We start from the raw sequence: 61,107 nt of genomic DNA on the forward strand, positions 1-61,107 counted from the left end.
AAAGCAGGGTGCGGGGAAAGCACAGGCCCATGGCTGTATTTATTTATGTGACTGTTTTCATACTTCTATTTTCTCCGGTACTGCACTGAGCAACTTGAGCTACTCTTAATGACGTTTGATTTGTCCGTGCTTTTTAACAGGATTAGCACTCATTCTTAATATTTGTTGAATGAGTGAATGAATGCTGAATAGTGAGGGAAAAAAATCTACTAAGATTTTGGGATGGAGTTAGAAAACACAGTATATATGCACAATGGAGTATTACAGAAATGAAATTTTGTCATTTGCAGAAAAACAAATTGACCTGGAAATTACATTAAGCAAAATGAGAGGTTCGAAAAGACAAACATTAAATGTTCTCCCAAATATGAGGACTCTAAAAAAGATGACAAGAAAGTAGAACAGAAACTGTTCCTAGACAAGAGGAAAGGAAGAAGGGCGAGGGTGGGAGGGTGTAAGGACAGGTAAACGGGGAAATGAATATAATCAAAGCACATCATACACATTGAAACCTCCAGAGGTGAAACTAGAGGGAGAGGTGAGGTAAGGGGAATTATTAAAATATATTATGTGCATGTAAAAAATAATAAAGCACTGGTGACACCCCTAAAAGAATTTTTTAAGCTGGGGGTAGTGGTGCACTCCTGCAATCCCAGCTCTCAGGAAGCAGAGGCAGGAGTGCCGAGAGTTTGAGGCCAGCCTCTTTTTCTTTTATGAATGTAAGATGAATATTGGGATGAAAAACTATGAAGTTAAAATCAAGTTAATTTGGTATTTGCTTATAACTTTTTATTCCAATAGAATGAATCTAGATTGAATACTGGGAAAAGAAAGAACTTCAGGTTAAAGCGCACGGGCCAACTTATTCTTTCAAAGCCATTGAATTTTTACTAGGCAGTCTTCAGGCATTATGTGATGTGGCAGTAGGCATAGAAAGGAGAATTCTTTTACCTCAAATTATATCCTACCATTCTTCAAGAAGATGTATTTATCTCTTATTAACATTCAACACTTACATGAGCACTTAAGATGCGGAGGATGCAAAAATAAAAACTTCATCTATACCCTACAGAAGTTTAAGATCTTCCTTGTAGTGATAGTAGGACATTTAAATCAGTGTCAACCATGAACAAATAAGTCATGGTTAGATTCTCAGGACTTAGTTATTTTTTATTATTCTTGCATTCCTTACTACAATCTCAAAGTAAATTTTATTACCTTACTTGCGTATTATCTGCTCGCTCCATTAGTTGGCAGCACATAGGAGCTAGGAGTTGTCTGTGTTCCTTCTTGTATCCCTAGAGCTTTTAAAGATAGTAACTGACAGAAAGCGAATGAAGCATAATATATATGCTGAGTGACAATGAATGAAAGCACAGAGGAGTGATCCATTGTGAAAACACAGACTTAATTTCTTAGGAAGCAAAGCTGGAAGGGAATTAAACTTGCTCGTGGAGCATTATGAGAACTTTGGGATTCCAGGAACTTGGCTAATTTGGAACATGAGAGATAAAAGAAAAAATTGAGATGGAAAAGGAAAGCCCACCCCATAGTTTTGCCCTAGATCCAGTGCTAGAAGTTTTGTTCTGCTTAGGTGGCTAACTCTAAAGAAAACCCTTGCCTTCTACCAGATCATCTCTCCTGACTCAGGGCACACAAAGCCTGTGGATGTAGAGTATAAAGCAAGAAAATAATTCTCAAAGAGGGCAGGTAAAGTGCTCTGTGAGGCTCTGCAATATTTCTGAATACCTCAGAAATATTATGGTTTTAGAAGGCTCTATTCCTATAGACCTTGCAAAACATTACATAATGAGACATTTTGATGGATTTCCCTTTGACTATCTTTCTAAGAAAAGCAGTTGAGAAAAATAAATGCCAATGGACTACAGTCTTATAAAATAAAATAATCTGTGAAATAAATATTACATATATTCTGAGTTAAGCACCTTTTAGACTCCTTGCCACAAGCACCATTTAAAAACCTGGTTTCCTCATCTTCTACGGTGTCTCTGGACACTTCTTTGGTCCCAGGGCTGCTGCAATTCTGAGTTCATACAGGTGCAAATTGACAGTTGTTAACCCAACTTTAGACTTCCACATTGAGTCAAAACATGTTTAGACCATTCAGATAGATGCCTTATAGAAATATAGGGGGCTATCACAGACCTCAGAGGCAAATCTTTGGCGATAAATGGAAACAGAGAAGCAATATCTTCTTCCTTTCTCCTCCAGATAGTGGGCCAACCCGAGTCCCCATCATTTGTAAGGCCCCTTATTTGAATACCCTTTGAGATCCAGAAAGTGACAGCCAGCCAGCTTGGCGAATGTTCCTTCCCTGCCTGACTGCCTTCATCTTAGCCTGCTTCTTTGGTGCTGTATTCTATAATAAATATCAGCACATACATTTTGCCTCAAAACTGTCTTCTTGGGAGCTCAGCACGAGACACTGTTTAAACATCTTCTCTCAGAAATTGTGATAAATATCAAAAGAAAATATAACTTGAAAGTTAAATATTTGTCTTGTGCACGTATTGTGTTATGTTTGCACTAAAAAATACGAAGAAAGGTCAATTACTTTCAGGGCTTTATGGAGGTTCAGTGGAAATGAAGCCCAAACTGCCACCATCTGAAGTTTTCTTATGAATTGCAGTAAATAGCAAAAGACCAGTTACAGAGAATTTGTTATATTTCACCAGCAAGCTCTTGCAGTTTCAATGCTCTTTCACATCATTATGTCTTATACCCTTATAATCAGAGTACTTTTAATGAGAGAAAATTAAAAATATGGATTTAATTGACATCTCCAAAGCCAAATAATAAGAAAGCATTGTCATTGGTATAAAGTCCAACTTTCCAGATTTTCAACTAAAATCTCTTCCATTATACTTCCGTGCTTGTTTCTCTGGATTCAATCCTGTCCTTTTTTTTTAAGCACACAGACAAACACACATAAGTCTTTGGAGGAGGCAAAAATTAAGTACACTGGCTAAAATAGGTAGAAAATCTCAAATAATTTTTTTATTTAATAGATTCAATTTAATTTAGACTAAAGTTCCAAATATGCTCCTGCTATCTAGAAGATAATGTAAATATTCCATCTGAGCTTCTTCTGTATGAATACTTTGTCCAATAACACAATATGAATAGCTTGACTTGAAATTTGTAGGTGTAACAGTTTAGATACATTATGTTAAACCACTGAATGTGAAGTATGGAAACCAAGAGAAAATAAAAAATGCTAATTTAGAAAAAGAAAAGAACTAGTAAAGGAATCTTGAATTATTTCAGGCGGAGGAACTTTAAATGTATAATTTTGTCATTTAAAATGTTCAAAAGACAGTATTTTAGGTACAATCATTTCTGGGGGTATTTGGTTGTATTCACTCTGAAAGTAAGAGGTGATTAAGGGATCACTGAGGTCAGAGTGGATGAGTCAGGTTGGAGAGTCCTCCCAGAAGGACTGAACTTATCAACATCTTTTGTATCTTAAGATAGAAGGGACAAGTTGGAGGCATAAAGGATGTTTGCTGACTGATTTACTGATTTCCTGGGTGAAAGAGAAGGGTCCCAGGGCAGGCACCAAAGGGTCCTAGCTGCCACTCACCCACACTAGTATGAACATTTGTTGACTTGTAAAAAGGCACAGCCCTCTGTTGCTGCTGCCCTCATGCAATGGCTACTCTGCTGGCCATAGCCCTTCTCAGACAAAGACCAAGGCTGTAATCCCATTAGCCTTAGGGAAACAGACAACACTCTTAGTTCTCCTCCCAGTACAATGTGACTTCTAAATAGGCTTAACTGTACACTTAGGGAAAACAGAAAATAGCATAAACTCAGCCTTGCAACTACTGCTGGAAGAACTAATCTTAGTTTATTAATATTCAGTCTAATTGCAGTGACCCTTGAGAAAGTCCTTGTCACCTCAGTCCTGACTGCAGCCATGTGGCAGAGACCACCCAGAATCTCCCTTTCTTACACTGAATCAAAAAATCCACTTTCTCGGAACTTAGGCCTGAACATACTCTTTCCTCCTTTGGAAATACTCACAATCCAAGAGAGGAAAAAGAGGACGCCTACTACCTTGCTCATGCCAAGGGGTCAGCATCTTAAAAGGATGCTTCTCCCAAAGCTGACCTGTTCTTAGGATGAGGGTCTTAGAACCTAGCTTCAGGATGCAATCATATTATGATTCCTTTTCTGATTTTGATCATTCAGCTGTGCAGTGGCACAAGTGGACACCTAAAATCCTCTTATTAGCAAGGTGTTGAGCACAGCCCCATGTCCACCATCTGTCTCCAGCACCATAGGAGAGAGCAGGTCCCTTCATCGCCTGAGATAGCTTGTTCTGGGTGCTTAACATTTATGAATGATTGCTAAATTCTCATTTCTCTTTTTCAAAAAATAACATTTAAAAGCACAGAATAATCTAACTCAGTTTTAGAACAAAGAGTCTATTTAACACTTTAAGGGTAAACATTGCTAAAATATCCAATACATTGCTTTGTAGTTCTCTCACTATTTTAGTCTTCAGTATTTATATTTGCTATGTTTAAGTCTTCCCAGAGGACAGTGTTTGAGTACTTACCTTACATTTGTCTGAATAAAAAAAGAGTTCTTGCCAAAATAAAGAGAAGACCGACCACAAAGAAATTTTAAGTTTTAGATCAGAATGCCACAAACTAAATTGCACAAAACTTCAATATAACTGATTTCCAATTTTTCAAAATCCCTCATTCTCTTCTGGCAGTAGTTCATATTCATCCACATGAGGACACTGAAGAAAGCCTTCATCAGGATGGCTGGTAGGGATTACTCTTTTGGTCCTGGCACTCTCTTATTCTAGGTTTGTATCTGATGTTTAATTTTGGTCTTCACATGATCTGTATTTCACATTTGGGTGGGTTCAAGTATCTACTTTCTTACAGTAGAGCTACTAATATAGTAGAGAATTACTTTCTGATTCTGACACCAAATAGAGAGCATGCATCAATACTTTATGCCCCATTATTTATTTCCATTTCTTTTAGCTATAGTAAAAAAATCCATGCAATTATGAAACACAAAGAGATTCACTTTCATCTAATACCAACTCTGCAATTACCTAGTCCAGTTGACCACTACTGAATGATTTTAATGAGAAGAGGGCAATTTCAAAGTTGAGCATCACCTCAACACATCCCCCCTAAATTCCACCAAGTTACTCACTGATTTGTATAATTGGACATTTTCCTCTGGCCACAGCTCTTTAATCTATATATGTGATACAATCCCTTGTGATTCTCTTTCTTCAATTCCATTCCTTGGGTCCCCGAGAACTATTTCTGTCACATGATGATTTACCACAAAAATCATCCACGGAGCATGGAGCTTGGGAATCACACTACCTGGGTTCACATCTGGTATAACATATATCTGATCTTTAAGTCCAGGCATTTTTATTTGCTATGACTTGATGCTCTTTCTTCAATTCCATTCCTTGGGTCCCCGAGAACTATTTCTGTCACATGATGATTTACCACAAAAATCATCCACGGAGCATGGAGCTTGGGAATCACACTACCTGGGTTCACATCTGGTATAACATATTAATCTGATCTTAGTCCAATTATTTTACCTCCCTAAGCCTCAGTTTATGAGTCTATGAACTAGAAGCAGCAAAAGGATGAGGATTGAGATCATGCAGTAAAATTTGTATAATAGTGTACACACATGATGAGCATTAGCTTTAAAACTCCAGGATGCTGAAGACCTTATTTGTTTTATTGACCACTCCATCTTTCGTGCTAAGTGCAACAGAATGTAGAGTATAAAACAACTGCTCAGTACTGTGGAATGAATAATAAGACTTTATTGTTGTTGTGATACCTCTTTGATTTATTCTCCATGTGTCTTCCAGAGTGTGGTAAACTGTACTATTATTAAATGTTTCTGCCATCTCTGCATGGGGAATATTCTTCCTTCCTCCATGATATCAAACTTGGCTGTGTCAGTTGCTTTGATCCATGAAATGGACATGGGAATGTCCTGTGGCATGTCCAAGCAGAAGTTGTAAAGGCCTCCATATGGTTTTTCTGAACTTTGACCCTCTATCAGAGTCACAGGACCAGCAATATTTCAGGGAGAACTTGCTCTTTCAGGGAGTCCCTGAGTGAAGTAAATTGAGACTGTGCCTATAGTAGTATCAGATATGTAGAACAAGTAAGAAATACACTTTGCTATTGTAAGCCACTAAGATTATGGGATGGTTCCTGATCCTTGCTTATCTTGGCAGATCATTCAGAAAATCATGAATATGTTGCTCTCCATTAGCTATAAAGTGTGCAATGTCTTTAGCATGACATATAAAGTCGTTCATTATCTGTGCACAAGTTACCTCAATCTAATCTTCTTGTAGTCTATATTGAAACTGGTTCTATACAAAAAATTTTTATCATGTCCCAAACCTTAGTTTGAAAACCTGTTTTCACTTCTCTGAGATTGTCTCTCTCCTTGGTGCCTATATTCAATGAAAACAGAAAGATATTTTGACTCCAGTGGTTTAAGAAAAACTTACTTTAAAATATAATATTAAATAGTTTACAAAATCATTTGCAGGAATATGAGAATATAGCAGACTGGGCTTCCAGGGACCATGCCAAAGCCTCATGCGATAAAAACTCAGCTGACAAAAGAGCTGCTATTTTACCTTGATAACAAAACTGCACTTGAAGTCTCAGGGCTGCCTCAAGAGCTACCAGCTGTTGTTATACTTCACACCAGCAAAACCAGAGCTCTTCATCTAATCCCATGCTGTACTGTAGGCCTTCAAAAATGCTTATGGCTGACAAAACCAAAGTCATACTCAGAGTACCAGTTGCAAAATTGTCCGCAAAATACTGTTTTTAACTATCTAGGTTCTACAATACAAAAAGTCATCTGCACTAGTTTCAGTATGGCTTATCACTTCCAGAGTACATGTTGAAATGTAATCGATATTATGAGATATCAGGACCTGGAACCAGATGGCATTGTTAAGAGGTGATTAGGGCCCTGCACTCAAGAATACATTAATCCAACCACACAATGCATGGACTGATGACTTACTGGGCTAATGTTGTGACTCAAGAGAGGATCTTTTACAAAAAGCCTTTTTGGATGGGCCTGTCTTGAGCTCCCTCTCTTGCCGTATGATGACCTGCACCACCACTTGGCTCTGCCAGAAAGAGGGCCATGACCTCAGGTAACCTCCTAAAGTTGGACTAGAACAATGAGCCAAAATAAACCTCTTACCCAGTAAGATAAATAAAACTTACTCAATCTGTGGTATTGTGTTATTAGCAACAAAAAACAAATTATACAGCATCCTAGAGAGTGGAATAAATGTTGAACAGGTCATTTCCAACTCTCTAACACATAGTTTAATAATTTTCACAGCCCTTCATTTTAAATAAAGAAATTTCATGCATAATATTTCATGAAAAACCTTTGAAATTTTGTGGAACAAGGATCCTTATTGTGATGTCTAAGATAAGAAATCTAAGACTTCGGAAAATCCCACAGTGGAGCCAAGACTAGACCCCAGGGTTCCTAAATTCAGGTGTAGTGCCTCCCACCTGACAAGGACTCAAATTTTATTATGTCCAGGACTCTGAATATTTAAAAATTTAGAGTGATCCCTATTTTGTCACATATGGTAGCATTATCAGCCATAGTGGAGAACTCCAGAGGAAAAGACTACAAGGGTGGGAAGAGCCCACTCCAGGGAAAAAAATTAATGTTCCAGTCCTTTGATTCCTACTAGGATAGTGTCTTTCTCATTTGTTATCTTTAAATGAAGCAAAGTGGAAACTCGGAAAAGTAGTGTTAACTTCTCCAGTTGTGAAGTTGGTGGGGGAGAAGCAAAAACATTTTCCACATTTTGAGATTCACTGGAAGAGATAAGTCTTCGTGGCCCACTGATATGCCTGGAAAACCCTGTTGGTGATTATATAAAATCTGGCCAGAAAAGAAAATGATTGATTTGCTTGAGAAATAATGAAAAGCCATTGATGCATATTGTTTGTTTGCATTAAGAATGTATATGTGAGAACATGAATATAATATTTCAATTGAGCTAGAAAGTGATTCAATTTCAGATTAAAGAAGAAATAAATTTTAAAATTCAAAGGTCTTAATTGCATAGCTCCTAAATGGAGAAGTATTGAATCCCACAGTTTCTAAATAGAGAATTATTGAATCCTACAGTGTTGAGCCTAGAAGAAATTTCAGAAATTATTTTTCTAGTGGGTTTGAACCACATTTAGAGGGGGAAGACCCCCATAGTTCAAAGTTGGTTCAACTGATGACAACATAGATAGTACCAGGGTTAGGACTGAGCACGGATCCTCCAATGTCCACATTCTGCCCTTGAAAAATTCCTTGGACAAAGTTCTTCTTGGTGATGCTTGCAGTTCTGCTTTGCTTCACCCTGAGCACTCATCCTCTTCCCACAGCAGCTCCATGTCGCCTGTGATTGTTCAACCCATGTGAATCTGGCCTTGAAGCACAGCCCCTTTGCTAAACGTTGTGATATTTTGTACAGTGGCTTATTAAAGGAGGAAAATCAAGAAAGCCAGAGGAATGAAGAGATAAGGACATAGATTTTAGAGTAAATTCTACTTTATCTTGGTCAAAATCTGATTCATAACTTTGATGTCCATCTCCACACACTAAACATTTAAGGGACAGACACAGGATGAACCATCCTTTCTCTACCCACTTCTGTCTTCGGCTCCCAGGCATTGTTGGGAATCCTTCAAGGCAATGGCTTTCAAAGTAATTCTAAGGTTAAATTCTGTTAGTGGCATGCATTTGCATAAAGATCAAATGGATTGTTATAATTTTCTAAAACCAAAGTTTACCTCCCAAAGTATTGGGGGGGGTTGAGAAAGGGTCTCACTATGTAGTTGAGATTGACCTGGAACTCACTATGTAGCCCAGGCTGGTCTCGAACTCACAGAGATCCTCCTGCCTCAGCCTCCTGAATGCTGGGATTACAGGCCTGTGCCACCATACCCTGGCTCCAAAGTATTTTTTAACCATTGTTATGAATTACTGTTTACTTGCCACAGAAAGCTCACAGATGGCAAAATTAATGACTTATAGAAAAGGAATATTTATGCAAATCTTAGGACCAGTTAATCTACTCAGGTTAGCATCTTATTTCTTTGTGGACCCAGGGGTTCACAGCTTTATGCTGTACACATACAGTGTAATGGCTCATATGTCTGGTGAGGATAATCATTAATAATTCACACAGTAACAATTCTATGCTTATATTTATATGCTTAGAATATTTTTGTATCATTTTCAAAAAGCTGGTAATAGTACTAATGTCTGGAAAAGATACAATGTCAGAGTGAGAGCTGGTAAGGAGATTTACTTTTCATTGTGTACCATGAACACAATTAAAAGAACTAAAATTGAAACGCATACATTTTAGACACACTGATCATGAGATTCCATCCACATATTCAGGGGTTGAGGATTTTAAAATTTGAACAATCTTTGGAGACTTGGAATAAGAATAAGAATAGAACCAAGAATAAGAACTGTTTTAAATATCTGGAACTCTTTCACTATTATATATTGATAATTATATATACTGTAAGGCCATTCCTACCTTTTTTGAGCAGGGTAGGGCCTCTTTATTGTCAAAATCTTTCACAGTTCTGCTCATCATACCTTACATATTTTTATTGTGTGTAGATTAATAAAATATCAAATGTCAAAAAGTTACTATGAATCAATCTCAACAGAATTGATATACACTTGAAAAATAGTAATATGTTTATAAATATATCTCAAAAGAAATACTAACACGCTGTACAGGTAATTATACATTCACATACTTTTTTACCAAAGCAATCTTTTTTTTATCTTTGCAAAATCTCTGATTCCTTTAAATTTCACTCTACAAAGTAGAGACCATGGAATTTAGGAATTACTTTTCCTGAACAAGATTTTAGGGAGACATTTTGACCTTGTTGGGAGTAGACAGCAAATACCAAGTATTTCTGTGATGTTCACTTGACTTCTGTTTGTTTTCTTTGTAACTGGGTTATTAAGATTTCGACTCATGTCCAACTATTCTCCAGAAAACAAACCCTACCATTTTCCAATCTTATTACAAGTGCTGCCTAAATATGTACCAAACTTTTCTGTCTTGGTGACTTTGCTGGGGCCATTTGCTTGGTTTGAAATGATGACAGAATATGAACCCTACTTTTTCTGGTCTATCCTTCATCATGGTGATGTACATGCTCAATTGGGCAGTTACTGAAAATGCCCTCTGCTCCCTTTGTTAATATTGTGAGGCAACTAGCCCATTAGCTAATTGAAACTAGCCTTAATTTCCTCTTTGAATATAAAGATCGAGAGGTCTGGTGGTATTATGTTGGAGGTCAATGGAAAAGGGAGTTTGGAAGAATTTTTTAGGGTTGTTGACTATTTTATGTTACCTGAGGAAGCCTCTAAGTCACTTTTGTAAAGTGGCAGTATGAATATAAGATCTTCATCCGAAGCTCCTTAAATTGTCAATCTTGAATGCTCTGTGCTATGTCATCCCAAAATTCTGTGGTCAGTGACTACATTTAGTCTTTTTCACTACCATTCAACTGCCAAGTTCCACTCAACCCAAATTAATGTATTCTAGTCCAAGAAGGATTACTCAGTACATTGGATTTTCTTTAATATATTACCATATCATGGTACTTGGCATGATTGCTACAAAGCTTTACACATTTTTCTGTCAGTTCTGAAAACTATGGATTTTTTTCCTCCCTTGTGAATATTTTACTCTACCTTAAAGTAAAAAATCATTAAGGAAACAGAAAGGCATTTCACCCCTTGAATGTGTAATAAATATAAAGTTCAAAATTTACCCATTTTTGCAAGCAAGCGAGATTTCAGCAATCAATCAACCTGTAGTAACTTTTATTTAATTGTACTTTAAAAGCCTATAAAATGAGAGTAGTAAAGAAAAAAAACTTGACTCTCCTAATAGCCATATCATAACTAATTAATAATGCCAAAGAATTCACCATATTTTCTTCTAAATCTTCAAGGATGGTTCTTTTTTTATATATAGATTTTCCCTCCCTAGCTACTCCTGAAATCCTTTTCTGCTTGATTTTCTTTGTATTATTTTGAACATGATCATAAATAGTAATTCATGCTTACTAAAAAGAACTTAGGAAAAACAAACTTTTTTGGGAAAACAATCTCTCAAAATTATAATCACTTCTCAGAAAAAATACTTTTCAATATTTAGTCACATTTCTTTCTCTTTTTTCTCTATGCTACATAAATTTATAAGCAAAATAAGTACACTCCAAATATACATATATATTTGTGTATTCGGCCCTTTTCTCTAAAAACCTATCATCAGCATTGCTTTCCTATGCCCCGTATCGTTGCTTCTCTGTACTCCTGTTCATTGCCCTCATTCCAGATGTGACTTCTAGCTTGTTAATCACCTCCCTATTGTTACTTTTCTCAGTCCTCATCATGCTACTTCCCTACTCTGCCCTCAACTCTGCAGTCAGCATTATTCTACAAGGAGCGACTCACATCACTCCTGTATTGTAAAAGCCCTTGTGACACGTAGCCTCTGCTCCTGGTTTACTGTGTCATCTTCCCCTTTGTACTGAAGCCTGTCTTTCAGTCACACTCACTCGCTCTGTCACATTCACTTGTGTTCCAACTCCCCATATATTCTGTGCTATGGAAACAGGTCTCTCAGTGTGAGCCAGGCTGCTTTCATCAGAATCAAAGTGGAACTTTTCAACAGTGAAAAGTCTTAGGTTACACTCTAGCCATACAGAATCAGAAATTTAGGTTTAAATCTAAGGGCTGTATTTTTAATAAACTCTAATTTTGGGGGTTGGGGTAACCGGGAATAGAACCTGGGTCCTTGAGCTTGCGAGGCAGGCAGCAGAGCCACTGAGCTAAATCCCTAGCCTTAAATTATTTTTGAATACTCTGACACATGGAACCTTTAAATAGTAAAAATTAAAATTAATGTTTTAAAGGCATTTCCTATCAGTTATATACCTCATTTGATCCTCATTGCACTGCATTTAAGCCAGTCTAGTTCCTATTCTATTCATTACACAAATGTGGAAATATATAGATGATCAATACTTAAAGAGATATGTTCGGTCCACACAACTAATAAGACCTGAATAAGATAAATTCTTAAAGGTAGAGACTGTAGCCACCATAGCCACATGGTTGTAGCTTACCAAGAGTTTGTAGCTTACCATAAAATCACTTTTCCAGTGCACGCAGTTGGTCGGCCTCCTACTGAAAGCACCTATGATTTTCTGCTTAGTATTTTACTCATGGCCCAAGCAAAAGGCAGGCTGAAGTGCAGTGTGTAGTGCCCCAGAGAGCTAATGACCAATGAGAGCTGGAGAATAAATACTACAGCTTAAATATTTGGAGCTGGGTAATGGGACCCTGATAAGTGATCTACACTGTCTAACCGGTTTCCTCAGCAGGGATCACAGTGATTTACTCCCTTAAAATTCCTTTTATCTCTTTCCTTCCTCCTTGCCTCACATCCCCTCTTCTTCAGTACTTCTGGAATCTTCTCCCAAAGAAAATTACTTGAATTCTTATCTATGTCTCAGAGTTTTCCAGATGACTTTCCTAGGGCACAAGATAAACAAACAGGCTCTCTGAGACAAGCATCATTTTTTCAAAGGTAGCTACAGTCTCTGGAATTTGGCATCCTTGGACACCCTGTTTAGTTTTCTTGGATGTATGGTAAGACATTTATACATAGGAGCAGTCAACAATCAGAACCTGGATTGAATAAAATGACACAATATGAAATATTCACGCATAATTCTGATAAATGATTTGTGAGACTAATATATTGAAAATTCAATAAAGCTGACAGAAAGTAAAAAGAATCTAAACTCAAGGATATGTGCCTTGGGTTCATGGATCAAAAGACTCGGTGCTGAGAAGTCAATTCCCACCAAACTGATCTATGGATTCAACATAATTCCTTTTAAAATCCCAGCAGAAGAAATTTAAGCTTTGTAGAAATTTAAAAGCAACTTCTAGAGTTTATACTGAATGCAAAGGACCTGGAATAGCAAACATTATTTTAACAAAAATTACAAAGTTGGAGTTCTCAAATTTTGTGACTGAAATAATGATTATAAAACTACAGTAATCAAAGTAGTGTATTATATTGGCAGAAGAATAAACAAATTAATCAATGGAACAAAATAGAGTAAAAAAATAGATCCAAAAATATGTACAATTAATTATCAATAAATGTAAAAGACAATTCAGTGAGAAAAGATATTCTATTCAATAAATGGTTCTGGAACAATTAGATACTCATACTTAAATAATAAAGTATAAATCTTCATCCATGACTTATAGCATAAAAATGAACTAAAACGGATCACAGACCAAACTCTGGAACTTGCTGCTATAACATTTCTAGAATAAAAATTGGAAGCGATAATCTAAGAGAAAAATACTTGAAGTAAAAATGTAAGTTAGATTTCATGAACAGAGTGGAAATCCTAAAAGATGAAAAGTAACAAAATCCTAAAATTGGGAACCAGTGGTCTTTATGTTAATGAAGTAAGTCAGGTTCAGAAAGTCGAGTACCACATGATCTCACTTATATGTAGGGTCTCAAAATGTTTATCTCAGAATTTGACAGTGTAATCGTGGCTATCAGAAACTGGAGAGAGTAGCAGGGAGGACAGGGTAGGAAAAAAGTGGTCTCCAGGTATGTATGTATAGTTAGATGAGAAAAATAAGTTCTGGAGCTCTACTGTGCAGTAAGGAGACTACAGTAACGACAATGTACTGCATGAATCAAAAAAGCAAGAAGAGGTTTTGAATATTTTCATCACAGAATAATGTTTGAAGAGAGATGTTCAATCTGATTTAAACATAATATTATGTATATACATTGAAATATGCTATTTTACTCCATACATTTTATGCTTCCATTAGAAAAACACACACCACTATCTCAGATCAATAGAAATCATCATTCTCTGCTTTTCTATGATTTTGATATATAATACATGCTACTGCCATGCAAATTAGTCCATACACTGCTTTTTCCTTCCATCAAGAGCAACACCAAACACCGCTTTTGTTATTCTTGAATAAGTGTCCCAGGGCATCTCAGAGAGGTGACTTACTCAAGATTGGGGTCACTGTTGTTTCTTAACTGTATCATAAGAAAAGTCAGGCTCCTCCCTATTTCTAAATGCTACTGGCTGTCCCTTTTCTTGGAAGTATATCTAATATTCATAGTGATTTTTTAGTATTTCTTCAAATTCTTTAAAAATCTATTAAATTTGTTCATTCTTACAGCACAGAAGGAAGTCTAAAACAGCATTCCTCCGGTATGGTGCACAAATGCTTACCAGTAAGATAAGTGCAAAAACTGAGAATAAGTGTGTGGAAACTATTACAGCAAATTGAAAGACTGATTTTATATCTATGAAATCTAATAATAAAAATTGGGACTTTTTAATATGTTTTTAATTTTTCTATTCTTTTCTTAAGTATAAATTATTTAATGAGAAATATATTATTTTCCATTTTGTGAAGTAGTTGAATACAGTACTGGCATGGGAAAATATTTATTGCTCTGAAGTGAAGAGGTTATCTCTATTTTTAAAAATACATAAACCTTTTGAACTCTATATAGGAAGAATATTTGCTAACACAGAATGCAATGTTTCAGTCTACTACAAAAAGTCAAAGTGCTGGATCTAACATCAATGGAAGACTGTCTCATTCATTTGCTAATTGTGATTTTGGGAAACTGCCTCTTCTGTGTCTTTTAATTAACTGTTAAATAATATAACAAGTATGATCACCATTCTCACCATCATCAAATGCATCTGGTAGTGTTTCTATATTTGAAAATTGGTTAGAAGACCAAGTGGCATAGAGTTAGTGCTAAAAAATGGAGTCATTTTCTCTCTCTCAAAAGTGTTAGTTATTTAAAATAACTTTTTCTTTTTATTGAGTTTATTGGTACATTTTAGGTATACAGTACAGTTGCACTCATTATTGGATTAGTTAATAATTTTAAATAATTGGCCTAATCAAAATGGCTATGCAATAACCCAGATTTTACATCAAAATGTTCATTCCTTATGGCAATTAATTTCTAGAAAAATGACCAATTCAATTTAGAATGTTTTCATCATAAGGAAATGATAAATGTTTGAGGAGATAGATACGTGTTATGGCTTGTGTGTAGATGTCCCCCCACACCCTCATGGAGTCATAGGGGAAGATTTTCAGAGGTGGCTGGATCTAGAGTTTGTGATGCTGGGCTTAAAGGTGTCTGATTACTAGATTAGTCCACTGATTGGTTTGGCATAGTTGTGAGTGTGGATAATGGAAAGGCCCAACCTGGGTGTGAGTGCTACCCACCCTAAGGGTGTATAGCCTGGGTAGACTATAAGAGACAAGCAAGAGCAAGTCTTCACTTGCTGCTTGTTGCTTACTACTTCACTGCTTTGCTGCCCTCTGCCAACCACGAACTGTTTCTCCTCTGTGATGCTCATTAATTCATATATTCAGGAACAAGGAAAAGGAATTAGAAAGGGCCTAGAGATGGCATCTAAAGGGAGAGGAGCCTGCCAGACAGTATCAGGGAAGGTAGGGGACTGGAAAGAAACTCAGACCAAACTGTATAGTCCATAACGATTTGTCCTATCACTGTATAAAGTTACAACTAATTGTAAAATAAATAAAAATGACATGACTTGGGAATGACATGATTCAGTCAGGCTGAGACAAAGACCAGTAAAACTACCCAGCTGTTTAATGCTAGAAACAATAGGAACAATCAAAAGTTAATAGGAAAACTCATGTTAGAAGAGCTCAGTGACACTTCCTCCCCACCCTCCTTCCAGGTTTCCTAGGCAAGTACTCTGCTACTAAACTATATACTCCAGTGACCTTTGAAAAGCGATTTAGGTCATTTTACGTTTGTAGATATGTATATTTGTGTGTTTGCCCTTTTGCCTAGAATTATTCTTTTGCAAAAATAAAGCAAAGCAAAAGAAAATATTGCATGGTAACTTTAGTTTTGTGAAAGTTAAGGAAGATATATAAAACGACCTAAATATCAGGTGCATGGTTGCATATCACTCATGAGCTGCTGCTGACATTGTTATTCCAAGGGACACTGAAAATCTGTAATTAGAAAGATTAAGAATAAAATTTCACTCAGAGGAATTCAAATTTATAAAAGGTTTCTCCACTTAGTGTGTTCAGGTGAATGAGTGCTGATAGGACTATTAGATCATTTAGAGGTATATTGTGCAACTCTAAACTGCAGCACTCAGCTGGCCTTCCTGTCCATATTTATTTGACTGTTTTTTGAGACAGGGTCTCACTATGTATTCCAGGCTGGCCTTGAACTCATGGTGATCCTACTTCTTCAGCCTCCCCAGTGCTGGGATCACTAACATCTGCCTCCAATGGAATGGAATGCTGTGGAAAATCCTCTGTCCTCCAAAGACCCTTCTCTATTCATTAGTGACACATCTCCCCAATGGTTACCATGCATCTTATTTAAAATGTAAATACGCTAATGTGCTGGTCATTTGCCTGTTTTCAGATCCATTTCTTTCCATATATAACAAGTTCAGGGGTAGAATCACAGGCTGTTGGGACAATTTGGCATGGAGTCTGGAAGACCTGGGTGTATCTGGTGAATCCAAACCCTAATACTCATTGATCGTGTGAATTTGCACAAATTATTTAACTTCTCTGAGTCTTGTTTCCCTCTTCTGTAAAGCAAAGTTAATAAAACTCACCTCTCATGCTGTCTTGATACAATAATAATATACAAACTTGCTAATAACTGGCTGGTCTGAAGCAACGTTTCACTGTAAAGAGGCTATTCATAACAAATACAAGGGCCTGGTAAACTTATAGTAAATGTTCCATAAGTTAGTTTGATTCTATACTAATTGATTTGATTTTATTCATTCACTGTGTTGGATTAGAAATTTAAAAAAAGAGCATTAGAGCAAGCTGTTTGTGCTTTTCTCCCTAACCTGAAACCCTTATCCATGCATCTCTTCTCAACTCTTGTCAGTCCTCTCTTACACCTCCTTTATCTTCCTTCTCATTTGTGGGAAAAGCCAAAGTCCTCCCCTTGACCTGAAAATACGTGCATAATCTATCTCTGGCTGTTTCTTCAGGATGAAATCTTCCAACATTCTCTTTGTGCAATAGATTCCAGTTCCATGGAACTTTGTACGGCTCCTGAATAAACACATCTCAGAGTCTACAATGTGCAGTCCTCTCTTTTGAACCACGTCTCCTCATCTCCATATGCATAAATAGCTAGAGCATATGTGTGTTTATCTTGTGATATACCACTCATGTTATAAAGTGAACCCCATGGCTGCAGAGACTTTGTAAGCTCATGCATACCTTTAGAGAAGTGACTAAATGCAAAGGAGAAATTCTATAAATATTTGTTGAATTAGTTAATGAATGAAGACGACATGTGAGAAGGGAAAGGAAAATGATACTGTCAAGTACTTACTCTTTTCTGGCTTCATAAATACTCTTTTGGAAAGTCATGTAATGTTATCTTTAACACACACAGGGACCTAGAAATCATAGAAAATAAGCAGCTGCCATAGCGAACTCAAGAGTTTCTAGATAATAAGCATAATCTCCTTAAAACTACCTTGCTTCCAGGACAGCCTAGCTCAGTGAATGGTTGCATCATTTCCCTAGTTACTCAGATTGGATACCTAGGTGTTTTTCTCTGTGCACTTTCCTCCATAATTGCTTATATCCAATCTATCATGAAGTCTTATTGATTTTGTTTTCCAAATACCTATTTCTCTCCATATTCACTGTTAATACTGTAGTCCAAGGAGTAATTATTTTTCTCTTGATCTTGCAATAGCTTCCTAATTGACTCCCTTTTTCTGTGATTGCCCCTCTAATAACTCATTCTTTTTACAGAAGACTGAGTAATCACTACAAAATACAGAACTGATTATGTTCTATTCTCCCTCCCCACTTAAATATTTCATTGATTGTCCATTGTTCTTAGCATAACATGAAGGCCCTAAATTTGGTCCACCAGGCTGTGTACCATCTTGCCCTTGCTTTTATATTGCCTATTTTCATTTTGCTCACTGTGTCACAGTAGCCTTGTGCTATATTCCTAAATACTCTAGACATTTTCCCAGTTCAGCCTGTACCCTTTCTTAGCTATTCTCCTTTGTTGCCCTTTGATTAGTTAAATTCTCATCCTTTAAGTTTCACTCCAGTTATATTTTGAAAATAGTCCCTGATCCTCATAAACTAGACTCAGGCAGACTACCATGAAACAAGTGACTTCTCCTTCAGGAAGTTTATCCCAATTGTATCCAAGGAATGGTGAAATATTTCCTACTAAACATACATCTATCTTATGGCTGATCTTCTAGTCCTTAGTATAGGGTTGCACATAGAATGCACTCAGTAAATAGTTTTGACACCATTTGGATAGTAGGCCCTGTTGGGACAGAAACCTTGGCTCTAGACATAAGGCTGTCTAATCCTAACTATACTGAGTTTCTTTCCAAAGACATGCAAACCAAAGGTGCCCAGAACTGCAAAGGGAACAGAGAAAAATGAAAGACTGAAGTTTGGAGCAGCATGCAAAGTCCTGCCTAAATGCAAGGCTTGAGAAGCCACTGGCTGTGAGGATGATCTTAGTCTCTGTCTAACAGTTGCTGCACTCTTTCTACTTACCAGCTGCTCCACAATGTCACCACTGGTTTACATTCTCCTTGTTCAAGTTAATGCTTTGTTTTGAGTACTGAATACTGAACCCAGGACTCTAGCACTGTGCGACTTCCACAGACCTTTACATATTTTTTTTTTTAATTTTGAGATAGATTTCACTAAGTTGCTGTGTAGTCCAGGCTCAAACCTGCCACCCTCTTGCCTTAACCTCTGAGTGTGCTGGGATTACAGGTGTGTGCCACCATGGCCAGCTTCAAATTCACTTTTGATTTTTACCTACTTTCAATTTTTGAAGCCCTAACAGAATATCTCATTGCAGGACCATGCTGTCTCTCTCCCTTGGAGTCAATAAGATAGGGAAGTGAAAGATTAATGGGCTGAGAGGGATGAGATAGCTGCTGTTGTATTTCTGAAGATGTGGCTTGAGACAGGAAACTGTGTTTGTGATGATAGGAGCAGCGGCAACTGGGCCAGGGCACTAAAATGAAGCTTTAATTAATTAATCAATTCATTCATTCAGTGTTGATAGACCTCCTGTTCTGCGATGGGCACTGATGTAGCATGAAATATACCAAGGAAAAAAGAAAGAAATAGCTTGCGTTGTCCTCATAGACTATATGTGTGTATATAAATATATATATAATGTTTATCATCATTACCTAATGTCATATATTTGTTTAGTCAGACAGTTGACATCAGGCAATGATAAACACTGAAGAAAATGGCATAAAATAAGGGTATGGTAGTCGAGATAAAAGTGGAATTGAGTTATTACAGATGAAACATCAGAGAGGACCTCTCGGAGAAGGTTATATTTAGGCAGAGACCTAGTGAAGTAAGAAATATGAACATATAAAGAAAGTTTCAAGCAGATGAATTAAGTTACCTAGGAAAGAGTTTGGTTTATGCCTTAGTTAAGAGACACTAAATGCTTTAACAAATAACGTTCAGGCTACTGTCAAAACTAAATGGTTTAACTTAAAAAATTTATTCCTCACTCATGGCAGAGGCTAGCATAGCTTAGTGGATGCGTTTCCACTTATTGTTTTAGGCATCCGAGATCCTTCCCAAGATCCCTCTTCCCTCCTTGAGGGTCCTAAGTCTTCAGTTAGATTTTCTGCATCCCATTGGCAAATGAGGAACATGTGTCACGCTGAAGGAGTCTACATGAGGTCTAGAGATGGCACGTATCACTTAGTTCCTTTTTCTCTTGCCCTGAACGCAGTCACATACCACTGGTGCACAACATCAGGAGAGGCCCGGAAATGCAAGCTGTCCATGAGAAAGAGGATCCAGGCCTGGTAAACTGCTAGCTAATCTCTGCAGCATATAAAGAATATGCAGAAGGCCAGAATGATTGTTGCTGAATGAATAAAAGGCAAGTTTGAGAAACAGACATGTGCTAGGGCAGGTAAGGTCTTCAGGTCATGGTAAGGACTTTGTGCAGTATTATTTTCCCTAGTATATTGGTTATACTACCATATAACTTTTTTTCTTTTTTCTTTTGAAACAGGGCCTTGCTATGTAGTTCAGGATGGCCTTGAACTCACTATGTAGTCCAAGCTGGTCTCAAATTTAAGGCAATCCTACTGCTTCAGCCTCCCGAGGCCTGGGATTATAGGTGTGCACCACCATACCTGACTTTAAAGAAAGATGTGTTATATGCTTGGATTTAAACTTCTAAAAGTAGCTTGTGAGGTCTTTGGAGACTATGTGCTCTAGCAGAGAAGAAAGGTCATGGTAATAATTCCTGGGAGAGATTATGATAGCTTGGAATAGGTCATAACTGTGGTAAAGTGCTAAGAAGTGGTCTGGTTTGGGAGATGAAGCCAACAGGAGTTACTATTAAAGTGGACGTAGGCAGCAAAAGAAAGAGAAGAACCAATGAAGTTTGCTAAATATTTCACCTGAGAAGCTAGAAGAATGGCTGTGTTATTTGCTGAGGTGGGGAAGATTTACAAAGGTAGAGGAGACAGGCAGGGAGTATTCTCTTCTAGAGGTCAAATTGGTGATGCCTGGTGAACAGCCACATGAAAATATCAAGTGTGCAATTGGAGATGGGAACTCATGATGGGAGGAAAAGAGGGGCTTGGGCTGTACGTATAAAATATGTAGTTTTGAGTGCATTGGTGTTAGACAACACAAAGACAACACAAGAGAAATTCATGTCTGTGGAGAAGAATTTTGATGGTCATGCCAGGAGCATTTTAATATTTAAAGCTAAAGTCATAGATTCATGAGTCCCCCATCTCCAAAAAGAAAAAAACAACCTTGAAAGAAATTATTAGATATAACCTCTCATTTTTCTCAGTGAAAAAAACCAAACTGAAGTTCAAATAGCTTTGCTGCTCATGAAATACCACATAATTCATGTTGGCCGAATCAGATAACAATCCAGATCTTTGCATTACTTGTCTACTGCTCCTTTATCTATCTTATAATCAAAATTATAATTTCTGGAGTGAAGGCTGTGAGGGGAAAATGGGATGTGAGAAAGGGAAACAATATCTGCTTTCCCATATTTGTGTTTGGTCCTCTCAACAAGTATAGTGCACATACTAAGCTAAGCATAGGGCATTAGAGGAGTTTTGTATTGTTTCAACTATAAGGGTACAGGGAGAATCCTGGAAAGTAGCTGAAACTGCAGGAATATTATCAGCAACATATTTCTGGCTCAATGTAGGAGAGTAGGATGAGTTGCTGGAAGAAAAAGAAGGATCAGCTGTGTGTATTGTCTTCATATCATTGAACAGAAGGTAATTTGCTTCTGCCCTCACCTGAGGGCTCTGGATTTGGGGTTGAGGGGACATGAGGCAGAGCAGAAAGGTGAAGAAACTGATGCTGGTCATAGGGAAAGGTATGACTTTGAAAAACAATACCATTTAACCAAACTAGGAGAAGGTCAAATTCAAATCATTCTAGATAGTAATAAAATACCACCCCAAGAAAATATTCTGCATGGTAAATAAAGTGCATGTAGTTCACGGAAATATATACCTCAGCAGAGAAGAGAGGAAGAATACTCCCATCTTTTGTCTGTGTTATCACAGTGGCTGAGTCAAGCATTGTCAAATGACTTTTTAATTCTATCATTCCTTCTGGATTTACTAATTGGCAATCTATTGTATGGTGGAATTTCCCTCTCTCTTCCCATTTATGTATTCATTTATATTGACATGTACTCATAGATTCCTGTTTTACTCAAGGGGTTCCGATGTGTTACAATAATTATCTTTCTTTATAATTAAATTGTCCTAGGTTTCAGCAGCAGGAGCCCTTCAAGCTGATTCTGTACTTCTTTGAAGTTCCCATCATTTTTGAGTATTCATTATTTTCTAGCAGAAAAAAGTTTTCATCTCATTATGGATTTTTTTTGCCCTAGCCATGAAGAGGGCCATTTCTCCAAGAAACCTTGATTCTTTTCTAATGGAGAATGGTATTAAGAAACAAAGATTTGACTGTAAGAGTGCTGTTTCTCCCAGTCTTTTTTATCAGGAAAGGGTAGCAAATCACTGTAATTATGCAAATGTATATACTTCTGTCTGTCTGTCTATTATATGCCAGTTTAATCTGCCACTACAATGTTTAATAGCATTGTATTTCCCTTCATTATAACTCTCTTAATTATAGCTTAATTATAACTCCCTTATCTGACAATGAAAAATCTGGCTGTCTTTGTTTTCAATCAATTTATTCATTTGCTCAATTTCCCAACCAAATTCCTTGAAATAGAACCTTGAACATGCTCGTCCCTTCTACTAAACCTCTAGTCCCACTGAGTACATCAGACAAAAGCTTTCACTTGATGAAGCAGAAGGGGAAGGGGGGAACTCTATATCTTCCCGAAGGGGTGTCACTAAAAAGGTTCTCACATACATTGTCAAATACAGTTGACATGAGGCACCTGTCCTACTGTCCTCCTTTGTTCCTCTTCTGTTGTCTACTTCCACCTCCTGCCAGGCCTCACTGTCACCTCTACACCATTGCCCCAGGATGAACCCAGCATTGCTTCCCAGAGCTAGCACTGGTCTGTGACTCTCCTTAGCCACAGAACATAGCATCTCAGCTTCATGTTTCTGCTTCTTCCCACCAAGCAGTCCCAAAGCCATCAAACTGAGCTCAAAAGTGCAAAGTCCCAATGGCTTCTGGTGCTGGTCTCTTGATCTGATTAAATGTTTTCATTTAATAACAAACAAATGTCAACAGAAACAGTTGAGTCTGCTTTTGGTGCTTAAGTGTCTAGATGTGAAAACTCCAATCTAGTGTATTGGCTGAATGGAGAGTGAAGATTTCTGTTCCTAATCCTTTCACTTTCCTCCCAGAGATTCCATACTGCCCCTCCTTTGAACAGCACTCAGCCTTTCACTTCTCCGAATAACAAAGTTCATGGCAAGTAGTCTTACTGCTAAGTTGGTCCTGCAAGAAAGAAGGTGCCCTGTCGTCTGGTTTTGAGCTCAGCCAACACCAATCTTTCACCTCCTTGAACTGATGATCTCTTGCTGCTTTCAGTGACACTAAAAGAACAGGTTGGCTCACCTTCCATAAGCAGCTCTGTGGTGCTTTCAAAAGAGTTGCTGTGCTCTAGTACTCTGGCAGCCATAAGTGACTCACACAGAGCAAGGTTGAACAGACCAAGTCTGTGTGGACTGATGTGACTCCTCACAGATCACGCTAAGAGGGCAGTCGGTTTTCATGTCTGTGTAATTTAAAACGTAATTCTGAGTACTTAGCACCATTACCAAGTAGTAAATTTACAAGGCTGAATAACAATAATAACAATAAAGTCAAAAGATTCAATGCTTATTTGAAAGGTCAGAAAAATGAGCACATGACTGCAATGTTACATCTGATGGGATGCCAGAGAAATGTTGGAAACACATATCAGAGGAGAATGGGCAGAAAAACTGAGGAACTGCTTTCAAAACAAGGCTCATGGGAATTGGAAGGAGAGCCGGAACTAATCAGGTTAACAACAGAAACAAAGGCAGAGAAACTTGGAGGAGGCTTGTTTGATTCAGCAAGAATGTCAGTAGCCAACATAGCCATACACTGAGGGGTGGCCGGTTCAGCAGAAATTCTTACAATCTCTCTAAAGGGCAATTTGTGTCTTAATGGACTTTGACCTATTAATTCTGCCTTTATGAATTTATGCTAAGGCAATAGACAGGAATGAAACTTATGCACAAAGAATTTTATCTCAGTATTATTTATAATAACAAAACAATGGAAATAACTGCTTTGTTTTACTAATAAATTTAGAATAGTATATTCATGGGCCAAAACATTATACTAGTGACCATGAAGACTTTAAATTTAGTGTTTTAGTGTAAGATTCAATACAAAAAATGATCATGTTTTATTATAGACACAGTTGCTTGCTTTCTCAGCATTAAGCCTTTGATGCCTGTGCTAAAGTAGACTGATTTTTCATTTCAGAACTTCAGTTCTTCCTTTAATGAAACAACCATGTAGCTTAGGAAGGCTTCACTCCACCTCCCTGATCCCAGCCACCAGCTCCTGGGTATGTTCTGGGGGTGTGGTTCATCTGCCCATCCACTTCCTCATGAGGGACAGCTCTCCTAACTGGGGCCTTGAAAATAAGTCTAAGGGCTTCTGTTTAATCAGAGAGAGGTCTTCTTTTGACTGACTTCTGGATGGTGTGGCACACAGGAAGAGGCCTGAAATTGAAATGGCTCTTTTCACAGCTCTGAATAGTGAAGCAAGCCTGAGAATAAAGCCAATCCACCTGAAGAGCAGAAATGGCAGAACTGGAAAGAAAGGGAACTGGGTTCCTTAAAAGACCTTACTTTCAGAATTTCCTATTAGAAGAATTAAGAGATTTGTTGATGGTTTTCAATTGAGTGCAATTCAAAATTTGTGTTAATATGCCAATGAAACATTTTATCCTACACAATTAAGTGGAAATAGCAGTATATGAACTATAAATAGGCATACTCAATTTCTTAGTTTTGTATATTTTGTATTCATCACAGGATTTTTAAGAATCTAATAACAGGGAAGAGACAGTTGAACTGAAGTGGGAAGGTTTAGCACAAGTTAATAAAGAGAAGTGCAGAGGAAAGAACCAGAAGACAGAAGTGGGGTCCTGGGCAAGTCCTAGGGTACTGGAGGAGCTGGGTGAGCATAATCAATAAATGGGCAAATGAATTGAACAAATCATTTCTCAAAAGAAGTACAAAGATCTAGTGAGTATACAAAAAAAATATTAAACATCTTTAGCCATCAGTGCAATGCAGATCAACACTATACTGAGATTATTCTTTCTCAATCAAATTTGAATAGCTGTCATCAAGAATGCAAAAAACAATAAAGGCTGTTGAGGATGCAGGGAGAAAGGAACACTTCTACATTGCTGATGGAGTTTAAATTAGCATAGCCACCATGGAAATCAGGACTGAAGTTTCTTAAAAAACAAAAACAAAAACATATAGCTACCATTTGATCCAGCTCTATTACCACTCCTTGGTATAAACCCAAATTAAAGAGAGCATAGTACAGTAAACCCTGCATGCCTGTGTTTATTATATCACAATGAACAATAGTCAAGATACAGAACCAATCTAGGTACCCATCATCAGATGAATAGATAAAAATATGATCTATATATTATATTACACCATATATTATATTATAAGATATATATGGGATAGGAGTATTATTTATAAGGAAGAACAAAATGTAATCATTTAAAGAAAAATGGATGAATGTGGAGATTATCATGTTGAGTGAAGTAAGTCAGACTCAGAAAGACAAATATCCCGTGTTCTCTCTAATATGCAGAATCTTATAAAGATTACAAGAGAGTAGAAGGGAGACTATTATTAGACAAGAGGTAGGAATTAAGAGGGAAGGGGAAGGAGTATAAGAAAGAGTGGTAGGGAGGATGGATATGATTAAAATATATTTACGTGCATTTGACATCTCCTATAAATCAAAAGCAGCAAAACCTCAAAGGAGGGTGAGCAAGGAAGGAGATGGTGGAGGCGAAAATGACCCAAAGTATTTTATGTGCATGTCGAAATCTTCCAGTGAAACCAATAAACCTGTATAACCAATGTGAGCTAATAAAAATATGTGAAACAAAAAATAATATTTTGATTATTTGTTCTTGTATTGATTTATGCTTAGACCGAGGTCCAGATACTTAGCATTGAGCACTTATATTGATATGAAGACAAGATTTGTATGAGATTCAGTTTGGGAAGTTTTATGGATAAAACAATTAATTTCCAGTTGCCTAACACCAAGATTTGTTTTTGAAATATTTTGCCTTCACTTTTTCATATATGCTCATATTATTTGTGAGTGAATTAATTGCAGCTTACCTGATCTCTCTCTACCCCTCCCTACTGTGAACAGGAAGATAATTATTATTTTATTTGCAATAGGTAGACTTTTATTATATTGAGTTAGAAAAGACCAGAGCAAACAACTCCTTCCTGCTCTTTGCCAGAAAGAAAGACTGCAGTTTATTTCTTAGCTAAAATTATTTTTGGCAAATGCACTCAGTGAATGAGTGCTTTATTGTAAAATAACTATTTCCCTTGGCATACATTTTGGAAACAATTTGTTTTGTAAAGCACATCAGAAAATAGTCTTGCTGGAAGCTGAGCAATGGATAGATACTTATTGAGAGGTTATTTAGGGAAAGATATTGTTTGGTTTCTAATGATGGAATAATTTTCAGGTTCAAACTATGACAACTGTACTTTGCACAATAAAATGTTGAGTACAAGAAAATTCACTACCCTGTGAATTAAAAATAACCTTTGTCAGGTGCCACGCATTTAACCCTGATAGACTGAACTCAGCAGATCATTCTTTTTCATCATTTTGTATAATTGCAAAAAAACACCCTTACTACACACGTTCACCCTAATGTTCCATATTAATGTTTTAGTGAATATCTTTGTTGCTTAATCTTTGTTATCATCTATAACCAGCTGTGTCACAGTGCAACTGCTGGGACAAAATAATAACCATAGCCTGGAAGGGTTTTGAAAATACAATCAAATTGTCTTTGAGAAAAGTAAATTTTGACAAAACTCACCCTCCTAATGTAGTAGTATAAATACAGTTTTAGTGTGACTCTCAAGGGTTCATGGTGTAACCCTACTAAGAAGTATTAAAAGAATGGAAACTTAATCTAAGTATGGTATGTTGAGGTGGGGCCTTAAGGAAATGATTAGGATTAGATAAACTCATTAGACTGAAGCTCCCTTAATTAAATCCTGATGGGTTTTTGAAAAGAAGGAGAAAGAACTGAAGATGCAGATGTACACAGGTGTGTTCCCTGGATCTTGCTATGTGATGTCCTCCAGCACCTTCAGACACTGACAGCAAAAAACCCACCACCAGATGTGGCCCCTCATCATTGGACCTCCTGAACCACGAGCCAAAATATATTTTTCTTTATCATTCCATACAGTCGGTGGTATTGTGGTATTGGCAGAGAAAATAAACTAATGCACCTACATACTTGCAAATTGTTTAAAATTAAAATCATCTCACTTATTAGGTGTAAAACAATATCTTAATTTGCATTAATTTGATTAATGATGTTGACAAAAACTATTCACATATTTATTTGCTAAATGGCTTCCTAACTCTTGCTTTCCACCTCCTTCCTGGCTTAGTCACTTTTCTGTTGCTGAGAACGAAATACCTGACATCCACAATTTAAAAGAGGAGAGATTTATTTTGGCTCTCAGTTTTAGTCCATGGTGTGCAGGTTCCAAGGAAGAAACTGAATGGCAGAAGGCAATGTCACAGGAAAACATACTTAATCCATGGCAACCAAGACGCAGAATTAGAAGGAGGAGCCGGGTACAAGACAACACTCTTCCAGGTCACACTCCCAGGGAACCCACCTCCAGACAGACCTCAATTTAGCTGTGGAACTCCTCAGCGGATGAATACTCTAGTGAGTATAGCACCCAACTGCTTTCCACATGCATGAGAAATTGGGGGTACGTTTTAGATCTGGAGCATAACTTTCTTAGAATGGCAGGCTCGTACTTATGGCTGACACAATTTCCCAATACTTTTTTCAAGCTTCTTCTTTTCTAGTGAAGAAAATTTCAACTTTATTCAGAGACGTCACCTGGCAAATCAAAGGACCATGATAAGAGTGGAATTTCTCAGTTTCTCTCACAGCTGAAGTTGGCCATTTATCATAGACCTGGATAATGAGAAAAAAGTAAGATTTGCTGGGGGAAATTTTGGGGAAAACCTGCTTTCGCTTTTGCCTTGTATCTTTCCTCTTCCCTCTGCCCATTGTAACACTGCGCTGCTGCGGGACTTGCCATCGTTAAGTGAGAAGGGGATGCCAACAGGAGGCACAGATGGGACAACCTGGTCCCTGTAGGCACACCTGCACCCGAACCTACTCCAGCAGCCCCAGAGAGCTTACCTCTGCATTTGTTTTACATGAAAAAAAGTAAAACTCATTTGCTGAAGTCATTCTAAGTTGGCTTTGCTATTATGTGCAGCTGATATAATGTTATTTGCCCATATTTAATGGAGACTTTTTTTAGCTATTGACTTTTTAATAGAGGTCTTTAGACTTAAGGAGTAAAAATACTTTATTTAATGAGTATTGCCTAATAATTTCTAGTACTTCATTTAAAAAAAATCTTTTCTTGTGTTCTGCTTTGATATTTTAAAAATTCAATTATCAATTTTATGAGTCTCTTCATTTTTAATAGTTTCTGCTTTATAATCATATTTGGGAAGACCATTTCCAGTTATGATTATGCACTTATATTTTTCTTAAAACAACATCATTTTTCTACATTAACCAACTGGAATAGCATATACACTGTTTTCCACTCTTACAGTCGTGGAAGACATTGCTAATCAATTGTCATACTGGACTTGCTCATAACTGAGTAACTAGCTCTTAATGAGTAATGTACAGAGGTTACAAATTGTTGTAAAACACCTTGAATATTTTCTTGAACAAGGTGGAGCATAAATATATATTGCAAAATTGATGGATCCACTATTACTTTTAATAGTATTGCTAAAGAACCACTGGAAGCAGAAAATCTGCTATTAATATTTCATAAGAGTAGTAAAGAAGCTAAGAGGGAACTTTAAGAAAAAGAAAGGTGCATAGTTTTCAGTCTATGGAGAAATTTAATACACTTCTAATGATGACATCCTCCAACAACAAAATTGCTTATTAACCTAAAGAAGCTGACAATTATTTACACAGGCAAGATGGTTTCCTTTGGTCTCTGAGAGCTAAAAAATAGAATAGTGCTAGGGTTCTTTAAGTATTTGTGTAATGTAGATGGCTGGAGTGTTTGGAACCACGTTTATTTAATGGGGAAAATTTAAAAAGGAAATGAATTTCTTTCTATGAGAAGTAGCTCAGAAATCAGCAGTAGTTGTTCATGAAACAGAAACAATTCAGTGCAAATCTTTAGGGAGCAAAATGTTTTTCAGAAGGATTTAAGAAACTAACAGTAAAGAGCTCTCAGTGTGAATCCTAGAAATAAATTGTTTTTTTTTTTTCCTTGGTACTGGGGATTGAATTTGAGACCTTGTACTTGCAAGGCACATGGCGGCAACACTGAGCTAAATCCCCAGCCTTAGAAGTAAATTGTTAATGAGTCTTTTGGGAATTATGCCAATTTTTCTAACCTTTAACTTGGTCTAGTCATTTAATTTTCCCTTTTAAAACTTACATGCCTCCTATTTAATATACAACAGGCTGATGACTATTCAAACTTTCCTTCCTGCTTTCTGTCTTTCACGGTAAACAAAGGGGCACTGCTGGTCTAGCGACACATCAAATTTAAAGGAAATGATTTTTAAAAGTACCCATTCCATAGATGCTTTCAATATTTAATTGATATCATGGGATCCTGACAGAAAATACCTAGACAACTTCTGAAAGCTTCACCCAGCTAGAGTCTGCAACTTTGCTAACTGAAGATGAGTGTCTGGCTGCTTTGATGTTTATTGATGTTTATTGATGGTGATACTACAGCATAAAGTAGGAAGAAATAAATGGGCCTGGGCTCCACTGGTGTAACCTCCAGAAGAATCATGGAGCTCAGAAGAGAGGCTGTGGGAGGGGATCAATAGTTGACAAATGAAAAGAGTCTCAGTCAGTTGGAAGAGGCATTTGTTTTCTTACGATGTAGCAGAATAAATCACTTGTAGAATCCAACAATTCAGGTTTGCCTTTTGCAAAATAGCACTCTCTGATTTTCTCTACCTAAAATCTTTGGCAACTGTAATACAAAGTTTTCTCCCCTTACTTTATATAATTAGTGAATGTGGATTGTAACTACCCAAATCCATGCTGAAAGAGAAGCAAATCTATCATCATCATCATCACATCATTAAGTACTCTGTAACATATCAAGTATGTGGGAGAATGCAAAGGATCATGGAGTCTCTTTAGTAAAATGTGATTTCTTTTCTCCAAAATATTTCTTTCATCTATCTAGAATATATAAAGAACTCCAAAAAATCAGGCTCCAAAATATAAAGACCTGATTCAAAAATGGGCATCGGAAATGAACAGACATTTCTCAGATGAAGAAGTAAAAGCAGCAAATAAATATATGAAAAAATGTTCCACATCACTGGTCATTTGAGAGATGCAGATGAAAACAACACTGAGATTCCACCTCATCCCAGAAAGGATGCTATCCCAAAAATGGCCGCTATCAAGAAATCAACCAATAACAAATGTTGGCAGGGTTGTGGGGAGAAAGGAACTCTTCTTCATTAATGGTGGGAGTGCAGACTGGTGCAACCACTGTGGAAATCAATATGGAGATACCTCAAAGAACTAGTATTAGAGGTTCCATTTGACCTACGTTTACAGAGGCACAGTTTTTAATATATAAAACTTGGAAACAGCTCAGTTGCACATCAGTTGGAGACCAGATAAAGAACGTGGTTTTTCTATAAAATGGAGTACTACTTAGCAATAAAGAATGAAAAACTAGTCATTCCTAGGAAAATGGATGCATATTGAGGCCATACTCTTAAAGAAATAAATAAGACACACATGTGTAAATACCAAATAGTTTCTTTGGTGTGAAAAACTAAAAGTGTAAAGATCCTAAAGGTATAACTGACAATGTGAAACAGGAAGAAAAGGGCTAAAAGTGGGAAGGGTAGGGGAAAGGAAGTAAGGTAGAAGAAAAAAATATGATAAAATGAAAATATGGAAACAAAGTTTTTGTAAATAGGGAAGGGAGATGGGAGGTCAGGGACAAGGGGAAAAAATGAGAACCAAGACCTGTCCTGTAAAGGTACAAGGTCCCAATGGTGAATGTAACTGTACTATATACCTAAAAAGTACCAATAAACTCAATGATAAAAAAAGAAGCTGCCCACTAGAAATATATGGTCACTGTGGTATATTTTTAATTGAGAAATTTTTCTCAAATCATTATGCTTCTCACTCATTCTTTGTATAAGTCAAAATTCCCTTTCATTTGAGGACTCCTGGTTGGTTTCATGTAATGTAAACCAATTTGACCATTTAGGTGGAGGTTGGCTATTTAGCATTTGTTTTTTTTTTCTACTTGTCATTCCTTCACTGCCGCTTTGGCTAGTGGTGTAGTTGAAAAAACAACAGATGTGTATTTTTCTCATGAAATTTGAGAACTGTGGGCTGGCTCTGGCTTAGCTTCCAACAGTCTTTCCATTCTGGATGACAATCTGAATGGATGTGATAGTCTCATGGTACAGGATAGAAACACAAGTCAGAGCCCAACCCAAACTCCACAACTGCATGTGACTGTCTTTAGATCAAGCAAATGTCACATTTGCTCTCATCCACCTGGCCAGAGAATGTAACAGGATCAAACCTACAGTCAAACTTGGTGGGGGCATAGACTCCCATCAGGAATATCGGATGATTTGAGTGACTTTTATTTCCTTCTAGAACTCTGATACAATTATCTACAGGTAAACAACATTTGAAGAGAGTTTATTACAATGACATATGGAGGTGTCTCACTGCACCCCAATCTAGGATTGCATCCAGCCAGTTGGAATGTAGCAGAATGAGAAACTGAGAACTTTCCTGACTTTCCTTCTCACTTCTGCTCCTTTTCTAGTGATTTCTTCACTTTTTTCTTCTTAATTTGACAGGACAACTTTTCTTGTTTCTCTTATCTGCATGAAGGAAAGCATCATGGTCAACAACCCCTAAGTGTAATGCCCCCAAATTAACCATTAGTCTTGACTTTATTCTCAGAAAAGGCTTCTAAGACGTTTTGTGTAGATCTGATGCTTATCCTTGGCTGTGTAGATAGAAATCAATGGGCAAGTTCACGCTACGCAGAGGAGCTGCAGAGATCTATTGATGTAAAGATATCAGTTATTTAAGACTATCTCCTATGTGCCTACTGCATTAGACCTCATTTTTACCATGACTTTTCCTTTAGTGATCAATATTTTGTTAATCAGTATTTAGTAACTAAGTAAAATTACTTTTGAAAACATTTTTTATTTGGTGCAATGACTTTTTTACTTCAAGTATATCTGAGTTTTACATAATGAAGTTCCTTGCTTTTTAAGTCTTTTATTTTCTCTTTGCAAGATGTAAGATCTAAATTTTCAATTTTTTCTGAACACAGCCACAAAAAAAATCTTAAGTAGTTATTCTGAGAAATTCAACTACCTATCCACCTGCATGTATGATTTTGAACATAAAGATATTTTTCACTGAGATTTACCAGATAATTTTGGAGGGAGAGATTTTGAACCAAAGCAAGGAGGTCTAATTATTCATACTATTCTTGGTATGTTTATATTGTGTAAAAGTTTTAGTAACAAAAATTAAAAAAAGAAATATTGTAGTTTAAACTATTGTCTTCCCTTACTGGTCATAACCTATGTGATATTTACTTTTATTTCAACACTATGAGGCAAGTAGTGTAACTCAGTTTTGAAGATGGGAGAACTGAGACTCAGCGAAGTTGAATAAATGGCTTAAGATAACAATGTTATTAAATGGCAGATTCAAGATATAAACCCATATTGGACTAAATCCAAGGGATGTGCTTATTTGTAAAGTATCTAGGATGTTGGCGGAACAAAGTAGGAATAAGTGAAGATTAGCTTCTTTTTTCCTATAAAGGCCCTTTAACTTATGAAATGCTATGATTTGCATGGTTCTTTCACAAAGTGGTTTTTATTTGCCACAGTGGATGCCACAGGGCCTCAGAGAATGAATTGGCTTCCAAGATTCTGCTGACTGGGATTTAAACTTAATCCTCTTAAGTAGCATTTGCAATTTCTGTTTTCAACCAAATTCTGCAAAATTATTTTATGCTTCAGAGACTACAATAATTCTACTGAAACTCTATCTCTATTCATCATAGGGTAGATGACAAGACAGAAGATAGAGGGCATCGCATTACATACATAATTCTGGTGTGTTCCATTCATGACTTGAGCCATGCACTGTTTCCTAAATTGTTTGCTCAGGAAATGTTCCTAGCATCTTGCCATTTGAGTTTTGTATGTCAGATGTATGATTTATTTGTTACATTAATGTTAGTGATGGCTTGTAACTTTTCAAAACTACACAGATACATGGATACAAGATATAAAATCAAGTACATTTATACCATTAACCAGTGATAAAACTGAGTAGTAATTTTTAATTAAAATTTTATTTTCATAAACTGTTAAGGTGAAAAAGGGAAAAATAAAAAAGAATGCATCATCACAGTGCTTGCACTAACAAGTATTTACATGAAATAGAGGATCCTATAAAACTGAAAAACATTATTAATCCTTAAAAATACTTTAAAACAGAATTATTTATTAATGTCTTCCAGGATACACAAGAAAGTTATATTATAGTTTCCCTCTGCAGAAGGAAATAGGCTAAGTATAGAAAAGAATTTGGAGAGAGGACTTCAGCCATAAACTATGTCGGTGCCTTTTTGAAAAAGAGTTTTTGACCCATAATAATTATACACATCAAATTATGAACCCTTGTAAATGCATTATCAACATAAAAATGAGACATAAGATTTTTACTTTTTTAATCACCTTAATAGATCACATAGAATTAACCTAATTCTTAAGTTTTTGTTTTCTTATCTTTTAAGAATTCTCCACCTCTATTTTATATGGATTATTTGTGAAATAAAATGTTTTTAAGTAAATATCTTCCTGTGTTATCTTTCAGTGCCATATACATAGAGCAAGAGCTTTATCTGGGAGTAGAGGGGTACTCAAATAAGTATAAAACATGATCTTAGACTTTGGTGAACCTACCTTTTCTTTCCAGATGATGGAACACATGAAGATAGACACACAATATGGCAAGCTAAATTTGCATATGAAATTTTTACTGCAATGCTTCCCTTATATAAACTGAAATGAACAATTAAAATGACAAAAATTGGAGTAAGCTAGGATACACAGAGATTTTATGAAATGTTTGTTTTAGTCATATCATGAGAAACAGCAGTAAAAAATTCACTCGAAAACTTCAGTAATTTAAAGAGCACTGTATCTGTTCATCTCATATAGCAATCCAGGTAGGTTTTGTGATGACTGAGTAACTCTCTTCCATGATCATAAAAACACTCAGACCTGTAGTTACGCTGCCTGATTCCACATTTCCCACAGAGCATCCACTCAAGCAAAAGATGGAAAGGAATGCAGAAGAGCCTGGGTCCACACCTGGAATTGTCCACATCCATTCCTCTCACAACTCCATTAAGTGCTGCTCAGAAGGGAGGCCACACCTCACTAGGTAAACAGCAGCGGGGTGCAGTTTAGTTAGCCAGCCACATTTTCCTTAACACAGAGAGAAGTAGAACATGTTATGGTGAACAGCTGGAAGTGTCTATCACAGATGCAAAACATCATTGATGTCAAGGAATGAAGAAGAAGGAGAAGGAGAAGCGGGGGAGGATGGGGGAGGTGGGGAGGAGGAGGAGGAGGAGGAGAAGAAGGCAAAGAAGAAGCAGAAGCAGAAGAAGCAGAAGCAGAAGCATGGAGGAGGAGGAGGAGGAGGAGAAGAAGGCAAAGAAGACGAAGAAGAAGAAGAAGCAGAAGCAGAAGAAGCAGAAGCAGAAGCAGAAGCAGAAGCAGAAGCAGAAGCAGAAGCAGAAGAAGAAGAAGAAGAAGAAGAAGAAGAGGAAGAAGAAGATGATGAAGAGGAAGAGGAAGAGGAAGAGGAAGAGGAAGAGGAAGAGGAAGAAGAATGGTTTTAACCCAATAAGAATAACCAGGCTATTAACCTCATCAGGTTTCAATTCTTTAGCTGATAAACAAGTCTTATTCTAGATAAATTTTACATTTGTTTTTAGCTTTCGGGATTCTGTGGTTATGGAAGCTAATATTCAATGGGTATTGTGTTCATACTGGAAATAATGTGACTTATACCTCATATGAGTGGAATAGATCTCCAATAAATCATTGTATTCCACTAGAGATTGATAAAAATTAAATAACAGATATTGATCAAGTACATGTGGTGGTTAATTTTACCTGTCAAATTGTTGGGCTCAAGATGTACTCAGCTAGTAAAACATTTTGGGGATGTTTCAGGAAGAGATAAGCACTGAAATTAGTAGACCCAGTAAAACTCCACCTCTTTGGATGGGTATTATTCAATCCATTTAGGTGGTGGATAGAATATAAAGGTGGAGAACAGCCAAACTGCTCTCTCTTTTGAGCTGGGATATGCATCTTCTCCTGCCCTTGGATTGCAAAATTTCTAATTCTTAGGTCTTTGAGCTTGGACTGAATTACACCACCTCTTCTTCTGATTCTTTAATTTGTAAGGGGCATATCATGGGTCTTGTCATCCTTAATAATAGTAAGGCAATTTCCATAATAAATCTCACCTATCTCTCCATATCCTATTGGTTCTATTTCTCTGGAGTATCTTTACGCTTGATTACAAACTGGACAATTTGCCAGGTACTATGGGGGGACACAAAACTGTTAACTCATTCTTCTATTGACATAGATTACATACTACTTATGGGGACCTAATTTGAATTAAGAGAAAGGATGGCTAAAATGAAAAAGAATGGGATAGTCCCCGAGTTCCAGACCTCGATATGTAGTAGGAAATCAGGGTGAAACCCTTGAATATCTTCTATAGGATTTATGAAGGAAAAAAAATCTCTAATTGGAGGCTTTTTTCCTGGGATTTGTCTTTTACAATTGGTCATATTAAATTTACATTCATGGAAAGTTCTAATTAACTTGGGTGAACTATAGTCTTACTTCATTTACTCTATACTATAAACTAGATAATTAATTTAATATTCTTTATTAGATAAAATAAAACCTTTGGGGAATTGGAGTATTCCATATAATTTACCAGTTTTGATGAAAATATATTCTGAGGTGCTATAACCACCTGAAAATTCTGGCAAATGTAACATTCAACTGCTATTATGCTTAACCAGCCATATTTCTAATGTATTCTAGGACTCTTATATTTGGATAAAATGGTTGTGCCATGCCTTTTTTTCCTATAATATATGTATTTCTCAAAGACATTGTGTTCATAGGGAAATTGCAATCTTGAAGATTTTAGAGGGAGAACATTTCAATTCATTTTTATGTTCATTTTTGGTTTCTGGGTCATATCTTAGTATGAACTCATGGCAAATATTTCTGTCATCTTGAATACTGCTTCATTTTCCCGTTCTTTTGCAATAGAGGACCTGAGACTAGCAGTCAGATGAAATGTATGTCAGCTAGGTTTTCCACTGACAAACAGATACATGCTATACTCTCATGTGACTTAGGTATGACTGTCTTTCAGATAAGTGGGATCAACACAACAGTGTAGTGTATACTACTTGAAATATTACTGTTCTCTACATTAATATTGGACAAGCCCACTTCTTTCTCTTCAGCTACTAAATTTTTATTGATGAATTTAAAATTTTTTTAAATTCTATTTATTTTTGAACAATTTCTGATTGGGTGGAAAATTACCTTTCATGAATGTCTTTTTCCTCATCTGCAGTGCTAAAAGGCAAAGATGGTTTTTTAGAAATGAGTGCATTTACATTTTAAATGTGATCTGATTTATATTGTGCCAAGTACCATCACTGACAATTATATACACTTTGAAACTAAATTATGACTTAGAAATATATGTGACATATGTTCTACTCCAATTTAAAATATGCCTGTGAAAAACTTAAAAAGAAAAAAAATCACCATAAACCCTGCTAAAAGCTAGATTGCATAAATCAATTTATAGGTATTTTTCTTTTGTATAGAACAATGTTTATATCTCTTAACTTTTGAACACCATATAATTTCAAATATTATTTCATGCTATAGTAACAATTAATAAGAAGAATAATGAAAATAGTAATAGCATCTCACATCTACAAAGTTCTTACCAGATATCAGACTATGTAAAATATGCTTTCTGTGAGTTTCTCTTTTACTCCACCTAATCATTTCCATAGTCAAGCTGTCCTATTTAATATGTAAGTAAGGAAACTATAAATGATCAATTCATAGTATACACACAGAGAATAAATCCTTGTGAGGAAAATAATCTAGAACAAAGCAACTTTTAAAAATAACCACTCTGAAATCAAGGGACAGATCTAGCAAATTCTTTTTATTTACATAGAAATGTGTACACATAATTTTTCTGTACACAGAAAAATCTAAGTATATATACATGTATGGGTCCCACATATTTTACAGTAAATAATACTCTTATTTCTGGATGAAAATAAGATGTCTCAAAATATTACTCACCAATCACAAACTTACAAAAGCACCTGATGAAGTAAGAGCTGAAACATCAAGCTTGCACTACCACACACTAAGTCTAGTACAATTTTTACAAAAGACAAAATTGAACACTCTGAGGATATCACAAAAAAGAGAAGAAATGGAGATGTAGAATAGAAAACAGAGCTGCTGACTTTCTGAACAGGGTGTAAGAACATTTTTGTTAGTTAAGAATTGTCTTCCTTTATGTTTCAATTAAATGCTTTACCTTAGTGATATTTTACAGATAAGAAAGGGGAAAGAAGTGAACACCACTGTAAAAACAGTAACCACTCCATGACACCTGAGTTCTAGAAAACTTTTTTCTGACCAGACAGACCCCTTTTCCATGCTAATTCAGTGCATTCAGCGCTACCATACAGAGAAGACAAGAAGGACTGTTTTAAAGTGATATTAATTTGGAAGTAATTTCAAAAGCCTAGTGAGCCAGGAATCTTGGTTATCAGCACTAGATAATTAAAAATGTTAAAATATAACAAGTGTTAATCCCACTTAGAATGTGATCCCTCATTGTCATTATTAACTAAATGAAAGGAAAACATAATCCAGGAGGTAAGATTTATGAATCCAAAATCCTAGAATTTTTCTCCTCTACTTCCAAATTCCCCCCTACATTCTAGCTTAGGAAACAACCACTTTCTCTCAATTTCAGAGTTACTCTACCTATGTATCATGATCACACTATCAAATGAATAGAATGAGTTCCTAAGCTCTGGGGTGAATACAAACTCATGTCATTTTGATAATCTTACAGCGCTGCATTTGGTAAAAGACTCTAAAAACATTATGATCTTTACTGTTGTCTAACCGACATACCCAGATGTGCTTTCTCAGTGCGCCAGAATCACTGGGTGGTGACCAACACAGGGCTAAGTGTTTGCATCACATCCCATTCAACTCTAGCTCAGATGTATTTGATTCCACTGAAACTTCATACATGAATTTTGAAACAAATTTTACCCTTTCACCTCTCATATCAATATTGGCACAGATATGGGGAAAGACATAGCAGTAAAAACAGATTCATGTTGGAAACACTAACATCTATCAAATACAATCTTTTCAGCTACTTTACCGAATCTGCTATTTTGAAGTACCCTTTCAAAACATATCTCAAAGGCAGGCTTAGTTCAAGAGCAATGTTTATTACATGCATAATTTGATTCCTTCTTATTACATGTGGCTACCATTGATGTTTCTTTTAACCAATAATATTTCTAGAATTTAACCATCTTACATGGAGTTGATGGCTTCAAAACAGTTTGACTTTAGATAAAGGTACTTGATGATTGAACAAATATGTTTCCCATTTTAATATGTTTCTTTTTCTTTTAATTTGAAAACCTCATAGGGAACTATGGTTCATTGCCAGAAACAAAAGGGATCCTTTACTATGAAAAGCTGGACTTGTTTGTTGGTCATTCTAATTAAATATACAAATGTCCTCCATTTCTGTCACTGTGGAACAGGATTCACCCAGAAGATAAGTATGGAGTCTCACTATGGTAATTGTAGTCAGGACAGACCTTCTGCACAAGTTTATAATCAACACTGTAAAAGGCAATATAAATGCAAATGACCTTGAAGGGCTTGGAGCACAGCCAAGACACATGACTCTGAGTCTGCTCCTGGTAGCAGATCTTAGAAGGATCAAAGTTGCACAGGGCAGTCTTCTTCGCCCGATCTGTTTTTTCATACTCAATGCGACAATTGAAAGATTTGGATTCCTTGGTCTCCAAGGTAGACTGGGGAGAAACTTCAAACTCCACCACTTTGGAAGGAGGTACCAAGCTCACTGAAACATTACCCAGGCCCGTTGAATTATGTCGGAAATAAACACTGAAGGTTCCATTTCCATGGTCGACAATTTTCCCTGTGATGAGAAGGTTGAGTTTGACAGTTTTAATGTTGGAATGAAAGTCACCCCATCCAAACATTTTCTTAAATTTCCCTGTTTTTACTATTGGTCGCCGTTTAGTTCTTAGTAGTGGCTCCTGAACCTCCGTGATGTTGGCCAGCCAATCCCAAAAGTTTTCCATGTTGTCTGCATACGCCACAGGCCCAGGTTTTGGCACCGGAGACTGTTTAACAAACAGGCGCAGGGGACTGATGATCCTCGAATGGACCACATTTCCAACTAGTGTCCCTGGAGCATCTTTGTCTTCCCAATCCAGACCCTCTGTAGCATGTCCCACCTCACAGAATAGCTGTTGGAAGAGAGAAATAAACCTCAGGTTAGGGTTTGAGCCTGCACACAGATTGAGGACAAACCACGAGGGAGACTTTCAATATTTAGATACTTGCTAAATAACATTGTAGGCCAGTAGCTGAACTCAATGAGATGAGCACTTAATTTAAACTATGTAAACTGTAAGTACAAAAGTTCAAATGATGAGATGAAGGAGAGGGTATTTCATTATAATGGATTGATTTTTTAAAAATTAATTTTATTGGTACATTACAGGTGTACAATATAATGACACTCATCATTGGGAATTTGTACCTTTACTTTTCACATCTTTATTCTTACTTTTCCTCATTCTCCTACCTCCCATCAACCCTTCATCCCTCCTTCTTCACAAAAACTTTGCTTTCATTTTCTCATATTTATTCCATCCTTTACTCTCTGTTTGTTAATCTTTATGATTTTTCTCTTCCACACAGGACAAAGCAGCACATTTGTTTCCTCTTGTGATAAAATCATTAAATTTGTGAGGTATTTTCTTTAGGTAGAAGCCAAATTTAAATCCTGAAAATTTCTAATAAGGACCACCATGAACCATCTGAATATAAGATATTGGTAAATCTCTAAAAAATATTTGGAAGTACTAGGATGTTATCATACTCAAAGGCTTAAGACATAACTTTATAGCATTTGATACAAGTCTACCTCAAAGTCTGTAACAAAAAGGCATGCGATTAGTAGTAGAAAATTCTACAAAAATTTTAGTTGAAAACAAGTGATAAATTGAGTTGCCTTTTAGGAAAGGAATTAATGTGAGAAAGTATAATTTAGATAATAGACTATATGATTTAATAAATTATAATAATAAAAAATTATATCCAAAAGATAGAATTACTAAAAAAGATTCCAAAAATTATTTAGTTAAGTCAATACGGATTTTGAAGGGCAGGGTAATTATATATGAAACAGTTGCTTGGAATGAATATTTTAGGATGAGTTATAAAGTCTGGAAAATAGAGGTTTCTGGTGGAAATCCAAAAGTCTCTTATCTGTAATGGCACAAACTACTGTTGCAATGATTCTCCGGAAAAATGTCAGCATGATGAAAAGCACAGGAAAGAAGTGTTTATATTTATTCGTTGTTTCACTAGCCTTTTTAAATGTGGCAAAGCACTGCAAGAACGGTCTCAGATTATTCCAGAAATTATTGCTTTTAATCCAATTTAAAAAGTCAACACAATCTTGTTTATAAACATATTATTCATCTATGTGGCATAGTTTGATTAAGTGAGACTTTTGTATGCTCATAAAAGTAGAAGTTTAAGTTTTAACAGGAATTCATGAAAATCTTTCCTAATTTCTGGATATTCAAAAATATATTTTCTCTTCACTAAAATTATTGAGGCTGGCAGAAGAGCATGTTAATATGATGCATGTTCTTACTTTTATGAGAACTCAAATCCATATAACCTCTTCTTAGGAGCTTGCATATGCCCTGATTGATGCTTCTTTCTTTTTCCTGGTATTGTACAGATGACATATTAACCAGAAAAAGAGGCAGAATTACTCAGAATTTCTGGCTCAATATATAACTGATACTGTAACTACAGCTTTCTGATTCTGAGCATCTCTAAATGATGATGTGCATAAATCAACTGGTAATAGCCCATGGAATTCAGTACTCTGCCTCTGTTTTTGACTTGAGTTTCCTAAGACTGGTACAGGTGAGTCCAACTGCATGTCCTGGCCTCTCTCCAGAGAGAGGGCCAAGACCCAATGAGCAGGAACCCCCCGGCAGATCATGCTTTAATACTTGTTCTTCATGATCACAATTCTTTTTGCCCAGTCTACTGCCTATTTTTAATTTGTTTCCAATATTTCTTGAGCTTTGCCTTGCTTCTAAAATGCTGACAGATACTTCCACCGTTTGCTGAGCATCTGTTGTACAAGACATGTTTCTTTGCATCCTAATCTCTACTGCTTGATTTGGTACAGCTTCTCCCCTGCTTACGTTCCTGTCTTTCATAGACTAAATCCTTTCTGACATTTTCCCTTTTTAACACAATTTTTTTTAAACTTTCAGTTCTTATCTTTTTAATCTTCTACTAATTAATACTTTATTTTAGAACTAACATAAATTATCCACTTAAAAGTATTTTCAACCACAAATATGAAAGTATGCTCTTTTTTTTGTCTCCCTGCCTGCCTGAATTATTTTCCTTGATTCAGTGTTGTGCTCAGTTTTCTGCTCACTTTTCTGTTATTGAAAACCCGTAATATAATCATGTGGTCTTAACTTAGCTGATTTTGATGCATTTTAGAACACCTAATAAACTCCAACATCTAATAAAATGCCTCCCTTATTTCTAGGATTTCTGTTATGATGATTCTAAGCTTATTAAAATATAATAAGAAGTGGAGGCCAGGGACTTAGCTCCTTGGTGTTGCTGCCTGCCTCATAAGTGCAAGGTCCTGAGTTCGATCCCTGGCACCACCCCTCCTCAAAAAAGAATAAGAAGTGGCTTTTATCAAAACATTTTTAAAGATCTGAAGATTTTCCTGGGAGTAATTATGCTATAACAGAACTTCAACCAAACATGTGTAACTCAACTCAGAAATATGAGAATGGAAAAAAAAAAACTAAACCTATCAAACAGTTAAACCTCTATTTTTTTTTACGAAGGTGCTTTAACTCTTTAGCAAAGATTCTCCAGATAAGAGTTTGAAATGGAATTTGATTTTTAAAATATTCATTCTAACACAGTTCTCTTCTGACCCAACTTGCTCAAGAAAGAAATCTTTGATTTCAAGGTTGGTATATATAAAAAATAATATTTAGCTAATAGCACAGGTTTATAATCTTTTTTCTTTTATAGTGAAAATACTTATTGACTATTTAGAAAAAAATATGTGCATTGTATATTTATTCATATATTATACAATTATTTTTATAAGTATTTACACACAATATTTTTGCTTATCAGACCATCATATTTCCACTTGCTTTGACATTAGCCAATTTGAGAGGCGCTGTGTATTTATCTTTTTATTATTTTAAAATAGGTGCACAGTTCTCACAAGTGCTGATTTCCAAATCTAAGTTAAAATCTTCCCTTGATCTTAGCCAAAAGGCCAATAAGAGATTAAGTTAAAATCTTAAAAGTTAGCTGGTGTGGTGCAGCACACTTGTAATCCTAGCAAAGAGGTTGAGGCAAGTCCAACTAGTTCAATTCTAGCCTGGGTAATTTAGTGAGACCCTGTTAAAAAGTTTTTTAAAAGGCGCTGGGCGTCGGGTGGGGATGTAAGCTCAGTGTGAAGGTTCTGAATTCAATCCTGGCCCCCTAACCCAAGCTATAAGGAATAATATGCCACTAGAAGAATATATTTCAAAGAGTAAATATATTTCTGTGTTTTTTAAAATCTCTCCCACCTTTTTCTCCCTTTTATGTTACTCATTTGAATGGATGTCCTCTTGTTATAAATAATCATTTTATAGCGTCCATTACTCCTAAGAAGGCATCCTCTCCTTACCAGGTCAGTTTAGATAGTTGCATGACTTAAAATCTCCAAGGCTTGCACTTAAACTCAGATGAGCTAATCAGGGAAGATGGGGCCTGATGAGCTGAAACCTGTTCCCCTTTTATCCACATTCTCCCAACTGAAAAGCAGGTGGAGAAAGTATACAATATGTTGCTGATGTCCTCACCCCTTGCTTAAGTGCAAGAACTGAGCCCTAGTTTTCTCACCTACACGTATTGTGCTGGATGACTGTAAAGGCTAAACAGAAGAACAGATGGAAACTAAGCTTGTTGAAAGGTATTCAATGACTGATGGCTCTTCCATGGTCTAATGGACAGTCTTGTGCCTCCTACCCAAGAAATGCCTTCAAAGAGTTCTATGAGTTCTCAAACCACCAGCAATCTGATGAATGCTTAATTGAGAACTTGTCTCACGTCATGTGATAAATTAACAACCAAGTACATATCAACTTTTGCAGTCTTAGAAAATCAGTCAAATATTTTCTCATGTTTCTGGTCTCACTGATATTTGAATCACAGCCAGATCACAGCACAGGTGGGCTCTCTGTCAAGAAAATGTGTTTGTAGATCTTCCATTCCAAATTACTAAATGAGTCAGCAAAGGGAGCTGACTGTACAAAGCATCTGGCAGGTGGCCTCATTCCTGAACAACTTTTGTGGTACACCTTGCTGGAAGAAGACTATAGGTTCTGAAATTGTTGGCAAACCTCTCTATCCAACGCAAGATTGTTAGATGTTATCTACAAACACAGGGCTGTATCTCCCAGGTTACTTGTGTACTTTCTGGGGGCTCTTCATGCTAATTTCAGTTTCACTGCTGTCTTATGTCCCATCATATTACAATAAGTATGCAAAAAAACATTTAACCACAAGCACAAAATGGAGTTTTAAAAGGGGGAAGAAAAAGGAATTGCTGTGTTTTATCTGTTTGAACATTCCCTGATTTCAACACATTTATCAAAGCTTAAGTAATTTATGTCTTGGCAGGGTGTATCAATTTCACAAAGCACACACATTAGCTAGATACAATGATATAATATTAGCTTTTTCTGCATCTTACAGAAGAGCTCAAAGAGATTAATAAAAGCTCAAACCTTCATCAATTAAATGAAGCAGGTGGAAGGATGGGGGTAGAGGAATAAGACTGTTTTTCATTTCAGTTCTTTTGTTTTTAGGGGGACAAAGCTGACAGGTTCAAATCATTCATCATAACAAGCTGAAGTTGAATTTCACTGATAATTAAATGCTTTTTTCCCCGAGAGGCAGAGAAGCTGCAATGAATTTCATAGTAGCAGATGTGAGAACTGTCACGAATTATGGAAATAATTTATAAACTTAAAGGCATCTCTGCAAACATTCTATCAGAAGAGACTTTTCTCGACTGTATCCATTGCGTACTTTTTAAATTAGATTTTTATTTTGCAGTCATTTTAATTTACAAAAAAGTTACATGTAACAAAATTCTACTTATACTCTTCTCTGCATTTTCTCCATTGTGGACATCTAGTACTACAGTATACTTGTCGCCACTAGTGAGCCAGTATTGATTCATTATTATTAATAAACACCCAAACTTTACTTAGTTTTTGCTAATTTTTGCTTAATGTCCTTTTTGTTTGTTCTATCTAGGATCCCATATTATATTGAATCACAATGTATCTTTAGGCTTGTATTGTTGGTGATAGTGTCTCCCTCCTTCCTTGTTTTGGATGGCTTTGGATGTTTTGAGGAATATTGGCCAGGTATTTACAGACTGCCCCTCAATTTGAGTTTGCTTAATATTATTCTCATGATTAAACTGGGTTTATGGGTTTTTGGGGAAGGAGAACCCAAATGTAGGGTGTCAGTTTTATATCATTTCAGAGGCACACTCTAGTAGCATGCCTGCTGTTGTTAATCTTGATATGCTGGCATAGCTGAAGAAAATCCCCACTTTTTGTTGCTGTATTTTTTTCTTTTTTCCTTTTGTGAGATAGGGTTGGCTATGAAGTTCAGGCTGCCCTCGAACTCATTATGTAATCCAGGCTGGCTTCAAACTCTCATTGATTCTCCTACGTGGTGGGAGAATCATGCCCACCATGTTCAACTGAGATCCTTTAGAACTTTTTATTTTGTTGCTTTTAGAATTTTCTTATGACTTACAGACTTTTGTCATCAAAAACTTAATTTACATTTAATTCAGTGGCACTTGGTTTAGGACTGATTTTTTAAAATCAGAAATTCTCAAGCCATGTAATTTATAGCTTCACAACATTAATGAATTAGCTAAAACAACCTCATAGGTTTTTCTTAAGTACTCATACACTATTTCTAAATTATCTTGGAGATTTTCATATTATAAATGTGTTCTGTCATCCTCATTATTAATATTACTATTTAATTTTATTTAATATTAATTCCTTAAAAATTAGGCCCACTTTGATAATTAATAGTTCTAGAGAGAAGAGGTTATTTTAAAACTATCACCATGTATAAAATTGGAATTTCTTGCTGACTACATTAGAATCAAATGTCCCTTCTTGGTTTAGGAACCAGTTCACTGCACTGTAATTAATTCTACACATACAATGAGTATCAGGTTTTAGATGATTTTTTTAAAATTTCAGGTCAACCTGTTATAATACAAGCAGCCTCACCAGGTTCTATTCTACTCTATATTCATAGTGATCTGGATGGCACAGGACAATGAATGCTACTTGATTTCTTTTGGGTTCTGTGACAGTCACATATTTCCCAAAATGATAGGACAAAACCTTTTCTATATGTCTAGCACTGCAACAACTTTTTAGCTGCATGTTGGGCTCTATCCTAAAATATGAGATGAAATAACTTTTTTAACACCTAGAGAATAATGAGAGAGAAATTTAAAATTTTGACTTTTTTGGGTTCAAATTCTTTCAATGTATATCGCATTATTGTAGTACAGCTAGCTGTATCTTATAGTAGTCCTGACAGATAGTGTTTTTCTTAGTTGAAGAGACCTCAAGGGAAGAGATATCACCACAAGTTTGGCTGCTCCAGTCCAGGGAACTGATTTATTTATTTAGTACTTATTGATTAGTTGCTTATATGGCAACAGAGGAGTCAGAGAGTCCCCGATTTCCTTAATAATTCTAACTGAGCCCTTTCAGCCCACTGTTTCTAAATATTGACATACCCTGCTGAAGAAAATGAAATCTATAATAGTTCAGAAATGGTTCCACAAAATATTAATTTTTTTGCAGGTTAAGTGCATTGCTTTACTGACTTTGTCTGTACCTGAAATTATAGGAATGCTACTATACTTCCCTGCTACATTTGCAAATTATTGGACAGGCAGGAAAAAAGGGATATCCTGATTGAATCTGTCTACCACTGAAAAGAATCTGTTGTCACATCCATGGCTAAATTTACCCCATGAGAAAAATTGTGCCAACAGCAAAGGAATGGGGGCGATGAGCTTAGTCAGGACAAGCAACACCAAAGCAGGGGAAGGCAGGGCAGGAACAGTAGTGCCCTGGATACTAAAGGATTTGGGACCAGAAACGCACACATGGACATTTGGCACTGTGATTTCATTATCTCAGCACCCTGGGCAAGCCATGCGCCTTCTCTGAGTCTGGTTTTCTTAATATCGTAACGGCAAGAAGCACAGGAGGGGCTGTTCTGTGATGTTAAAAAGCTGAAGGGGTCCCCAAGACGGAAAGTGAATCAGAGCGAGACACGTCATGGGGCGGTGAGACTCTTACAAGGAGGCCAGGGCTGCACTGCAAAGGAGTGAGGAGATTCTCTAGCATGATCACAGATGCATTCGTTTTAAAATCATATATTCAATACAATCTTTCCAAACGTCTTCTGTATGCCTGCATTTGTGTTCTTGACACTGGGATATGCTGCTAAATAGTCCTTGCATCTATGCAATTTGCACAAGATTGATGAAAAGAAACATTAAAGATATAATCATGTATAAATAATTCATTTATTAATAGTTGTCAAAAGGATCTATATATGTATATGTATAGTTGTCACAAGGATCTCTCTCTCTCTCTCTCTCTCTCTCTCTCTCTCTATATATATATATATATATATATAGACAAACACACCAATTGGTATAAGAGGGAGTGAGGAAAAAGGGATTGAACAGATTTGAACAATTAATATCTTATCTTGCATAAGAATAATGAAATCCAAGATTTACCAATTGATGTTTAATAAAGAATGAATCAATGACAAGAAAATAAATTGATCATGCTATTTATATTCCTTTATCGCTTGATCCAAACTGTCTATTTATTTGTTTATAATTACTAATGAGATTGTGATAACAAGACTACAGTATAATTTTTCTAGTGAAAGGCCAACGTGGTGCCTTTTTCACAACCATGAACTGACTCTGCCATAAGAGGCCTTGTCTGTTATTCACTCTTAAATCTCCAAAGGTTTATAAAGGTTTTATAATATATATTCTTAGGTTCTGCAACATCAGACATTGGCTATGACTGTGGTAAAATTTTTCTATAATTCTATATAATTAATATATATTAATGGTACTTGACAATGAACTAACGGTGTTCTGAATAAATGACAATATTCTGCAACAATGTAGGTTTGTCTTAGCTTTTATAGGTGTCTTAAAAACTTAATAGACAAGCCTAGTAAATGTCTGTGATTATCACAAGGACTGATTAACATTTTAAAGGAAAGGAAAACTAAATAATCTAATTTTAAATATATGAATGAAATTCTTGCCATAACATATACAATACAAAATGCAGAGATCACCTATCATTAAATTAATTAAATTACATAGATTATATAAATACATTAAATTACCTAAATCTTCTACCATTGAAAAGGAAGGCAAACCATTTTAGGAGTGGAGGGATGTGGCATGTGTGAAACCTTGTGTTCCATGTTTAGCAGCCCTCCCCCATAAGGAAGGTCATCACTTTTTCATAGTACACCAAAAATGTGTCTTCCTCTCCTCATGAAAGAAGTAAATTCTGACTGCATAGGGTTGGGAAGAATGAGCTGTATATTCCAAAATGTGACTTGGTAACAAGCTGGGAGAGTAGGCTTTTGCTTGATAAGAGGACTAAGTGGAATATGCTGCAAGAAATAAATCAATACAAATCGGTACACTATTTTTAAAAGGCAGCTGGCTTCCCCCTCTTGGATACCTGAAAGTATTTAGTAATGTTCTGGCACAGTGGTAACTATTGCTAAGCACCAGTTGGGAAGAATAACTGGTCTGCTGGAAGGCACTGTTTATAGTTTTGTTAATGATGGAATCTACAAAGCTGGCCATTAATATTCATCGAGGGTATTAGTTTAAGCCAATAACCCTAAAGTGACCACTGTTACGTAAACTGGAGGTGGTTTAAAGATTCCTTTATAGTGGAAGAATTATATAACAAATGTTGAGAGGTGGATTGAAACCTCATTTTGGTTGCTTACATAGAGCTTTCCTAATTGGAATGCTTTCACAATTCTGCTTTGTATCTTGTAGTTAAAACTAAACATCTCTTGTTCAAAAACAACAGCAACAACAACAAAATCCTTGTTATGATCAAACTCAGGATCTCGTTGAAGTTTTTGATGTAAATAAATTTTGGAAAGCATTTCTCTGGATAAAAACTTCACAGATTATCATCCTTGCTGACAAAACTGGAACGCCTATCTGCTGGACAACACACAATGCTATATCGATGATTAGTAGTATGACTTGCACTAGAGTCATATTTTTGGTGCTCCATTACAGAACTGTCATAGCAGATGAAAAGAAGAATGGCAAAAAAGAATGAAGAATGACAGTATCAAACATCTATCAGTGTATTAATTGTACCTATTAATATTTTCTGGCATGGTGTGGCATTGTTTCAAAATTCATTTTGCAAGTTGGAAAACAAATGATTGCTTAGGAGGAAAAAAAAAGCTAAACAGTGGACATCTTTTCTGCCGAGAGTGGCAAGTTTATTTACCTTCCAGATATCTTTTAATAGCTACCCTTTACATTTTTCTAAATTGATACAGGAACTAACAGGAAACATAAATGTGAAGACAAAAATCTTAGCAGTAAGAGCCAAAAAACTAGATTGCAATGCTTGGCAGTAGTCCTATTGCTGAGGTTAAATACAGCAATTCTTATTTTATCTTGCTGACAGTGAACTGGAAGATCAGTGACAAGTGTCTGCAAAAAAATCAGTACATTTATCTATGCATGGTCACACACACACTGTGACACACAAAAAAATCATGCACATAAACACGCGTCTGTATTCACATGCCATAGTTCTCTGTGAACATGTAAGGAGAATGATGTTGAAGAAAACTTAAGACTTAATTTTATATTCGAAAACTAAAATTTAAAAAAAGCTACTTAAATTATAAGTAAGTTGAAAGAAGTTGTTAAAGATGCCTCACGGTGAGGTGTTGCTAAATATGATATGGCAATGTTTCCCAAGTGAAATAAAACAGGGTCAGAAGGCAGTCTCATTTTATGCAAATTAGCAAAGTCAACATGGTATTTTCTATACTCTGATAGGTCAGAACAGTCCTTTCATTGTTGAGTAAATGACTCAGCATGTAAGTGGAACTGTCTACTTTTAATCTTGTGTCCTTTTAACCCCATCTGTTTGCTTCACGTGGTAGGAACACATAAATGCTACTGAAACTTCATGGCTTGGGAGAGACAACATGAACCCATGTTTTGATTGCTAAAGGTTGGTGTTTAAAAATATGCAACAGAGAAATGAGTAGTGGAGATGCCAGATTATTCTATGTGCACGTCAGTTTAGCCAGTATTTAAATGAAGGAGGAGAAGAAAAACATGCAGGAAAGGGGAAAGAAGGCAGGGCACCAGTATTACAAGCACCCATGTACAGTTTTTTTTTTAATTACTAAATCCATTTCATATTTCAATCTTCAGCCCTCAGTAATTTGGCAATTATCCTATACTAGCTATAATGGTCAGTTTTGTATGTTAACTTGATTAGGCTTTGGTGTCCAACTTATTCAAGCACTAGGTTTGGGGTTGTTGTGAGGCATTTGGTAGATATAGTTAACATCTGCAACTAGTTGACTTTCTTTTTGTTCAAAGGGATAAGTTATTGATTATATTCTTCTTCCAAATATGACATTTGTTAACTTAATTTTTGAAATTGTAGTAGACACACAGTATAATATTTCATTTAAATGTAACATTTATAGTCTAGTGGGGATTTTTACAGGATCCTATATAAATGTGCTGTATTATTATGATTCAATATAAATATGTCTTATAAGATCAGTGACAAAAAAAAGATCAGTGACAGTTTACGGACTGAAATACTGAAGCACATGTAACATATATATGAAATTGATTATTCTGTTAAAATTATTTTTGTAATAACCTAATACTTATAGTGAAAATTATAATCTTTGTGAATAACCTCATTTGATTCATACTTTGTGAGGTATGTAGAATGACAAATAAGCCTTAGAGAAATTAAATGAGTAGTACTATATAAGCAAGCACTGAGATACAGCAATAAACCTAAAATAAAGTATTATTGTATGAAATCATATTATTTCACAAAAATATTCTAATGGATCTGATACCACAAAACAAAACAAAACAAAACACCTAATATAATATGATATAATATGTTTGCCTTATAAATTAATTTTTTCTCCTTATAAAGTACACAAGTTTATTCAAGAAAACAAAACTAATAAAACTGAGAAAATTAAAGTGTGATAACTACTACTCAATTACTTGATTATTATCTTTTTCTGTGCAATATAAAAATACATATTTTATATATTATCTTTATTTTTTAAGAACTCTACATTGCATTCAGTTGTATAGTACTTTAAATACTCTGGAAGGAGAAATAATCTTGATACTTTTTTTCTTTTCTCATTAAGTTTATTGGTACTTTTTAATTATACAGCACAGTTACATTTATCATTCAGATCTTGTCCGTTTACACGACCTATCTTGGTTCTTATTTTTTCTCCACACCCCTGGCTTCCCTTCACCCCCTTCGCACTTCCCTATTTGCAAAGACTTTGTTTCAATTTTTTCGTTTTCTCGTATTTTTTCTTTTCCCTTACCCTTTCCAACTTTAGCCCTTTTCTTCCTATTTCACATTGTCAGTCATACAATTTGGATCTTATTTACACATTTAGTTTCAATCTTGGCATTAAGAATAAAATCTAAATCCAAATCAGTGTCAGTTATCTACTTCTTAAATCTTTTTTTTTTAAGTACACTGTTTTATTAAAGGATCAGACATGGACTTAGACAGTGGATATAATGTTTGTTTTACAAGATAAGAAGTACTGGACAGTAATTGCAAAACAGTATACATATAGTTGACATTTATGAACTACACATTTAAAAACAGGAAGATATAAACATTTTACCACAATAATAATAACAAATTTAAAAAACATATATTATGATGAAAGAATAATGTAGATGTAACTATTAAAAACTTTTTGTGGGTGTATGTTAGAACTGTATATTCTATATCATTGATTTTTGTGTCCAATTTTTACCAATATGATGTCTAAATTGCCATAATTTATAAGTCTTGAAATCAATTAGTGTGGTTAGCAATGTTCTTATTTTTCAAAAATGTACTTGTTAGTCTAGTCCCTTTGCATTTCCACATACATTTGAGCAGTTTTTTCTATGTCTATAAATATCACATGTCCTTGAGTATAGTTAAATTGAATAATCAAGCTTTTATCTTCTAGCATTTGTCATCAAAAACCAAGTGAGATCACGGATGGCTCTGGGCAGGAGCAAGTTCACTGTCTCCTGAGCCCTCGACAGTGACAGCTTTGCCCTTTTAGCCCAAGAAAGTGCCATCTGCCAGGATCATTGTATCTCTGCTCTCAGAGTCAAACTTTATTCTTCTCTTCTTTTTTCTGTCCCTTTCAGTCTAGGTTGCCAACATTACTAAGGGTAAACAATTTCCTAAACCTTCTTAGCACCCTGTGCAATTCCAGGTAGCCTGGGCCATCAGTAATAGGGAACTGCACATCTCCATTTCTGGGATCCGCTGAGATGGTGGATTGGATCCATGCATCATATACCCAATGCTTTTAGCAAAATTGTCCAGTCATGCCTTTCGTGTTTTTTCCAGAGCAATCAGGTGACTTTAAACAGAGCAGATTATCTGTGATAGTATAGGTGGCCTTCATCCAGTTCACTGAATAATACGGGTGGCTTTAAACATGTAACTCAAGTTCCTTGGAGGAAGATGAAATTCTATTTCAATCCTCTGTCTGTCCTGAGGATTCCTATCTTGTCGGTACTCAGAACCATTATACTGGTCTGTATCTTTGAAAAAATATTATTTTAATAATTAGATTCATGTATGAATATCTTATTTCCATTAAGCGTCTTGATTTCTTTGACCTCCACAAAACCAACATAGCTAATGATGGCGATTAACCACATATTCAGATTTAGGATTAAATTGCCTCTCCATGATACACTCTGAGCAAACTATGTAGTATAGGTCTTGCACTTGCCACATTCTTTTTAATCATGTTTACCTGACACTTTCTCTTCTAATCTCCTTGATTGCAATCTTACTTGCATCTCCAGCCCTTTTTATGGTACCTTATTATTAATAACTCCCTAATAAAAATTGAAAAATAAATCTGACAGTGTTACCTTCCCAAACCTTTCACAACATTTTATTCCTTTAGACTTTACTCTTAGGCCATTTTGGGAAATGTTTTAAATTCTAATTAAAATTTAGTCAATAATGCAGTCAAGTAGGAACAGCCATGGAGGTGGGGTGAGAAGTTAAGTGTTGGAAGAGTGGAATGGAATAATAAGTAAAGATGATTTGATAGAAGAATAGTCAAACCTAAATCAAAATACTTTAAAATAATATTCAAACGTTTGGTAGTAGTTATTAGAGGGATTAATTCACAGAGCATTTTAAATATAATCAATTCTATTTCTTTCCAGTGATAAATATCCATTGGTATAGTCTGGCATACAGTTAAGATACAGTTAATATACAGATCTCTACCTTTATCCTAGGTCTATGAATCTAGCTTTAATAATAAACACATATATTGGTTTTGTACTTTTGTAAAATATGTGGTTTGTCTATGGTCATATCAGGAGTAATTAAAAGTGAAGCCAGTTCAAAAAATAGCAGGGAGATTGAGATTTCTTTGTTATAACTCAACTAACTTTTTCTCATTCCATTTCTGCCCTTGCCAGGGTGCTGTGCTGCTTGCACAAACCCACACACTCTTATGCACAGCCAACCATCAACACAGCTAGATGTGCTCATGGCGAACTCTCCTTCAGTCATCTGGTACTTGGTTGAGATCTTGTGTGGCTTTTTTCTTGGCATCTGAAATTATTTTCAAATGAGACTGGGATCTCTTATGTCTCTCTGGCCATCTCCTAGTGTCCTTCCTTCACGTCTTTCCACTTAAATCCCTCCTAAACCTGGTTCAGAAGTCCTGAGAATGGTTAGACAGGACTTTCTTGGGAATAAGCGTGGGTGGCCAGGGCACAGTCTCTGTCTTGCTGGTGAATTTTCTAAAATGCGAATCTGAGTGTGAGTCTTCCTCATTTAAAGTCTTTAAATAGCTCCCTATTACCTGAGAGCAGAGTTTTCATACTTTCCCTGTAAATATCTTTTCCCCCTACAGCAAGTTTTTGGAAAATTATTTTTTTAAAATCTTATTGAGTTTATTGGTACTTTTAAAGTGTACAGTATAGTTACATTCATCATTGGGATCTTGTATCTTTACATGACCAATCTTGGTTTTCATTTTTTTCCCATACCCCTGCTGGAAAATTCTAATGTATATGAGACACTAATGCCATTTACGAATGCACAGGCTAGAAGTTCAAGTGTGTAACAATTGTTATTGAAAGCTTTTGAATTAGGATATGTCAACAAACAGGAAACTTGAAATCAGAGGCTACAGATGATTAGTGCAATCATAACATCCTCAACATAATTCATGATAGTATCTCTTCTGTAGTGACTTGACAACTTATAGACTTGATCATTCCCCAATTTTAAGATCCATCACTCTACTCCTATACTATCACTTAAACTGGTTTATGTCCCATTATTAGGATGAACTCCTTTAAAACAGGGACATATTCTTTGCTGTGTTCTAAAGGCCTAGCACAATGCCTAATATAAAGTTTACACGATTAGTCAGCATATGTTGCTGAAAAAAATGTAACCTTCCTCATAAAGCTCCGATTTCATTTCAATACTGATTGAATGGTTTGGTTAAGATTTCCCTTGAGATTCTATGTGCTGCCAAATTATTCTTGGCCTGTACCCAAATGACTATATGTTTTAAATTACTGATAATTAAGTTCATGAGGTTTAACTGACTGTGATTTTCAAAGGAAGCCTAGAGAAAGATGTCATGCTTGAAAAAGGAACAGAGTGACAGGCTGCAAACAGCTCATAATGGGACCTTGTCATCTTTTGCCCCTAGGGATGCAAAGATAGTTCTAGTCTTTTGATTCCAGAGGAGAAATGTTGTTGCATTTGAAAGGACATAATCAGATCCAGAAAAGGTCTTGGGAAAGACAGGTTGCGGCTCACCCTCATGAAACAGGGAAAGAGAAAGATTACTAGGAAAAGTGTCTTCTGATATCAAGGAGATCATCAGTACAGAATTCACTAAACTGCCAAAGAGGAGGTAAGCTTTTCCAGAAAAGTCCATGTCAAAGTAAGAAAAAAGTTACTGAGGTAAGTCACAGTATTAGAGGGAGATCTGATTATTTCAAACCAAAATGTTCTGGACAAAAATCACATACAAAAATACTGCATTTCTCACTATTCTGCATCTGACTTTTATGGACAAATTTGGCAATCTATTAAATAAACCAGAATACTTAGTAATGAGTGGAAACCTCCCCCTTGTGCTACTGTGTTGGGAAGAGCAATCAGTGACCCAATAGCTCTTTATGTACAGAGAAATGACACGAACTAGTCAACTTGCTAATTAAACTCACTGCACTTTAGTGCTGATTAAGCAATTATGCTGTACACACCATAGCAGTGGTAGCCTCTAAAGGTGAGCACCTACAGTGCAATGGATGGGGCAGGACATGCCAGGAGTAGCCTGGAGTGATGACAGAAGGAGGAAACGGTCAGTAAGCAAATATACCCAGGGACTGAGAAATCACCTTGAAGCATAAGCTTCTCTGTTACAGTGTCTAATCTTCATGTGACAATTGTGGTGTTTCTTATTTATGGGTATTTCTTTTTTGATGTCTCTCTTGCAAGTGTATTCTTCTTTCCCATTTAGCTCATCTTCAGCCACCAGTGCTCAATTCAGAGCCTTGAGTTCTTCTTACATCCCCCTTGTTTTCATCCTTCTACATATAATTCATTAATTTTTTTTTAAATTCATCAATTATGTTTTATCCCTAAGTCCACCTGAAATCTCAACCTCTTTCCACTGATGATCTTTTACCGGATGCTTTAAAAAATTCTCATGTTCAATCTTACTTTCTAAATCTGCTTCAAGCACAGCATCCAGAGTGACCTTTATATACAGCAAGCCACTGCTCACGCTGCAGTTCATCCCAGTGAACTGAGAATAAAATTCAGACTTTACACAAGGTCAAGCACGTCTTTCCAGCATGACTCCTTCTGTGTTTCTGATGAACAGTCAGAATTTCTTTCCATTCTCTTGAAAACTCCAAGGTAACTGAGTTCATGACTCTCTTAAGGAGTATTTATATCCTGCCTAATTCACCTTCTCTTACTAGATTGCAAGTTAGTTTGAATGTCCACAACAGTCTTTCCCCACATTTAGGGTATTCTGCTGTGTTCCACGCACTGAGATGCAAGTCATTAAGGAAGACACAGCTCTTACTTTATGAAATGAGAGAAAGCTTGTAAACAAACACATTCACAAAATAAATAAGAACCATTGGGAGACTAAGAAGAAATCCAATACAACGTGCACAGGGAATAGTGCAGGACACTTAGGGTGGGTGATCCAGAGGAGCATTAAGAGGTGACACTCAAGCTCATACAGGAAGGAACAGCTGGAACCCACCATCCAAACAGTTGAAGATTGCTGAGGGAAGAGTGACAGCACTTGAGAGGCTCCAGGGCCAAAGTTCACTGAACTACTAGAGTTGAATGAAAGTGGTAAATGGAGGGGAGGGCGCAAGATGATATGGGAGAAGTAGGCTGAGGTCTGATCATTTGGGGGTTAAGTACGACACTTTAAGAAGTATTAAAAGTATTGCAGATCACTAAGTTAGTTAGAAATTATATATGGCAGAAAGATTAGGCTGGGCTCTCAGCATAGAAAAACAACTGAGGCGTAGTCACTGATTAGCATTATAAAAAGAAAAGACATACTACTTCCCCTAGAGATAAATAGCAATAATTGACATTCAATCTCCCTAGTCCATTTCCTTTCTGGAAATTCCTTGTACATTATTTGTTTTTGCATTTGACCCCCACTTAATCAATATTACCTGAGTGAATGTACTTGTATTATGGTTTTGTCTCACCTCATGCCCACCTTGTAACTTTTCCACTGGGTGTTGTCCCACTTTGTACCTCGTGGCTTTGCCTTATAAAACACATTTGAAAAGTGGGGTGGGTGGGCAACCCACTTTCTGGTCCCCCTTCTGCCTGTCTTAGACAGAAACTATCGTTGTCTCAATAAATTTTTCCTACTCTTAGCCTTTGTTTTCCCTAGAATTCTTCCTTCAGTTTTAGAAAACATGAACTTGAGTTTCGGATATTTAGCAGACTGGTAGTTATAATATTTCCCTTGTTTGGATTATTTGGATTACTTGTCCTATATCATTTTTTGCTTACTTGGTGCTGTGTATCAAAAGGTGTTCAATAAATATATGGTGAGTTTTCATGAAGTGAGTGCACTGTAGCAGCAAAATTATGCAGGCAATGTTATCAAGGCCCTTAAGATTCCAAGAAATTCTAGATCTGAGAAACGTCTTGAAATAGAAAAATCTAGAACTGAGGATGAGTGCTCTTTCTGGCATTGCTGTAGACTGCCAAGTATGAATGAAGACACTGGAGCATTGTCATGTAGCTTCTGAAGATAACCATTACAGAGTCCATCACACAGAGATTGGATGGGCCTGATATATATTAAACAGTCTTTTATTAGAACTTGTCTGGAGTCTGTTTTTATTCTAAAAGAAAATGCTGCTCTCCAACTTAATGCTTCATTTGTATTTCAACCTCTTATGTTTTCTACATCACAGAAGTGATTCTTAGGAACACATTATAATTCTCTAATATATGTATGCTTGGAATCTGAGTAGCCAGGTAAGAAGTATTAATTACTCTGCTAAGAAGACCATGTATGGACGCCATGCAATTATATGGAGAGGAAAAGTGCCCAGGTGAGTACAAACCCTAGATATTCCTACACAGGCACTTGAAGGAAGCTATTCCAAGTGCTCCAGACAGGTTCAGCTGCCAGCTGCATACTACCAATGACCCCAGTTAATGCCACACAGAGCAGAAGAATCACCTACTGAATCCCTGTCCAAAGTTCTGACACATAAATTCATGATATCTAATAAAAGGGTTGTTGCTTTAAGACATCAAGTCTTAGGGATACTTTTCACGCAGTCAATAGCTGAAACAAGGGAGATGTGTCTGTAACTATAAGGTGGCACAACACACAGGTGTAAAGAGGTAATTAGAAGATTGTTCTATGAACAAAGATTATCTGAATGTGCAGTGATCTGCTGAAAATTGCTTGAATAGTTAGGCCAGGAATCATGCTGGTGTATGACGCCCACACATAATTATAGGATCTAAAATATCATTTTCTTGTTGAGGCAGATTCTTGAAGAGTCCTGATATAATCCCTAGGTTTTCCTGAATACTGTAACCTAGGCTGCTGGTATGAATTCCACATGACTAACATCATGTTTATATACACCAACAAAGACCTGTTGAGAGCTCTTCATCAGCTACTATGCCATTTTGGCCAATTTACATGTAACATTTCCATGATATTCAATGTATTTATAAAAGAAGCTTGAATAACTATCCTCAGATACTAACTAACCGACTCTTTGTTTATTCTGCCTGTGGAGTCCTATCTGTCTGAGTCTTCAATTGAACACCTTTTTGTTGTGAAGTAATTCTTGAATACTGATTCCGAATGGATCCCTACCTAACAAGAACCAGACCAATAGCAAGAAGATGAAATTCAAAGTTGTTAGTTTTTATGGATTTACTATGTTCACAACAGATACTATTTTTGCACACAGCATATTTGATCACTGAATCTTTTTTGTTTCTCATCCGGCTATGACCTGACTCTAAAAAATGTGTGCCTCAGAATGTTGCAGATTTTTATATCAGTTATGATCAATTATGAGGGTTAAAAGATGTAAATGCTTATCATTCATTTCCTCATCAGCTGTGAGGTATCATCCATGACTTAGTGAAATAAGATGGTCTTATGACTTAGAGATTCTTGATTGTGGCCGTTTCATTATTTTTCATCAAATATGATATTAATTTCTGTATATCTGCAGGTCTATCTAACAGGAGCCAGGTAAAATTTGTAGTGGCTTGTCCTAGGTCTACATGTCCATAGGCAGGCAGATTATGGCTTGATAAAGGAAGGGAATTCTTACTACACGGACTCCCCATCGATAAAATAGCCTGTTCCTATGGTGATGTTATGGGCTAGATCTGAAAAATAGCCTTAGCTTTGTATTAACTGCAAACAGAAACAAAATTTAACTTGGCTTTCTGGTAAATGCGTATGTTAAAGAACAGAAAAACTCATCCTTATCCAATCAAAAGCATCCAACTAACATGTAATTATGGGGCTGGGGACTTTCCAACAAGGTAAATAAAAAATGGTAATTTTATAACTGCAACCAATTAAATAATTGCTTTGTTTTGCTTGTGTTTACTCAATAAATATTTGCTTCTGACACTTTGTCAGTGGCACATTAAGCCCCTTTTGGTTTGAGACTTGCAAATTCATGAATTGCTAGTTGCTCCAATAAGCTTTTAGCTGGGTGTGGTGGCACACACCTGTAATCCTATTACTCTGGAGGGTGAGGCAGGAGGATCACTGTGAGTTGGAGGCTATCCAGAACTATGGAACTACGTAGTAAGACTCTCTCAAAACAAACAAACAAACAAAAAAACCTCAGAAAATACAAACAAAACAATGGCACAATAAAAAACTCAGGTTTTTTTCCTGAGATTTTTCTTTTAATGAGGCTTACTCTGGGTGCCAATGAATTTGACCTTATTTGGAGATACAGACTTTGCAGTCGTAACCAAATTAAGATGAAGTCGTTATGGCGGGCCTTAATCTGATAGGGCTTGTATCTTGATAGGAAGAGAAAAGTACACATGTAGAAGGTCACCTGCAGACAGACACACAGGCACCATCTCCAAAGATGGTGGCAAAGGTCCTAGTTATACTGGCCATACCCAAGGAACACCTAGGGCTACTGAAAGCGAAAGAGGAAACAAAACAAAACAAAACAAAAAACACACCCAAAAGATCTCTTCCCTTGATTTCTGGTTTATGATCTGGAAAATGAGAGAAAAAAAATTATGTTGTTTTAGCTACTGGTTTTAGCACAGTAGTCCCTCCTTATTTGCAGTTTCACTTTCTGTGGTTTGGATAGCTGTGGTCAGCCATGGTCTGAAAACATTAATATTTGTCTTTATTCTTTCAAGAGAGACCACATTCACATAACTTATGTGAGAACATATTGTTATAATTGTTCTATTTTATTATTTATTTTTTGTTACTGTCTTAATTAGGTACACCTAATTTATAAATTAAAATTTATCATAGATGTGTATGTTATACTTACTATATGTAGGGTTCAGATCTATCTATGGTTTCAGGCATCCACTGGAAGTCTCAGCATGAATCTTCTATGGATAAGGAGGATTACTATACTATGTTAGGGTAGCCCTAAGAAACTGATAAAGACAGTGAACTTTCCTGCCTTGTCATTCAGATGTTAAATAAAGCACAGTGCCTGCAGTTATAAAGGAAATAAACTCATTAAGAGTTGACTTAGACAACCTTTATATTTCTTCTGATTTCAGCTAATATTTTCTAAAAACTAAATTGACAATTTTTTTTTTTTTTAGGGAAAACAGCAAATGTTGAAGGTTAAGAAATTGCCTGGGAGGATAAACAGGTGCACTTATTCTACAGAAATTTAGGCATGTGCATCAGTAGCTTTAGAAAATGTGAAACTCTTTGATTCCAAGAAAATATGCCTAGAAAATTACCTTCATTTAAAATATCCTGTAGTTTTGTATGGTCTGTAAGTGATCTTTGCAGTTTTAAGATTATGTGCCTACTATTGCTTTAATTATTCAAAACTGTACCAGAAGTTCTGATCAATTCAATAAGGTAGAAATAATTGCAAAAACCCCTACAACAAAATGACTAAATTATCATTACTTGCTGAGAAAAATAATTTGCTGAGAGTAAATCCAAAGATAGCAAATGAAAAGAATTTCATATTTATGTTAGTCCAGAAAAGTGATTGAATAAAAGATTTTTAAGTAAAAATAAGTCATTTTCTATATTTTAATATTGACATTGTTAAAATGTAATTTGAAAAAGATGCTGCTCATGGTAGTATAATGAAGTTTGACATTCATGGGGATAACTTTAAGAAATGTTTATTACCTCTATAAGTAAATTTTCTCAAAAGAAAGAAGTCTATGTTAAGTGGAAACATATGTGCATGCCTGGGAACAAGGATAGCATAGAATTACCATTTCTTTATATATATAT

The 61,107-nt window shown here is 36.1% G+C and overlaps 1 protein-coding gene across 1 annotated transcript; it reads right to left on the reverse strand.

The window, feature by feature from the left end:
• Positions 1 to 37,494: 37,494 nt before the first annotated feature.
• On the reverse strand, positions 37,495 to 41,738 carry Nxph2 (neurexophilin 2). The gene is made up of 2 exons (XM_010606218.2): positions 41,598 to 41,738; positions 37,495 to 39,806 (listed from the first exon to the last, which is right to left on the reverse strand). Exons 1-2 carry the CDS (start codon positions 41,736 to 41,738, stop codon positions 39,072 to 39,074), a joined length of 876 nt encoding a protein of 291 aa, XP_010604520.1. The 3' UTR covers positions 37,495 to 39,071.
• Positions 41,739 to 61,107: the final 19,369 nt, after the last annotated feature.

Source organism: Fukomys damarensis, unplaced genomic scaffold (genome assembly GCF_012274545.1).
Source record: "Fukomys damarensis isolate Sample0158 unplaced genomic scaffold, DMR_v1.0_HiC HiC_scaffold_29, whole genome shotgun sequence".
Taxonomy (NCBI): Eukaryota; Metazoa; Chordata; class Mammalia; order Rodentia; family Bathyergidae; genus Fukomys; species Fukomys damarensis.

Excerpts from the sequence above, each read along its gene's own strand:
- Nxph2 (XM_010606218.2), bottom strand. The coding sequence starts at position 41,738 with ATGTCTTGTACAACAGATGCTCAGCAAACGGTGGAAGTATCTGTCAGC. Across the intron at positions 39,807-41,597 it reads ATTGTGATCATGAAGAACAA|CTATTCTGTGAGGTGGGACA; the intron begins GTATTAAAGCAT and ends CTCTTCCAACAG.